This window comes from Vicia villosa, linkage group LG2 (assembly GCF_029867415.1).
Source record: "Vicia villosa cultivar HV-30 ecotype Madison, WI linkage group LG2, Vvil1.0, whole genome shotgun sequence".
Taxonomy (NCBI): domain Eukaryota; kingdom Viridiplantae; phylum Streptophyta; class Magnoliopsida; order Fabales; family Fabaceae; genus Vicia; species Vicia villosa.
The window spans coordinates 178,603,181-178,660,844 of NC_081181.1; the positions used below are offsets into that span (position 1 = coordinate 178,603,181).

General features: G+C 33.9%; 6 protein-coding genes across 6 annotated transcripts; 4 read left to right on the forward strand and 2 right to left on the reverse strand.

Annotated features, from left to right (window-relative positions):
• Positions 1–5,475: 5,475 nt before the first annotated feature.
• Positions 5,476–6,244, reverse strand: LOC131647542 (uncharacterized protein PAM68-like). The gene has a single exon (XM_058917429.1). It carries the CDS (start codon positions 6,173–6,175, stop codon positions 5,642–5,644), a length of 534 nt encoding a protein of 177 aa, XP_058773412.1. The 5' UTR covers positions 6,176–6,244; the 3' UTR covers positions 5,476–5,641.
• Positions 6,245–7,295: 1,051 nt separating this feature from the next.
• LOC131650752 (DUF21 domain-containing protein At5g52790-like) lies at positions 7,296–10,581 on the reverse strand. Its single transcript, XM_058920458.1, has 10 exons — positions 10,563–10,581; positions 9,091–9,380; positions 8,932–9,015; positions 8,734–8,847; positions 8,427–8,513; positions 8,133–8,272; positions 7,950–8,037; positions 7,757–7,830; positions 7,373–7,595; positions 7,296–7,319 (listed from the first exon to the last, which is right to left on the reverse strand). Exons 1-10 carry the CDS (start codon positions 10,579–10,581, stop codon positions 7,296–7,298), a joined length of 1,143 nt encoding a protein of 380 aa, XP_058776441.1.
• Positions 10,582–22,593: 12,012 nt separating this feature from the next.
• Positions 22,594–23,902, forward strand: LOC131647544 (uncharacterized). The gene has a single exon (XM_058917430.1). It carries the CDS (start codon positions 22,692–22,694, stop codon positions 23,418–23,420), a length of 729 nt encoding a protein of 242 aa, XP_058773413.1. The 5' UTR covers positions 22,594–22,691; the 3' UTR covers positions 23,421–23,902.
• A 4,324-nt stretch (positions 23,903–28,226) lies between these two features.
• On the forward strand, positions 28,227–32,830 carry LOC131650753 (DUF21 domain-containing protein At2g14520-like). The gene is made up of 12 exons (XM_058920459.1): positions 28,227–28,380; positions 29,741–29,998; positions 30,138–30,214; positions 30,326–30,409; positions 30,515–30,628; positions 30,712–30,798; positions 30,871–31,010; positions 31,110–31,197; positions 31,405–31,591; positions 31,871–32,124; positions 32,302–32,348; positions 32,441–32,830. The coding sequence occupies exons 1-12, from the start codon at positions 28,227–28,229 to the stop codon at positions 32,586–32,588; spliced, it is 1,638 nt and encodes a 545-aa protein (XP_058776442.1). The 3' UTR covers positions 32,589–32,830.
• Positions 32,831–33,866: 1,036 nt separating this feature from the next.
• Positions 33,867–36,788, forward strand: LOC131650754 (uncharacterized). Its single transcript, XM_058920460.1, has one exon. It carries the CDS (start codon positions 33,867–33,869, stop codon positions 36,786–36,788), a length of 2,922 nt encoding a protein of 973 aa, XP_058776443.1.
• Positions 36,789–37,418: 630 nt separating this feature from the next.
• Positions 37,419–46,903, forward strand: LOC131653111 (uncharacterized). The gene is made up of 14 exons (XM_058923160.1): positions 37,419–37,657; positions 37,724–37,890; positions 40,408–40,577; positions 40,685–40,831; positions 40,942–40,993; positions 41,129–41,303; positions 42,918–43,000; positions 43,706–43,912; positions 44,384–44,500; positions 44,740–44,896; positions 45,256–45,363; positions 45,629–45,694; positions 45,785–46,041; positions 46,336–46,903. The coding sequence occupies exons 1-14, from the start codon at positions 37,573–37,575 to the stop codon at positions 46,432–46,434; spliced, it is 1,890 nt and encodes a 629-aa protein (XP_058779143.1). The 5' UTR covers positions 37,419–37,572; the 3' UTR covers positions 46,435–46,903.
• Positions 46,904–57,664: the final 10,761 nt, after the last annotated feature.

Sequence of the window (57,664 nt, forward strand, 5' to 3'; positions counted from 1 at the left end):
CCGCATTGATCATAGATTTAACGTCGATAACCGGATCGTTATTAACGTTGACAACTTCCGGAACTACTGCGTCATCGTCTTGCACAATGTTGTCCGGATGCACCATACCTAACATATGCAAAAATTAGCAAAATTGGCCAAAACTGTTTTTTTTAACTGCCAGGGCTTATTTCGGAAGTACATTTCCGAAATTTGTTAGGTAACATATTTCGGAAATGAACTTCCGAACCATCTCAATTTTCAGCAGAGATTTGTTCAATCAATGTAGTGAAATAGGGGATGAAATGAGAGATGTTTACCTCAAATTGTAGCTTACTATGCTCCTTCTAACGTGATCAACGGTTTGAAACTTGATTTTGAGACGAAAAATGGATTGAGATTGATTGAGTTTTGGAGAGGGTTTGGAGGAGTTTGGGAAAAAAATGATGAAATAGTGAAGGAGGGAAAATTGTATATGCAGAAATGTTTTCGGAAATGAACTTCCGAAATATTTACGGTTTTGAATTTTTTTGACTTCAGAAATGCATCTCCGAAAACACCACTTTTTTGGTGTTTTCAGAGATACATTTCCGAAGTCAAAAAAAATCTTTTAAAAAAATAACTTCGGAGATGCATCTCCAAAGCAGGGGCAATTGGGGGATTTCGCTGGGGGTGACCCCCATAGGGAGGTGGGTAAAGAAAAAACCTAAGAATAATAGAAAAGATTCTATAAAGTGCTCTTTATATGAAATTACCAAATCTTAAGCGTTAATTAAATCAGATGGTAGATATTGATAGTTCTCGTTTCTCATAAAAGATAACAGTTCTCACCGGATACACCCTATATATATATATATAACAATTTTTTGCCATGAAAATCTGAAATGATTAGGGGTGCTCGCGGTGCGGTTTGGGCGGTTTTGACGAAAAAAATCATCCGAACCGCAAGAGAAAAAATCGTGTGGTTTGGTTTGGTTTGGTTGGCTTTTAAAAAAAATCCGAATCAAACCAAACCAAACTAATGCGGTTTGGTTCGGTTCGGTTGGTTCGGTTTTTTACAAATATTTTATTGAGCCATACATACACATATATATGACAACATGATTTTATATTTAGACATTCATACACTATCAAATAACAACAAAACTCGTCTTATTTTGACAACAATTTTCCATTTAATATGTAAAAAATTAAATTAGACAAAATTGAAATATTAAACATAAAATAATAGCATAAAACAATATAAAAATTATTATAATGAAAAAAAAATATAAGAGACAAGAGATTAGTGGAGGTGAAAAAGAAAAAAAGTGTTGAGAGATTAGAGAAGAAGTTGGGCAATAAAAACGAAACTGAAATACAGAACATTTACATAAAAATGAGAAGGTGAAAAAGAAAAAATATAAGAGGGTAGATATTATAGAAGAAGAAGGAAGATGTATGTGGCAACGAAGGTGTGATAATGTTATTAGAGATTTGAGAAGATCGGGACTGAAATTATATGTGTAAGAATGAGAAAGTTGTTGGTAATCATAAGGCTTAAGTATAATAGGTTTAAGTTTGGGTTGGATGTGAGATAAGTAAAATTTAGGTTGTAACATAATGCGGTTTGATTCGGTTTGGTTCGGTTTACAAAATACAAACCGCAAACCGAACCAAACTGTGCGGTTTTGTTAAAAGATGACCCAAACTAATCCGAACCAAATGCGGTTTTTTGCGGTTTCGGTTTGGTTTGGTTTGGTTTGCGGTTTTCTATTGGGTTGGTTTGGTTTTGAACACCCCTAGAAATGATATACCATTCAGGACATGCTATCTTATTTGTAGCCGTCCCACCGTCGAATGTAACATATTTTTAGGATGAATCGTAAAACTGAAAAAATGTTCTTCTACCTTGAACAAAATATTTTTTCAGCTGTTGCAACCCAAACCAAGGCATCTAAAAGATTGCGGCAATTAAGCAATTTTCAATTATGTGAAATATTAAAGTGATGGCAAATTATGTCATTTATTTCTCTGTCTTAAATTATAAATTATTTTTTAAAAAAATTGTCTTAAATTATGAATTACTTTACTATTTGATTCTAATATAAAATTAACGACATTTTTCTTAGTATAGTCACTACTATTTATTATTTCTTTCTATTTTTTAATTTTTTTCTTCTATAATTAATGAAAGACAATATTGCAAAATTATATATAATTTTTTTTATATAATATTAAAATTTATTTCTTAATCGGTGTAAAATATTCAAATATTTTATAATTTGAGACGGAGAAAGTAAGTAATAATGAAAATTTAAGATAATCAATTCCTTAATCATTCTTTCTAGAAGACCCCTTCAAGGAAAATGTAGAGTGGAAACAAGTAACTCTTAATTAAAAAAAGTTGATGGAGTGAATGTTGACTTTACATTACTTAAATGATAGCTACATTATTAGTATTAATTGGATTCAAATAAAAAACTTGAATAGGACAAAATAACAAGAAGAAAAGGTAATTAGTCGTTAGTTAATCTAGTGGATTGATGGGGGACTTAGTAAAAAAGACACGGTATAATTTCTATAAAACTGCGGTAGAAAGAAGGTTAAAACTACTTGATGTCAAAACTAATTTTTAAACTGAACTGTATTGGTGGTGGAAAAAAAAAAACAAGAAAAGGTAAACGGCATGGAGATGAGTGTTGGTCCATGTTGAGACTCAATCAATCTAGTGGGTATGTTATGTTAGTCTTCAAATAATATTTTGACTTCGTTTTTTCAATCTTTAAATTTAAATAAATGCTATGGTTTCTTCACAAAAAATATAAAATAAAAGATAAAAAATAATAGAAGAATAAGACATTAAACCAAGTGTGAAGCCATGGAACAGGGAAGGAAAGCAACACCGGCGGTTGACTCACATAGTCTCCTTTTTCTCAATAATTTGATTTTGATATTATTTATTTTTAAAAGACATCACAATTTTGAAATCTAATCTGAGCATTTTCTCTTTATTGAATATCTATTTTCGCCTTTGAATTCAACCAATGATATATAAGATGCTAGTTTAACAAAATATCAATGGGCAAAGTCAAAGTATTGAATTATATTAATTTGAATCATAATTATACTTAAGATAGTTCAACAAAGTAATTAATTATTGTGATAAACATCTGGTGAAAGGGTTTTTTTTTTATCAAGAGTCACAATACTTAGTAAAAAGTTGCAACACTGGAGAAATGGTGTGTTTTGTAAGGGACAATATCTAATAAAGAATTGCAACACTTGATGAAAGAGTGTGTTTTATCAAGAGCCGCAATCTTGTGAAACAACACCATTTAGTCTATAAATATACTATTTCAAATTTAAAAAAAAAAACAATTCAAACTCTCATCTTCCTTGTTTAAATTAATGATGTATTTCTTCTCTACTTTCGAGTTTTCATATGTTTTGCGCAAACTCGAAGTAGGCTGAATTATCTTAAGTATTTCTATGTGTAGACTCTAAGACAAAATAAAGAGTGCTTGAAATACTGTTAGGAAAGTGCTCATAAGCACAATTCAAGCCTTGATCCATTTAATTTTAGAAGCAATTTATAAATGTCTAATAGCATCTAAAATGATGGCAACTGAGGCTTCCCTTTCAAGCATCAAAACCAAGACCTTGTGAAGTTGGATCATTTCGATGGGACAAACTTCACCTGCTCGCAAAACAAAATGATCTTCTTCCTAATTACTTTGAAGATTTTATATGTATTGGATCCAGAATTAACATCATTTCCAAAACTGCAAGATGATGATTCCGAGAATGAATTGATGTGCAATGGCAACATTCTAAACACATTATCCCATCGTCTCTACATAGACAACCAATCAACAAGGGAAATTTAGAAGGAACTCGAGTTCGCATTTTGTTCTGAAGAGGAATGTATTAAAAAGTTTTTAATTTCAAAGCATTTCGATTTTAAAATGTTAGATTCAAAGCCTATACTTGCACAAGTGCACACAAATTTAAAAATGAAAACATACTATTTATATCATCCACCTCTAATCGATTATCTAGCCTAATAATCGAGTAGGGCATTAAATTGGATATTTCCTCATGATTTGATTATACCTTAGGAGTTAATCGATTATGTGGAGCGAAAATTAGAATTTTGAAATTCAAATGTGCTCTTATCAAGTATGCCTTAGGTACAATCGGTTATTTAGCCAGTTTTTCAACTTTTTGCACTCCTTTGAAGCCTTGGCATAAAATTCTAACTCTAAAACTCAGGAGAGATATGACAACTAAGCATCACCATAACTACTAAGCATCACCATCCATACCAACGAAAAGTTAAATCACACATGATTGTTAAAAATTACCCTCAATGTTAACAGTCACCTTAATCAATCATTATTTGAATAGAGACCATCAATGCCACCAGGCTTGATCTATAACTTGATCAAACACGACTGCTGAACACCATAACCATTGCTAACAAATATATGATTATTAATCACCACAATCAATGCCATCAACACTATGATCAGATACCATCAATAACTTCTTTTGTATACTCATAATATACACATGATTTGCATAAAGCCGCTGCAAAATATTTCCTACAAAATAGATTAAGTTTTCATCTTGTGTACCCATATCGTTTTTTGGTCTTGGTGTGTTAGTCCCTTTAAGAGGTATGAAGGTATTCACTTTCAAACCTCTTAATTTAGAAAAGTAAAACGGCTCAAGATGGCCAAGCTTATTAATTTAAAGACATGGTAATTAGATTTCTTCTTATATCATGCCAAATATTATTACGCAAACTATGTTTTGACTTCAGATCTTAATACTGAAAGAAATGTGATTGATTGAGGAAGATGTTGTCTTAAAATTAATCGTTATTAAAGATTGGATAAACATTTTGAGGTGATGAGAGGGAGTCAGGCAAGTCTTTCTCGCTACGCCTTACCTAAAATTTCCAAAGTTGTGCTAAAACAACTAGTTATTCCAACACCCTTTTTGTCATTCCACCGCAAAACGTAAATTAATTATTAAATTATCACAGCTAATTTTTGTTTATTATTTCTTTTTCAAACCAAAAAATGTTGTAAAAAATTCTAAAAGTTAAAATAGTAAGATATCAAGTCTTTTATTAAGAATACTTTAAATATTTGTTTTCCGAAGCAAGTTTAAATTAATCAATCATACTATACACATTATAAATAAATAGATGTTATTAATTAATTATCATTTACAATAATTTTTAAACTATTAAATTTTTTTGTTATAGAATCGAATAAACTTTATCGTATAGCCTATGTTTGTTTGTGCTATGGATGCTTTATAAACACACGTCCAACTGAAACTATTATTTGTAGCTTTTAAATTTCTCATTAAAATATTATTGAAACACATAGAAACATGCGGTTACTGTAAATTCCCTATGCTTAAAAACCAAGGAGGTGTGATTAGTTAGAAAGGGAGGTGTGATTAGTTAGAAAGGGAGGCTAAGGCCTCGTTTGGCCCAACTCATAAAACAATTATTTTTTAAATTCATTGATTAAATAATAATCTGAACAAATATACATATAGATGAAAATCAAATACATTTGGTTATTAAAAAAATTATAATAAGAACTATTCACCTAATATGACAATAATATTTATAATACTAATAATAATGGTATAAATTTGATTAATCATCACTTACTCCTTCTTGTTGCCACATTTCAACCCAATTTTTTTCAAGCTCTTGAAATCCAAGCAAAGAACCTTCTCTCTCTTCATCCAAACTAGTAGACAATACACCATATGCAATTCCAAGTGAAGAAGCTCCAAATGTTATAAGAGTTGTCATAAATGGTATCCATAATGGAGCATTAATTCCTCTATCCTTTAACTCACCATAAAGATGCAAAAATCCTAATCCTATTCCCATTGGAACTAAAACACTAAACAATATTCTACCTATTATTCTATACATAACTACCTTAGAAATCTCATCTTCATCATCATTATTGTTTTTGGGATTCTTCTTCATAGTAATGGCATCATCCTTAGTTTTATTTGTTGATGATGTTGGTCTTGTGTTGGAGAAGCCTTTGGCACTTGCTTGTGTCTTCAATGTGGTTAGTGGAATGTTGGAGAATCCTTTGGGGTGAAAAGTTGGAAATGTTTTTTGTTTTGAGAAATGGAGAGATGGGTTTGATGCAAAAATTAGAGTTTTCATTGTTTCTTTTGTGTGAAAATGTGTTGAATTGGTTACTATTGGTTTTGAGTGGAAATAGTTTTATATATCTTATCCTAAAAGTTAATGAATGAATGGTCATGAAAATTGAAGTTTCATGGTTGCATTATCTTCTTATTTTATATTTTTGAGGTTGGGCTTTATTTTATTTTATTTTATTTTCAAAAATACTATGTAACATGTATCTTAAGTAAAAGACATATTTGAATACCAACAAAAGTGATTGTTATTATTTTCTATTTTTTTATAAATAAATAAGATATTAAATAAAAAATATTCTCGTAGAGCTTCTAACTATGCAAGAATAATTAAATGAAATAGTAAGAGATATCGAAATTTTGAATCTCTTTTAATTTAACCGAAAATTTTGAGTTCAAATTTATTGTAAACATTTTTGTTAGACAATTGTTCAACGACGACTTGATCCAGAAGTTCTTCTTGATGATCTTGATTGTGATCTATGTGATTGCCTCAAATTAATTTTGATACTGAAAATAATAAAATTTGAAACAAATATTTTGTTATTATTTTATTTGGGTAAGAATAAAAATATTAGAAATAAACATAATACACAAATAATCAATAGGAAATTACTCACTTCTTTTGAAGATGAACATATTCATCAGTTTCATCCAATATATCTCCCTTGTAAACCAAAAAATAAATATAAAAAATATCAGAATGCATCATTATAGAAAATATTAAGAACATCATAAGTTAATAATTAGTAGTATGAAATTTAATATCTTTTAAACCGGCTCATATTATAATATCCGAGCAGGGGATATCCAAGGCGCAGGTTCACATATCGCGATATCAAACATATTTATCTTTAAAATGTGAAATTTTAGATACTAAACTATTAGAAAGAAAAAAAAAAAGAATATAAAAGGTTTAATTACTTGTAATAATTCTTCCATAACATCTTCCATTGTAATGATACCAACAGCTTCTACTTGTTCATGTGGCATGCATCCAATTTCACGCTCCCATTGCTTTGATTCATGTCCTACTTCATTGTCTAGTACCATCACATTTTCTAATGTTGGACTATGAAATTCAACATCACTAGATTCTTGATTTGAACTTCTCTCACTCATTTCTAGTACATATGAAGAATTTGATTCTGCAAATTCCACATTCACAAACATAAATGTCACACTTGTAAGTATAAGATACCATATATATTTGGCTAGCTATATTGTGGAAGATGTTACCTCCATTAATTTGAGCATGGTTTGATTCTTTATTAGTTATTATATTCAAAAATATAGGTGAATCCACAGCATGAGCCGCTTCATTGCTTTCTGTCTCCATGTTTCCCTTCAACACAACGGCCATATGGCTATGACCCTTCTTGAATTGATTCAATATCTCATATAATGGCCAACTTTCATATACCCTGATGTAAATCATCTAGTTAGTATAAGTCTACGATTAGACATCTGAAACGTGACCTGATAACAAGTAGTTTAACTGATCTTGATAGACTCTGATAGCATCGTCAAAATCACTAGCAATATAATATATATGATATTGAATCTAATATAACATTTGGCTTACCTAGGAATTTTCCTGATAATCAAATTCTTGATTGGACTCTCGTCTTCTGGGCGGCAAAAGATTAAATTCTTAACCTATAAAAAAAAAAGTAGCGAATAAATTAACCGATAAAAGATGCCCTTACACGTGAAAGAATGACCGTTATCAAACATTTCTACTTAGGTCATACGAACTTACGCGATAAATTGCTTACCAAGATGAGACCAATAATATTTCTTGGGTTGCCAGAATGTATAGGAACTCTACTGTGACCTTTACTCATTATCTGTGTCATTGTATGCCTAATCACAAAAGTAAATTTCATTTACTCATAAGAGATTGGATTGAAAATTGATGTAAATTACTTCAAATTTAAGAGTTATGACAATATTATTACATGTCTAGTTTGGAATTTATGTCAAGAGAAAAAATTTCAGATATGTGTGTCATTGCATCTATAGCTGTCTTCTGAGTCAAATCCATAGCACCTGCGATTATAGAAGTTTCATGATGAGATAATTCTCCACCTTTTCCGGCCTGCATAAGTCAAAAATAGTTTATGAAAAATCTCATAAGTTGTTTTGATAAGATCACCCAGACAGTGTCACATAATTTGTATCAGTAGATAAGTTCAAATAAACCGATCTAGATAGAGCTTTAGTCCAAATAAAATAATGTATTAAGGAAAAACCTGATCTGCATGTAAGTCGACAAATGTCTTCAACTCTGATCTTCTTAGAAGAACTGAATGTTCTTTCCCTAGAGCCCAATCAAGTACCTGCAAAAAGAAAATCACTTCGACGTATTATAATCGTGTTATAGGTACAAAGTATCCCCTTTCGTTTAGAGTGAATAATCTGCGTAAAGAAACATGTCAGACACAAAGTGATTTCTCTACTTCCAACACGACAAAACACTGATACACGTGATTACATTCAACCACTTTCATTTTCTAAGATATTACCGATATCTACGTGTCAATGTCACATATTATTTACCTTACTTGCTGGATAAGTTATTGGAAAGAAGATGAGCAGAAGAAAATGAGTAAAGGGAGCCAATTTAGCTCCAAAAGTAAGTCCATATCTAGCGCAAACAGCTTGAGGCAAAATCTGAAATCACATGTACCATATAAGTTATCAATTCAAAAACAAACTCGACTATTTTTCATTTATCAAAAAAAAATCAAACATTACCTCTGCAAACACAGTCACCAAAGGTGCTGACATGAGAATAGTGAACCATGATGGAATTATCATGTCCATAAAAATTGGCAGTGCCTTCAACAGAAAAACTTTGAATCAGTTTTTAAGTCAATGATGTAAAAATAATAAGCCTCTTCAAAAAATTTATACCTCCATAGCCAATGATTTTCCAAGAAGAAGAGTACACAAGACAAAATGTCCATTTTTAACAAAAGGTTGAATCCTTTCTGCATGTTTTTTGTCTTTTGGTCTGCCTGCTTTAATGAGAACCTCGAGATCGACCGGACTGTATGACAATATTCCTAATGCTAGGCCTGATGTAATGCCTGCCAATGACACAATCACTAGACATGTAATTAGAAATAACCAGAATTTAGATTCACAACAAGGGTATTCATATTCATGCATTGTGTTATGAAAAATTGAGTTCAAGAACTTGGCTTATTAAGAGAAGTGAGTGTGACTATTTCTTGTGAAGTTACATATTGACAATGAGAAAGAGGATGAAAGATAGGTACCAAAATATATACAGCTATTAATAATTAATATCTAAATAGTACTATTATCTTTCAACTATTAATAACAAATGTGAAACTATCTCCTCTCTCTGTAAAATCGGTTTGTAAGATGAAGACTGTCCTCATTTATAAGCATATATTCAGATCATATAATGTTCGATGTGAGACACTTAATATACTTTCTTATGCCCGAGACTAGACTGGACATCAGGAGCGTGAAAATAAATGGTGGATGGTCCGATAGCCAAAAACTGATAACTTGTGGCCCACCTGATCTAAAACGATGTTCTAAATACCATGTTAAGGTTTGACCTAACTCGGGTGAGAATTTTCCCGACTTATAAACACATATTTAAATCATATATTGTTTGATGTGAGACTCTTAATCTAAAAAAATCAATTCAATTGACATAAGACTTTATTTTAGTGAAGAAAAATTGTGAAGAAAAATTGAGGGAAAATTAAGTTTATGTGCTAATAAGGTAAATCTTGGTGGAGATTACTATGTGAAGACTTTCATGTAGGTGTTGACAGAGACAGCATAATTTTTAAACATGAATGGAATTTCATTTTTTGCTGGTCAATGTGACAAAGCCTGCATATATTTTGTAGCTACTTATAATTCGTGAAGACTACACTTTAAGTTCTAAGTTGTCAAGTTCTGTTTTGTTATGTGGAAATTTTACTTTCCTTGTGTTTATTGATCAAGAAAAATAGAACTTCCAACAACAATTAGACCAATTGCATACAACTAATTTACAGCTACGTGAAATTTGTGATAGAATTGATCTGATAGTTAAACGCATAAGACATTTTCAATACAAAGATTAAAATTATGATTATGTTTTAATACAATAGAAAAACACACAAACGAGCATACATATAATACGAGCATGCATATAATATAGTCTTAGTGTTAAGAGTGAGGTGTGTTTGAAGTAGTCTTGTTAGCTGCTAATAAAACTCCTATTTGTTAGGAGCAGAAGTTTTATTATTTGGTTTGGATTAGTCCCTTCCTGTAATTGTTGTTGAATTTGGTCACCTACATATTCCAATCCTCTTTTCTTGTATTAAACCTACAAAATAATAAACAGTTAAATAAACCTGAGGCGTGTATGTACATTGTCCTTAAGGATTTATCCGCCTCATAAGCGCAAATCCCCCAGGATTCAACAGGCTCTTCTCAGATTCTCAGTAAGACTCTGAGGTATCAGAACAACAAGAAATAATTTAATATGACGGGAAGATATAACCAGATCAAAAGAAGCAAAAAAGTTTATTCACTGTCTTGTAAAAGATGATGGGGGAATAGTTATATAAGAGAGAGATATGGAGTAAGGGCTTTGACTAAGTCAAGTCAAAATAATTAAATGTAATTATTCGTCAAATCATTATAAGTTATAAAATTATTAATAATAATTTAATAATAATAATAATTAAAAAACTATTTTCTCATATTTATCAAAATTATTTAAACTTTTGAAATATTAACACAATTTGCAACAATCCCCCACATATTTCAAAAGTTCAAAAGAAAAAAAAAATTCTGGATTAACATCATGAGTGTGATGCATCAAACTAGTGTAGCAAGCTATATGAACTAGTCCTAGAATGATAGTACTTAACATACAGTGAAGTTGGTGTAGCAAGCTATATGAACCAAAAACACTTTACGTATGTTAGAGGTCTACCACCCACGTCACACCCCCACAATTCTTGTTGTTGACGCTGTGGTGCGCTAATAGGCCATGCGCGTGCCTGGTTATTTTCATGAGTGCTCTAGAAATCTTGCCAAGATCTCATATAAGCGGCCCCACTCAACACTCGTATAGGTGATTTCATCAAGTGTATGCTGCAAATCATACACCACCAATAAAGGATATGAAATTCATTAAAAGCTACTTAAGCTTATCCTCTCAATAATGCAGTGTCTAGCACTTTCTCAATTACACCATAGGAAAAGGACGCAAACAAAAATTAATCAAATAATTTTTGGTGCTAGCAGAACTAACAAGTGACTTGTTCTTACCCATATGAACCTTTTTCATGGGATCTCCAATCATAAAGGTTGGGTTCCCGTCACTTATTAGTTTCAGTTGGCTAAGTCCAATTCCCCTCGATGCGTCACAAATTAGTTTCTTCCCATGGGCTTTGTCATAGTATTGACCAAGATCATCCTGGTCTCATATTTTAGTAGCTACTTTACACAATTTAGGAAGACACATATTTTCTCCCATTAATAAATATTGACTAAGACGTCTCTAAGTCAATCAATCACATATACTTACTCAAGTTTATAAAAGTATTCTGATTTTCACAATAGATTTATACAGGTCTGCTTATATGATCATTAAGCGACATCACTATCAATAATAATAATTATAAATCTATTATTTAAATATTTATTTTACAGGTCTGCTTTCGAGCGACAACTTTTCATCAGATTAAAAAATGAATAAATATACTTATATATTTATTTCTATTGGAATAATATTTAATTATCATCATTGCATTAATTTAATACAATGACTCATCAACTCAAAATTATATTATAATTCACAATTCTTTTAAAATATTTTATGTGATTGAATATCATCACCAAAATATTTTATAATACTAATTAAATAAATTAAACACCAACATTCCAATAAGTTGAAAATTTATATCCGAACTAGAAATAATGCCATATTAATTTTTTCTCTAGTCAAACCAAAAGAATACTTCTTCATTTCTATTATATTCAATAAAAGTAAAAAATAAATTACACATGCATATTTATTTTCATATGATCAATTTCATCAAACATCATCATATTATTTTGATACAATAACTAATTCACGAACACCACGTGTAATAAATTATGATATCTCAAATATTTTATGCTTTCATCAAATATTCAAAAGATATATAAATAAATTAGAAATTATTTGTAAATATAATAACATTTCAATTCCACTTATTTATCTCATTCTCATCGAATATGTGTATATCTCAAAAATTACTTATTGTCTTATAACTAAATAAATCATCTACATCCATGCATACATATATTTAAATATTATATGCATACATCAACTTAAATTCTTCCAATATAATTATTATTTGCATGCCCCCACAATAAAATATATAAGACGCAAATTAAAAATACATATCAATATATTTTATCTTCACAAAATTTATATTATAATAAAATATATCTCAATTCCACATTTTTAACTCGATTAATTATTAAGATTAAATAATATTAACTTATATTTATTCATTAGAAAATGTGTTAATTTAAACCGAAATATTTATGACACATATAATTAACACATCAACAATAAATATAATTATGAACATCACAAACACAACAACTATATAATGACTATATCCATTTCAATGTTAAATTAAATTTCAATTAAGCAATTGAAATGACAATTAATCTACAATCATGAGGGAAATTTATTTTAGAAACATAATCAATTTATATTATTGTATGAAATAATAACAATACAGTTTCAAACATACCATTAAATTATATGAAAGAAACGTTTATCTTTAATGACATAATAATATATATTATAATTAATACTCTATAATTAATATATATGATAAATATTTAAAGAATAATTTTATTAATGGTAGATGATTATAAAAACCGTCCAAATAAATAATCAAGGAACAACACATATCAGTAAATCAATATTAGTTTTTTCTTTTGAACAACTCATAAGAAGACAATTATATGTAGGAACAATATTTAATATAAAACAATATATATCAATATGTAACCTCAATATTATTATTTTTTATTGATTTCTTTTGATATAAACCAATAACCTTCTTTTGTAGCAACGCATATTCTTTTTCCTAAGAATAAAACGTAATTAAAGTGCATATTATATTCCTATAATTTGTCTTTGTTTAAGGTAAAACTTATTTGGAATATGATACATAAATTGCCTTCCATTTTTATTTTACTTTATTATACATACACAATAAAAATTAGGAAATATATTTCTAAAATTATTTTTGGTCAAACTTACTAAGACTTAATTAATAAATAGTAATTAGCATATAAAATTATATTTTAATTAAATTTTAAAAGCGTAAACACATAAACCAGTACACCTAATAATATGCAATATAGATAAATAATTAAAATATCATCTATAATCAAGGTAAAGTCTAATGTATAGAAAAAATAAAAAATAAAAAATAAAACCACAACATATGCACAAAAATGAGATTAAGTAACTCATTCAATCAAACTTTATAATAAAAAATTATTATAAACTTTTTCCTAACCTTATTTTTCGCTTGGCAATATGATCAACTCCATCAAAATTTCTTCTGTTCCTTTTTTCAAACAAGGTCAGTTAAATCCTTAAGATTGTTGTTGAATTTGGTCACCTACATATTCCAATCCTCTTTTCTTGTATTAAACCTACAAAATATTAAACAGTTAAATAAACCTGAGGCGTGTATGTACACTGTCCTTAAGGATTTATCCGCCTCATAAGCGCAAATCCCCCAGGATTCAACAGGCTCTTCTCAGATTCTCAGTAAGACTCTGAGGTATCAGAACAACAAGAAATAATTTAATATGACGGGAAGATATAACCAGATCAAAAGAAGCAAAAAAGTTTATTCACTGTCTTGTAAAAGATGATGGGGGAATAGTTATATAAGAGAGAGATATGGAGTAAGGGCTTTGACTAAGTCAAGTCAAAATAATTAAATGTAATTATTCGTCAAATCATTATAAGTTATAAAATTATTAATAATAATTTAATAATAATAATAATTAAAAAACTATTTTCTCATATTTATCAAAATTATTTAAACTTTTGAAATATTAACACAATTTGCAACAATCCAGTATCTCCTAGTTATAAGGAGAAGTTAGCTTTTCTTTTGCACGTTCAGTTATTTGTAAGGCTATTTAAAGCCGCTGTTATTCTGCTATCAATAACAAATATCACTTGCATATTGTGTTCAATAGTTAACAATTGGCATCAGAGCTTTATCAAATAGTTCTGGTTGAGAGAGAAACACGTGAGAAGAGTGTGAGAGAAACACGTGAGAAGAGTGAGAAGAGAGATGGCAGAAAGCAGCAACAATGGCAGCTTTGTGCAACCAGCCATCCCAAAATTTGATGGCTTCTATGAACACTGGGCAAAGCTAATGGAGAATTTCCTTCGTTCAAAGGAATACTGGAACCTTGTAGAAGATGGAATAACTGAGATTCCAGCAGGAAGAGAGCCATCAGAAGCAGAAAAGAAGGTTATCGCGGAACAATAATTGAAAGACAAGAAGGTGAAGAATTACCTCTATCAAGCCATAGATCGAGAAATTATGGAAACCATTCTGAACGATGATACTTCCAAGCAGATTTGAGATTCAATGAAGCAGAAATTTAAGGGGTCAACAAGAGTTAAGAGACCACAACTCCAAGCCCTAAAAACTGAATTCGAAATTCTGAAGATGAAAGAAGGGGAAACTGTCAATGCCTATTTTGGAAGAACACTTTCAATTGCAAAGAGGATGAAAGCGTGTGGTGAGAGTCTCAAAGAAGCTGATATCACAGGGAAAATTCTTCGATCCCTAGTCACAAAATTCAACTATGTGGTATGTTCAATTGAAGAATCAAATAATGTTGATATCTTAACTGTGGATGAACTCCAAAGTAGCCTTTTAATTCATGAACAAAGGATGAAATCATCTGTAGAAGAAGATCGAGCATTGAACGCTACACATGAAGAGCGAGGTGGACGAGGCAGAGGCACGTTTAGAGGTCGAGGAAAAGGAAGGGGCAGGGGCAGACAATTCTTTGACAAATCTACTGTTGAGTGCTATAAATGTCATAATTTGGGGCATTTTCAGTATGAATGTCGTAGTTCAGGGAAACAGACTCACTATGCCGAGATCGATGATGAAGATGAGATGTTGTTAATGGCACAGGTTGATCTCAAGGAAGGTAAAAGGGAAGGGATCTGGTTTCTTGATTCCGGATGTTCAAACCACATGTCAGGAAACAAAGAGTGGTTCACACAACTTGATGAAACATTTAAGCATTCTGTAAAGCTTGGCAATGATTCCAAGCTAATGGTGATGGGGAAAGGGAGAATCAAGCTAGAAGTTGGAGGCCAAACTCGTACTGTAAGTTACGTTTTCTATGTACCTGAATTGCGCAATAACCTGCTCAGTATAGGTCAATTACAAGATCGAGGCATCATCGTTATTATCAAACAAGGAGTTTGCAAGTTGTACCATCCCACCCATGGTGTTATAATGGAAAGTATAATGACAACAAATAAAATGTTTGTTATTATTGCTAACATTTTCATCAAATCATCTTCCTGCTTCAACATACAAATTGAAGAGTCAAGTGAAATTTGGCACAGAAGATATGGACACCTCAGCTATAAAAATCTAGTTTTGCTTCACACTAAAGGGATGGTTCGAGGGCTGCCAGACATCAAAATTCCAACAAAAAGGTGTACAAAATGCATGGTGGGAAAACAACAAAGAGAAGTTATGCCAAAGAAGAGCAATTGGAGAGCCACAAAGAAATTACAGCTCATACACTCCGACATATGCGGTCCTATTTCACCTGCCTCATACAGTAAAAAGAGGTACATATTAACATTTATAGATGACTATAGTCGAAAGTTGTGGGTTTTTTTTCTAAATGAGAAAAGTGAAGCTTTTGGGACTTTCAAAAATTTCAAAATAATGGTGGAGAAAGAGTGTGGTTTATCAATGTGCAGCTTGAGAACAGATAGAGGAGGAGAATTCAACTCTAAAGAATTCTCAGAATTTTGCAAAACACAAGGCATAAGAAGACAGCTCACTACTGCATATACGCCTCAGCAAAACGGAGTTGCAGAGCGCAAAAATCGTACTATCCTCAATATGGTGAGATGCTTGCTTGAAGAGAAAAATATGCCCAAAATGCTTTGGCCAGATGCTGTGAAGTGGACGTGTCATGTTCTTAATCGGAATCCAACTGCTTCCTTGAAGAACAAAACTCCAAAAGAATGTTGGAGTGATCTAAAACCGAATGTTGAATATTTCAAAGTGTTCGGGTGTGTTGGAAATGTGCACATACCGGATGCAAGGAGATTAAATTTAGATGCAAAAAGCCAAAAACAAGTTCTGATCGGCTATAGTGAAGAGTCCAAAGGTTACAAAATGATCAATCCTTTTACAAAAAAAATCACTATCAGTAAAGATGTGATTTTTGAAGAAAATGAAGGATGGGATTGGGAGAACACCAAAGAAGAGACAAGGGATATACTTGATTGGGGTGAAGCTTATGAGGAAACCTTCAACCAGGATGAAGAAAGTGAAGAAGAAGCATCAAATTTTGATGAAGGTGGTACAGTAGAGAAGAATATCACATCAAGTGATGCAACGGCCACTTCGAGTTCAGACGCTTCAGATGAAAATACCACTTCCGGTGATGATGACACAACAACCCCACTTGTACGAGAACGAAAGGCTCCAGCATATCTAGATTATTATACAAGTGGAGAAGGACTCTCCGAAGAGGAGGTATAAAATTTTGCTTTACATATATCTGCTGATCCTTTGTTTTATGAAGAAGCAGTGAAATTAAAAAGATGGAGGGATGCAATGGACCTTGAGATCAAGGCAATTGAGAAGAACTGTACCTGGAAGCTCGTAAAGGCTCCTGCAGGAACAAAAGTAATAGGAGTAAAATGGGTGTATCGAACCAAGTTGAACGAAAATGGAGAGATTGACAAGTGTAAAGCGCGATTGGTGGCCAAAGGGTATGCACAAGAAAAAGGGATTGATTATGATGAAGTATTTGCACCCGTAGCAAGGTGGGACACTATCCGAATGGTGGTCGCATTGGCAGCAAGAAATGGATGGAAGCTGTTTCAATTTGATGTTAAAAGTGCCTTCCTGCACGGGGAACTCATTGAAGATGTTTATGTTGCTCAACCACAAGGTTTTGAGGTGAAAGGAGAAGAGAACAAGGTGTACAAACTAAACAAAGCTCTTTATGGCTTGAAACAAGCCCCAAGAGCATGGTTTAGTAAGATTGAAGGTTATTTCATCAAAGAGGGGTTCGAAAGGAACTGCGATGATCACACTTTATTCGTAAAGAAACATGAACACGACAAAATTCTGATTGTAAGTCTCTATGTTGATGATCTTATTTTTACAAGTAATGATTTATTCATGATGCAAGATTTTAAAAGTTCAATGCAAACCGAGTTTGAGATGACTGATCTTGGAGAGATGAAATACTTTTTGGGGGTGGAAGTGCATCAAGGTGTTAATGGAATCTACATCAATCAAAAAGGATATGCGAGTGAAATACTTGAGAAGTTTGGGTTGAGCAACTGTAATGGAGTGAGAAATCCTATAGTTCCGGGAAATAAGTTGTCAAAAGAGGAGAACGGAGTAAAAGCAAATGAAACCTTGTTAAAGAAGATTGTGAGAAGCCTAATGTACATGACAGTAACAAGGCCAGATATAATGTACAGTGTTTTCCTCATAAGTAGATTCATGTCTAATCCAAAGGAGACACATATGCTAACAGCAAAGCGAATTCTGAGATACATTCAAGCTACTGTTGACTTCGGTATTTTTTATAAAAGGGGATGCACAGAAGAGCTAGTGGCATACACAGATAGTGACTATGCTGGTGATTTGGACGATAGAAAGAGCACCTCAGGCTACGTATTCAAGCTAAGTGGCGGAGCTGTGGCTTGGGCGTCAAAAAAGCAACCTATAGTAACTTTATCATCTACCGAAGCCGAGTATGTTGCTGCTGCCTCTTGTGCTTGCCAAAGCATCTGGATGCAACGAATTTTGAAGAAAATTGAAGGTACACAAACTGATTCTGTGAAGGTTCGTTGCGACAATTCTTCCACCATCAAACTTGCAAAGAATCAGGTGTTTCATGGGAGAAGTAAACACATTGATGTGAGATTTCATTTTTTAAGAAATCTTACTAGTAATGGAGCAATTGATATTGAATACTGTGGCACAAATGAGCAAGTAGCCGATATCATGACTAAACCACTGAAGCTTGATCAATTTGAGAAACTCAGAGAAGCTCTTGGTGTTAGAAGTAGATTGGGTATAAACTAATATGCAGTTGGCATGTTTAGTTTAGGGGAGCGATTTGTTAAGAGTGAGGTGTGTTTGAAGTAGTCTTGTTAGCTGCTAATAAAACTCCTATTTGTTAGGAGCAGAAGTTTTATTATTTGGTTTGAATTAGTCCCTTCCTGTAATCCAGTATCTCCTAGTTATAAGAAGAAGTTAGCTTTTTTTTGCGCGTTCAGTTATTTGTAAGGCTATTTAAAGCCACTGTTATTCTGCTATCAATAACAAATATCACTTGCATATTGTGTTCAATAGTTAACCCTTAGAACATAGGACATTGTTATATTGAAGAGAAATTGCGATCAAATACGCAGTGGAAAACACATATTTCCCTTAAATCGATCTTTATGAGTGGATATGATAACTGATTGGATGATTATCTCTTGTGGCGATTATGTTGTGATATAATCTAAGATGTGTAGCTCAAGTCCAAGTTAGTTAGAGTTTAGAGTTTATTACTTAGTCTACAAGTCATATATATATATATATATAATTATTCAAAGGAGCAATGGAGTAAAAGCTATGATCAAAGATGTACTTTATGTACCTGGAATAAAGTGCAATCTACAAAGTGTTGGACAACTGGTCGAAAAAAGTTCTCAAAGTTTATGAAAGATGGAGCCCTGGAATTGTTGGACACTCAAAATAATTTGATCTTGAAATCTCCTTTGTCAAAGAATAGGATGTTTAAGACCAGGATCAGTTCAACTGAGGTACAATGCTTGAAAAACAATTGTCGACCACAAGAATAATTGATTGTGAAATTTGAGGTTTGGCCATCTAAATTTTAGGCCACTCAATCAACTAATCACTCAAGATATGGTAACAGGCATACCAAGTCTTGTGATGCTCGACAAACTCTGTGAAGGTTGCTTAGTTGGAAAGTAATCCAGAAAGTTTTTCGTTTCGACTATGCCAATGAGATCCCCTTGCATACTAGAAGTAGTACATTCAAATGCATGTGGCCCCTTTGAGGATCATACCATTGGTGAAAACAGGTATTTCGTCTCATTTGTCAATGAGCATAGTTGAAAACTTTGGATCTGTGTAATCAAGCGAAATGACGAAGTATTTAAAAGCTTTAAGGTATTCAAGATGCTTGTAGAAAACCAGAGTGAAAAGAAGATCAAGGTTCTGCAAACAGATGGAGGTGGCAAATACACATCCAAGATATTTAAAGAATTAAGTGAAGAACATGGTATTGATCACGAGGTAACCATTCCTTATACTCCTCCACATAATGGAATAGCATAAAGAAGAAACAATACCATATTAGACATGGAAAAATGCATGTTAAAGCAAAAGAATATTCCAAAATCCTATGGGGTGAAGCAGTCACCACTGCCGTCTATATACTAAACAAGTGTCCTACAAAGAAACTGAAGAACAAGGTTCCTGAAGAATTTTGGACTGGAAAACGACCATCAGTGAGTCATCTGAAGGTGTTTGACTCTATTTGTTACAAGCATGTTCCTGATGCAAGAAGAAGGAAGCTTGATGACAAGGGTGAACCTATGATTCTGGTAGGATATCATAAAACTGGAGCATACAAGTTGTTCAGTTCAATTAACGAGAAGATCATGATTAGTCGAGATATTGTGATTGATGAAAATTTTGTCTAGGATTGGAATTCCGATGATGCAATTGATAAGCCATTTATGAGTTATGACTTTGACAGAGAAATTGTCGATATTCCAGTCGAAGTCAGAGCAGTTACTAACATTCCCGACATGGTCGAAGTCGAAGAGGGTGTGGCTAGAACAAGCCAAAGACCTCAAAGAACTAGAATTCTTCCACCAAGACTTCAAGACTATGAAGTGGTTGGTAATGATGAAGTCACACCAGATGGAGAATTAGTTATATTCACTTTACTTGTAGATGTTGAACCAATCAACTATAGCGAGACTTTAAATAATAAACAATGGAAGTTAGCTATGGTCGAAGACGTACAAGCGGTCGAAAGAAATAACACATGGGAGTTAGTTGAATTGTCAGCACACACAAAAGCTATCAAAGGGAGTTGGGTGTTTAAGTGGAAGCAAAATGTTGATGGGTAAAAACCAATACATAGGGCACGATTAGTAGCCCGAGGGTTTCTTCAGAAAGTGGGACTCGACTACTCTGAAGTATATGCAACAATCGCAAGATTTGAGATTTTCATATTGGTGGTAGCCTTGGCATGTGAGCAAGCTTGGTCAACATTTCACTTAGATGTGAAATTAACATATTTTTTAGTGGACCTTTAGTTGAAGAGGTATATGTCACACAACCTCCTAAGTTTGTGATACAGGAGGAAGCAAGGAAAGTGTACAAGTTACACAAAGCGCTCTGTGGCCTCATGCAGACACCTAGGGATGGAACAAGAAAATGGACTCATACTTAGTCGAATAGGGATTCATAAAATACAAGTCTAAGTATGGTGTATATGTTCAGGATATGGCACCATAAGATATAACAATTATTTGCTTATATGTCTATGACTTGCTGGTAACTGAAAATAGATTGGAGAATGTGTCAAAGTTCAAAGAGCTTATGAAGAGGGAATTTCAAATGTCGGATATGGGAAACTTATCGTATTTGCTAGGCGTGGAGTTTCAAATAACCAAGCAAGGTCTAGTGTTGCATCAAAGGAAGTATGTCAAAGAGATACTCAAGATATTCATGATGGATGATTCGAATCCTGCATCCTCGCCTGTCTAACCAAATTTGAATCTGGAGAAGCATGGAGAGGAGGACAAAGTTAATGTAACTTTGTTCAAACAAATTGTCGGATCTCTGAGATATGTGTGCAACAATCGATCTGATATAGGTTTCTCAGTTGAATTGGTGAGCAGATACATGAGTGAACCAAGGGTGTCACACATGAAGGTTGTAAGAAGAATCCTGAGATATTTAAAATGATCGATAAATTGTGGAATTTTGTTTCCACGAAGTTCTGAAGGCAAAGAAGTTGTGATTAATTGATATTTAAATGCTGATTGTTGTGGAGATAAGGAAGATCGAAGAAGCACATCTGGTTATTTCTTTCAAGTATTTGGTGCCTCAATCTCACAATGCTCAAGAAAGAAACATGTGGTGGCATTTCCATCGTGTGAATTTGTTTATATAGCAGGATCATAAAGTTCTCATTTGATATATATATATATATATATATATATATATATATATATATATATATATATATATATATATATATATATATATATATATATATATATTTCGTATTTAAATCAATAATAGCAATCCTTATTCTCCATTCTCTCTCTTTCTCTCCTCATTAAAAATGTCTCCCGCACTAATTGATTAACCCCTAATGAAGAATTCAAAGAGCGAGTAATGTCAGCAGTTTTAATGAAGAAAAATAAAATATTTTGTTTCCGATTAGAGAAAGACCGGACTATGTTTTATTTAAGATTCATTAAGCATTTGTGATATTTCATAGTATCGCAACACTTATGTTCATAACTAATCTACATGCTGTCTTTGTCAACGTGAGTAAATATACTTCCTTTATATCTAAGCACCTGCTAAATCTAATATATTGAATTAACACATGTTCATTCACTTTATAGTACTAAATCTAATTTATAAATATTTAGCGTCCGCCAATCTAATATGTCGACATATTAGCAACTTGAATTTCATTTAAGTATTTTCACAACTTAACAAACTACTTTCTACTTCTAAGGATAAATAAAGAGGCTGTGTACAAATTCATCACAACAAAGAATCAAATGATAAATAGTTTATGGTCGTTCTTGTTTAAATTTATTTTTTGTTTGAGACACTTATGTCTTTTTCAAAGCACAAAGAAAAAGTGTAAAAAAGTAAAAGAAAAAGCCCAAGGAATGCCATGTTTATCTTCTTCTTCTAGTCCTTTTGCTTTCTTCTCTGATATAGTGGACCTATCATACTGTCACCAAAATGGAATAAAATTATTCTTACATATAACTTGACAATCATTTCTTTCCAAGAACAAGAATCATTCTTACAACATCTTTTTCTTTTCATCCTTTCAATTTTCCCGCTCTTGAATTCCCTCCTAGTATCAAACTATACCATAAAAACACTTCACACACACCACACATAGGTACAATATCCAACATGGGAAACTGTTTGTTGGGTGCAATGTCTGATCCAGAAACATTGATCAAAATCATAACATCTGATGGTAACATCATGGAATTCTATCCCCCAATTACACCAAGTTTCATCACACATGAGTTTCAAGGCCATGCCTTATTCCCAACCAATGACCACTTTTCTAAACCACTTTGTCAGTTCGATGAGTTGGTGGCAGGACAGTCATACTATTTACTACCGAAGACTGTCCTGCCACCTAAAACTTTGAGACCTAACATGTCCGTGGGTGACAGTGTTATTGTCCGGCAAGGACATGTTAGGTCTATAAGTGTTCCTACAACACCTCATCCTACTCCATATAGAATGTCATTGGATTACCAATACTATCAAGGTGTAGGGTTGCTTCAAAAGGCTTCAACAGAATCCTTCTCTTGTAGGACTAATAGAAGCAGTGTTAATAACAAAAGCACTATTAGTAAAAGAAGAAAGAGTGTTGGAGTTTGGAAAGTGAAGTTGGTGATAACTCCTGAAAAGCTATTGGAGATTTTGTCACAGGAGTCTCAAACAAAAGATTTGATTGAGAGTGTGAGGATTGTAGCAAAATGCGGTGTTGCGGCTGCTGCTGCATCTGGTGGTAGTTGTGGAATTTCATCTACAACAAGAAGCTTTGTTTCCGATCAATGGAGTCTTTCTAGTAGTGGTAGGAGTACTGCTCCTTCTAAGATTGATGCTTTAGTTCTAAACACTTGAAAAGCATATATATGTGTGTGAGATTCTTTAGAAGATTTTATAGAAACAACTTATTTCTGTAAGTTCTATAAGATAGCTTATGAGTTATGAAAATAGTTTATAAATTATAGGAAACAATTTGACTTTATCTTTGCTGATTTTGCTTCTTTGCAAAAGTTTAGATTCACTTGTGATGTCATATTGTATAATTTTGTGTGTTTGTTGTTTAATTTATACAAGTGGCAGAAAGTTCAATGTTCATGTTGATTGCTGAGCATATCTTTAGTATCTTCACCTTGCATGGATCAGTGTCCTTTATCATCTTAAAAGACTTCCTTCTGATGTTTTGACAGAAAAAGTTCCAAGGCATGGTATCTTATCTTGATGAGGTATGGTAAAAAGAAGAGGTTTTAGGGGCCAATATTGTAATAGTAATTGTTATTTTCGGTCATAGAGGTTGTTTTATTTCAGTCCAATGTTGATGACAACCAACCTCTAGATCTACTATTGATATCTATTAAAGTTTTGCTTAATTGATTTTTACAAAATCGACATGTAAGATGATGAGTGACATTCTATATAAATTGTTTTAAGTCTCTATCTCTAATACTCCCCTCATATCCAATCGTTCTATTTAGGTGTGGATAGATATAATCACGCTCATCACTCTTTAAGGCTTGATAGAGTTGTCAAATGGGTCGGTTCGGCCTAACACGCTTTACCCCAGAGGGCCATAACATGTAAAAGGGCTGAAGTGGGTCGGCTCGATTACTTTATGGGCTGCCAAAAGTGAGTTTGGTCCAGTTTTTAGTAGGTTTTGTGGCCCGATGGGCCAGTCAATCTCTTATTTCAATATTATAGGTTCAAATTTATAGAAAAAATAGATAAAAGCTACATAACATAAGTAGACAGTAATCATAAATTTAGTTAATTGATTATTTAAAATATTCAAAAAATCAACATCCATATTTATGAATACTACAAAGATATCTATGTAAAAGTAGAGAGGAACTAAATATTATCTCCAATACTTATCAAACTTTCTCTTCATTTCACAATCATTTCCTTAATCACATCGTTTTGAAAACATATCTTCATCCTCTTTAACTTTTCTTCTACACTTGAAACACACTTATGCAATCATATCTTACCTCAATCATTTCTCCAAAACTAATTAAAATTATTTTATAAACTTATTTTTAATGGAGCAGCCCGAAGCCCGATGGGTTGGACCAAAAAGATAGGTTGTGTTTTTTTAAGGCTTTTTACAGCCCTACCCATAATAAAATATAGGGCTCGTGGGTTAGTCCGATGAGACGGGCCCATTTTGACATCTCTAGGCTTGGTGCATGGATATAATCGGTAGATGGTCCACGAAACGATCGATAGGCTTTAATACCATATTAGAGTTTGCCCTTACTCATCCTTACAAAATCGGTTTCTAAGGTGAGGGTGTCATTATACATAAACTCCTTTGAGGTTCTATCTCTAAGTAATGTAGGACTTGAGATTTTCTCAATAGTATTCATACTTCTAAAAGAAGTAGGTCTGCTAACTATTGAAACCATTAGGGAGATCAGTTATTATCTTCATCATCATTTATGAGTCGTCCCTTAGATGCGCAATTGTGAACTTGTCGTCTGGTTCACGCCTCTTTATCTTCTTCCTAACCTCCAATGGAAAACCTTCCTCATCTTTTTCAACGTCTTTGATTATCTAAGGATCTAATCACACACTGAAGTCGGTAAGGTTTGCCTCACAGAAGTTGTGTGACTTGAGAGCTATCTTGGTCTCTCTTGAGTTAGAACTTGTGATTCTTTAAAGATGCGAGGAAGGAATATCAACATGAATCCAAATAGACCTTCATTATAGAGACTTCATCATTAGTCATGTGGTATAATATTTTATGGGAGATGACGGAGGATACGATGCAAATTACATTCATAATAAAGAGTTGGATGGTACCTTTGAAAATCGCTAGACAATTTATAATTATAGTGTTATATTTGTGAAAGTCCTAAACAAAGGTGGCTCTGGCGTCCCCACCTAAGAGTGATGTCGCCTAGGCGACATTCACGTAAAACAGGCGGGCTATCCCTTGGTACTAATGACGTGTAAAATATGCTGGACTTGAGATTTAACACACAAGAGGGAGTGAGTTGTATGGTTTCAAAATTGTGTTTTTGAAAAACTTTGCGAAATAAAATCAGAGTTTAAAAACATTTTGAAAACTTTGCAACGAAAAATAAAATAAAAAATAAATTGCGGTAAATTAAAAGAGTTAAGGGAAGAAGGATAACACCGAGAATGATACAGGTTCAATCGATAACAACTTAGTCATGTCGCTAAGAATTGATTTTGAGAGTTTCTAATAAACGTTGAGAGCTTTTAGTATGAAAGACCCACGAACTTCTTTATACAAGGATATGATGGTTGATCTTCAACCAAATAATACAAGATAGATATAAGCTTTTGCGTCTTTTAATTTCTTCAAAATAATCTTGAGTAAAGTGGAAAATCTTCCTTCCCAGCGGTGGATTGAAGCGGTTAGTCTTCTTTCCACAAACACAGACATTGGAGCGGTTAGTCTTCAAGTTACAAAACCTTTTAGCTCAAAACTTTGGTTTTACATTGGATAACCAAAAACCTGTGAGATTTTAACACCGAACTTATCTTTAACCTATGAAGCTTTTGATACCAAACTGAGCTTTAATGTATCTTGGTTTTAATACTTGATTAACCACCAAGAACCTATGAGATTTTAACACTAGCTGAACTCCAACCTAAACTACGACTAATCACACAATCCCAAATACAAGCATTTGACGGGATTAGCTTCTAACCCAACTAAATTCCTAAATAGATAATATTCAGCCAAGGTGTATACAAAAGATTTACTTGGTGAGTTTACAATTATACCCTTTTTAGAATTACAAAAGTATTTCACTCATAAAAGGACTTTTCTCACAAAAGAACTTAGGCTAAAACATTAGTGAGAGAAAGTTAAAAAAAAAAATTAGAATGAGAGATGAAAGTGTCAAAATACGATTATGGATGGTTTGAAATAAGAAATGGAACCTCTCTTTATAAATCTGAGGTTGGCACAAAAAGAAATTTGAAATTAATGCATTTTACCGTTATCTAATCGAAGAAGTAATAAAAATCATAACACACAATATATGAAAAATCTTCGATTTGGCTAAAAAGGAATTTCAAGTTTGTCTTCATATATTTTTCAATCCATAATTTCCAACAGTGGATGAATCCACCTTAGTAGACAATTCATAATGTCTATCATGAAAAAAAATTAATAAATAAACAATACACAACAACCATATATTAAAAAATAAAATGAAAATACATAACTTATCTTGAGGTCGTTTTGACTTTGAACCGTTTGGTTTCATTGAAAACTTATTTTGAGGTCTTAAGAAAGGCCAATACAAATACAATGCCAAAATTCAAGTCAAAAACAAATTAAGTATATAGGAGAATATTGTTCCGTCAACTCATTCCAACATGTAGACATGTATACTCATTTAGAAATTCAAATTAAATATGGTAGTCCAACAAACCTTATAATTTAAAAAGCCACAAATTTCAGTATTCTATTTAATATTGAGATTGATTAATATATACTTTTACATAAATGTTTAATAATATTTTATAATTTTGTTGCTTGGAATTTTCTTTTAACTATTGTAGTAATATAATATTAATATTGTGAGATATTTAAAATGACATTTGAAGAAAGAGAACATTTTTTATTATTATTATTATTATTATTATTATTATTATTATTATTATTATTATTATTGATCCATTTTTTTGTTACATTGAATAAAGTCAATCTATTATCATTTTTTTAAACCAAGGCACAAGGTCAAGAAAATATATAAGAATCGAAAAAGATACACAAAAACAGGGACTAAACCAAAACTCTATGCAGCTTTGTATCTACAACAAAGAATTTTATTTAAATTTCTCAAATAGTCTATTTTAATTATGTAATGAATAAAATCAAACCAAAAAAAAGTCCCTAAGAGAGAAATTTATGGTAGCGAGATTGTCGGCACAAGCATTTTCTTTCCAGAAAATATGAGATACAATGAAGTGCATTGATTGAGTAATCGGGATACAATCCAACCACCGAGATTTCAGTATCATCAGAACAAGAGAACTATTAGAAAAAGCTTGAACCCAAACAAGCAATCGAATTCAACCCAAAAATGGGACCAGTTATATTGAGCCACTAACTCCACCGTCAACATAGCACCAACAAATTCAGATCCAGAAGATTTTAGCTTTGCCAAAAAAATTGGCAAAACTTCCCAACTGTTCACCTTTTGAGTTTCTGGAAATACGTCCACAAGAGGAGATCTCAAAGTCATTCCATCACAATAAATATGTCCACAAGAGGAGATCTCAAAGTCATTCAATCACAATTTTCTTTAATCCTACCAAGAGGAGGGTTGCCACAAAATGTCCAAAATGATAGAGGGGCTGCATGAGAGAGATGTAGGGATAATTTCTTAAGAGAATTCCATCATGTTTGTGTTTGAGTTTGGAGGGAAAATTGCTAAGGAGAGATTCTTGATGACAACATCTTTACAAGCAATCCAAGTAGTGGTTTTATCTTGAAATCTGGCTTGATTACGAGTAGCCTAGATACAATTGAGAATTTGAGTGATGGTAGAAGCAATAATTGCTTGGCAACCCTTAGACCAGTCCAGATTCAAAATAGACATGCAACTGGAAGGGAAAACTCTGAAGACGTAGGTTCTGGAGGACAAGCTTCTAGAGGTGATCATGTTTCTGGTGGTAATCATGACGTTGAAGGTGGAACTTATGAAGACACGGCTTCTGAAGGTAGTCCAGCCTATAACGGTGGTCATGATTCTGAAGGTGGAACTTCTGAAGGAAAAGCTATTGAAGAAGATCCAATTTTTGAAGGTGGTACTTCTGAAGGTAGTGGTTAAAGGTGAGGTCCAGAAGTTAACAAAGGTGTAGCTTCTTGTGGTAATCGAACTTCTGAAGAAACTCCAAAAGGAGATATAGTTCCAGAATCAGAATAAGATTCTAAACAAGACGGTATTGAAGAGCTCTCGAGAAGAAAGTTTGGTTGAATGCCATGAAAGAAGAACTTGAGGCTATAGAAATAAACAAGACTTGGGAGTTAACTGAGCTTCCAAAGGAGAAGAAAGTCATCAGCGTCATATGGGTTTTAAAGAAGAAATATGCTTTTTTGAATTGAGTTGCACATTGTAGCAACCAGAAGTAACTTGTAGATGTTCTGACGAAGGATGTCAAAACTGAACACTTTATCCATTTGAGAGGTGAAATTGGTGTTATAGTTTTGGTTAGCTGAATATGAATTAATGGATGGTGTTGGAAGTAATTCATATTCAGAAGTTGTTGTTAGAGTCGGAAGCTTCTGATGTGATTCCTTAGAAGCACTGTTGCTTAGAAACAGAAGCTTATGAGGTGACTGTTCCAAAAGTGTGTTTAGCTTCTGGAGTTTAGTTTGTTTTGTTAGTTTAACTATTAAGTTTATTATGCCTATGTGACAATTTAAGGATAATTTAGTATTTTTAATATGTTACCTATGTAGCCTTAGTTTTTTGTGTATAAATAAATTAGTAGTAATTGTCATTTAAACCTAATCATTTCACAGCTTTTTGTAGCCGTCATTTACAGAAAATATAATATTTCTTTACTTTCTTTCATCACCTAGTGCACTAACACGTCGCACTCAAACAATAAATTTAAAAAAAAACATGGAAAACTATTTATTTAGATTTAAAATGTTTGAAAGTGATATTGAATGGTGATTAAGGACAAAAAAAATACAAAATCACCATCTTACTATGAATAAATTAAAAACAAGGAAGTGAGCTTGTCTTTCCAAAAAAAAACTTCAACTAAATGTGGGCTTTTAATTAGATTGCTTATGAACATTCTTCAACTTTTCCTTTCTTCTTTTTCTTTTTCTTTCTATTTCTATTTCTACATCTTTCTCATCACCTTTACTTCTTTGTTTTTTGTGTAACAACTGCATGAGTATATAGTTAAAATATCAACATTCTTTAAAACATTCCTTGAAAAATTTCTGTCTAAATGTTTGGCACATATGGATTAAGACACATACATTAAAAACGACACATGTTGATTGATGAAAATGATTACAAATATGGACAGGCACTACTCTCTCTTTGTCAAATATATAATAAATGTCCTAACTTTGCCTCTTAGAAATCTCCAAAGAGTTAGGAATTATAATGGTTTGAAACCTTTTATCAAAATGCTAGGGGGTATCCTAATTTTAATATTAAAATTTGCAGGCTTCCTACAAAGTGTAATTATATATAAACTACCCATTGCATGTATAATCAATCTCAAGCATTGTAAAGAAATTAATATGAATGATGAAAATGAACATTGTTGTGGAACTCATTTTTGGTTCCTAGTATTAATGTGTTGGGTTTTTATGGCATTTGCTGCCATTTCATCAGCACTTGCTCTAGGACTATTGTCCTTCAGCCAAGTTGATCTTGAAGTTCTTGTTAAAGCTGGACAACCTCAAATCCAGAAAAATGCAGGTATTTCACAATCAATTAATTAATTAAGTTCTTGTTGAAGTTTTTTTTGGACCTAAATAAAATTACAAAAAAAATATTTAATTTTATTAAAAATAGTAACAACTTAAACTAATGAAACATAAAATATGTTTGTGTGCAGCGAAGATTATGTCTATTGTTAAGAATGAGCATTTAATTTTATGCACACTCCTCATGGCCAAATCATTGGCACTTGAGGTATTTTAGTTACATATATCATTTTAAAATATAATATTTTATAAATTCAAAATCTCCAATCATATTAAGTAAAAAAAAAAAATATTGAATGAAAGTGTTGTGTTATTGAAGGGTGTTTCTGTTCTTATGGAGGAAATGTTCCCAGAATGGGTTTCTGTCTTGCTTGCAGCTGCCCTTGTCAGCATCATTGCAGAGGTAACTCTATTTTATTTTTATTTTTTTTCTAATAATTTAATGACTAGAATTTATTTTTTTAAATAAATAAATAAAATGTCGCGAATTCGAACTTATGTTTATCAGGTTATCCCTCAAGCTTTGAATTCTCGTTATGGTTTAAGATTCGGGGCCACAATGTCTCCCTTTGTTCGAGTTCTTTTGCTACTTTTCTTCCCAGTTGCATATCCAATTAGCAAGGTAATTAGTCCTTAATTTTGATTACTTAATGCTTAAGCTATGAATTGTATCTTGATTCTTGACTATTTTCCTTGCTATGATAGTTGTTGGATTATCTTCTTGGCAAAGGACACACTGCACTTTTGGGAAGAGAAGAGCTCAAGATTTTAGTGAATTTACATGCTAATGAGGTTAATTACTCTTAATCAAATAATTTAATTAACATCTTACTTTAATTATATTGCTAAATTTTATATAATTAGGCAGGGAAAGGGGGAGAATTGTCACTGCATGAAACTACAATAATTGCTGGTGCTTTGGATTTAACCATGAAAACTGCTAAAGATGCTATGACACCTTTGAATCAAACATTTTCACTTGACATAAACTCTAAACTTGATATGTATGTCTCTTATCTCTATTAGTATTAATTAATCATTCTTAAGCATTGATTAATTTATTTTTTTATTTCTAAATTTCCTTTTTATACTTTGGTTTATAGGCATACAATGGGCATGATAATGAGCAAAGGTCATAGCCGGATACCAATTTTCTCTGGAAAACAAACAAATATTATTGGACTTATCTTGGTAATCAACCATATATATATTCTTGTTTTTTATACCAAATTCTCATATCTTGTTTTTTATAGTCTAAAAAATATGTTTGTAACCAATAGGCATAGGTAGTCTTCACATTATACAGACCGATTTGTAGATTTGAGTTAGTTTATATATAAATTTTAAGATGGTGTCTGACTCAAATGAAAATACTTGTTTCAACCGTGTGTTTTTTAGGTTAAGAATTTAATGTTCTGCCGTCCGGAAGATGAAACACCAATTAAGTTTATGACTATAAGAAGAGTTCCTAGAGTTGGTGAAAATTGGCCATTATACGACATTCTTAATCAATTCAAGGAGGGTCAAAGTCACATGGCTGTTGTCCTCAAAGAGAAGATAAGAACGGCTGCAATTGATACACAAGGTACAATTCATAATCTATAAAGTACGGACGAACCGTGGATACCAGATACGACATTAACACTGACACGTCGACATCAATAATAATTTGAAAAAATGAATTAATTAAATATAATCACAAGTGTCGGTGTCGTATCGATATCACAGATACAAACTCATATTTTTTCAGAGGTCTTAGTGCTACATAATTAATAATCTACATTTTATATGCTTCGTCCTAAATAACTTTTAGAACAATTGGAACTAAAAAAGAGATATGGTGATATAACTATGGACTCTGCAGGAGTTGCATCATTTTTACCACATGATTATATTAGCATCTCAACTGAGGCATCAAATTTGCAATCAGAAGAATCAGAATATTATAGTGCAACATTGAAGAATACCATGCTTCAAGAGAGTAGTGACTCAGAGCCACTTCATAAATCAACACAACATGACACAAGTACTTCTTTAGAGAATATGGAGTCCTTTCTAATTGATGAGGAAGTGGTTGGGATTATAACTTTAGAAGATGTCATGGAAGAGCTCCTTCAGGTTAGTGTTACTAACTATCATAGATACTTGTAGACTCCTAAAATAGGGTAAAGATCTTTTAGAGCCGAACTTTTCTATTCACAAGACTCGACTTAAAGTTTTATCAGTGTCAATGTCATGTTTAGTGTCTGTGTCTGAAATTCTGCTACTGATACATAATTGTTTTCATTATTGAAGGAAGATATATTGGATGAAACTGATCAATACATTGATGTACATCAAAAGTGAGTACAGTTTCAATATTGTAATACTGCATTATTATTTAGATTGAAGATTATAAAGTCTTATATTTTATATTCTATCTATCATGTTTCAGTATCACCATAAAATTGCAACATCCAAGAAGAGGGTCATCAGGGTCTTCCAGAAGAGCTTCAAGTTCTCATCAACATCAAAGAAGTTCAGATGCATCTCGAGTTCGATTTCCAACCCCAACATTCATTTCACCAATCTCTCCTAACTAACTCACAGCTGAAGCTAACAATTTTTTTTCAATTGTTTTTCTCTGTCCATTGTTAGTTCAATGAGTGTTTTAAGATAAACAAATCACTTCCCTCTTTATTCTTTCTTTGTTAAATATGTAAATTATATATTGAAATTTATGAAGGAAATATAGTAAGAAACACGTATTTGTATTACTTGGGAATTGTTATGTATTGGAGAAATTGGAGAAATAACATACACGTATATATGCAAAGGATAAAAAAAATTTATAGCATCTCCAATGGTAATTTTTCTGAGATCCATCAAGTCACATCATTTTAAATAACTCATTTAATTTTTCATTTCAATGATGCAACTCTAAACAATTTATATTGAATCCCACAATTTTATTTTATATATTAATATTTTATCATAATATTTCACTCATATTCAATTTTATCTTATATTGGGTCCCACAATATATATATTTTAAGAAGAAAAAGTTCAATGCAACGTTGCATTGTGAAGAAATGGTTTTTCACCTCGCATATTCTTTTCCACTTTCCAATGTTACATGCTGGCGAACTAGAACAAAGAAACTACCGCTGGAGATGGTCTTAGACCACCTCCAGCGAAGCTTTTTCATCATGGTTCGCCAGCATGGCAGCTAACTTTTTGACCAAAGCATTGCTACAGCTGTTCAACGGATTAAAAATATGCAACGGCACTTCATCAATTTTTATATTAAAATATTAAAACTCTATTTGCTTCTTTTTTTTCACTTATATTTTTACTATAAATATAGTTTTTAGGAAAAAATTTACCAACACAATTTTCTCACTTTTATTTTTTTCTTCAATTTCAAATTTCTCTATCACAATTTCATCATTTTATTCATAAACTTTTAATTTTTTTCCAACAATTTATTCTCATTATTATTTTAAGTGATATAAAATTTAATGTGAATAAAATATTAATATATAAAGTAAAGTTGTGGGATCCAATATAAGTTTTTCAAAGTTGCACTATTGAAATGAAAAACTAGTTGAGTTGCTTTACGCTGACTGATAGAAGGGTAATAATAGGATTTATATTATTAGTATGGTTGTTGGGCTTTTAGTAGTGTTTGGGCTTTTAAGTTATTATTATTATCCATTAAGAATGTTATATAATGTAGTCTCATGGAGACATTTAGAATCAATCAATGAAAAATCAAAGTTATTTTTAATTCTATTTTCTTAGTTTGTTTACTTGTTTCTCTTAGTTTTGTAAACCTTGATAGGTTTAGCTTTTGCTTCCTATCAATTGGTGCTTTCATCATGTACTCAAATCCTCCTATGAATTACCCTTATCTTACACCTTCATCTCATCAATGGAGCATCCCTCCTACCTATCCCACAAACCCCTCTTTCACAACTCCTATCACACCTTCATTTCCATCCTTTCCATGGGAACTTTTCTCATCCTATTACACAAATCCATATGTTCCAACATCATCACCAAGTTTGTATCCAAATCATGGATATTCACCACATCCACCTAACCCTAATCCATATTCATCTTACTCATCATCTCCTTATTCATATTCATATGACTACAATATTTATCACCAACAACTCCAACCAACCAACACCTCCTCCATAATTTCTCATCAATATCAAACCTATTCTAGAAATAGAAGAGATTTTGATAAATATCTCCAACTGACTCATTCCTCTTTTAAGAAATTATCTCAAAAAAATTCTCAAAAGCTTTCTGTTTCGCGAAAAAAACAAAAAGCTAAGTTTCCCAAAGTTCTCTTTGAAACAAATCTAAAACAACAATCAGAACAAACTCATAATCCGAACATGGTCGGATTTTCTGCTTTCAACTTTGAATTGTCTTCTTTCACCGCGACTTCTTCTATGTTCGGATCTTCATCGGCGAATTCAACACAGTTTGGAGCATCTTTTTCGAACCCATTTGGAGCACCGTCGGATTCTCCACCGTTTGGAGCATCTACCTCGGCTTCTTCGACTTCTTCAACGCTGTTTGGGGCACCATCGTCGTCCTCGACCTCTTCGACTCCGTTGGGATTTGCGTCTTACATAACACCGTTTGGAGGAACTTCATCTGCTTCGACAACATCAACTCTGTTTGGTGGAACATCATCTACGACTGCAACAACAACATCCGTTTTTAACTCATATGAGACCGGCGCGAAGATATTGTTGTTTAATGATGTTTTAGAACATAATGCATATAAGGTGTTTGATAAAATACCTCTCTATGTTTCTGATGAGCTTACGTCGGAAGATACTGGTTCTATTGTTTCTATTGAAGCTGAGAATGACGAGGAAAGGATTGTGGATGGACAAGGTTTTCGAATTAGAGCAGATTGTGATGGATACTCTACTGCTAGTTCAATTGATTATGATGGTTTTAGTGACAGCGTGATGCAACACCGTTCCCAACAACCACGGTTCCCAGGGGAGTTAGATTTGGAGTTGCAGCAAGGTTTCCCTTTGAATACCATAGCGAAACCTCCACGACCTCCGGAACCTCCAGTTGTGTTGAATGCCTCAGCAGGCTCATATATTAGCGCCGAGACAGAATCTATACGTTGTGATTTTTCTGCAACATTATCACCAAAAGTCCCTTTGACTTCTCAAGAAATCACACCTTCACCAGCAGTAGAATCAAGTTTTGAACCCCCGGGTCAGATCAATTCACAAAAAGCAATAGAAGAAGGCGAGGAATATCTTGAGGTTCAAAATTGTGGCGTGGAAACAAATGATCATCCACACTCAATCTCATTGGAGTTACACGACCCTACCGGTTCCACGACTAACAACAACACCGAAATTGTGAATTTTGATTCTGCGGCAATAGAAATAGTTATCGAATCACTGACATTAGCATGGCCAGATGCACCGGGAACAAGCTTTGAACCCTTGACTGAACTTGGTCTACATACTGAAACAGAACCTCAAGTATCGGAAGCTGTAGCATATATTGAGAGCCACCATCCTACTGAGGAAACCGATATTGAGATTGATGCCGCTTCCGAGGTTAGTGCTGAAACCGAAACTGAAAATGAAGGTTCTCAAGTGAAAGTGGAGATGGATGTTCTCACTGGTGAGATGGTAATAATTCAATTGCCTCAAGTGTCGGTTTATCTTACGTATGGTGATAAAGATTTTGAAAAGTCAATAGTATATTACAGCAAATTTGGAGATTATTCAAATTCTTCTCAAATGGCATTCTTTCTCAATTATTCTCGCACTCTTCGTTTCATTCGTTCTCCCATTCCCGCAATGCTTCTTTCTTCTTCTGCATTTCAACAAGGTGATTATTTGGTGCTAAACAAGTGCAAGCCGATGGATTTCGGTAATGCTTGTTGGACGTATAAACAATTTACGAATGATATTCAGACAAGGCAATATAGATGTCCCGAGGTTCTTCTTGGTTCCAACTACTCAACTCCAGCTGATATGTGGTTCTTTGCTTGCTTTTGCTTTGAGCTTGCCACTAGTGATGTTCCTTTTTATCCTCACAGTGGTGATAACGATGATAGGGATGGGGACCATCTGGCGTTGATGAGGGAGCTTCTTGGAATGATGCCTCGCAAGATTGCTCTTAATGGTCGTTATTCCCGACACTTTTTCAATAGATGTAGTGATTGGCGACACATTTGTCGGTTGCGGTTCTGGCCTATCACTAAGGTGCTGCATGTGGGTTGCAAGAGTGGAAATTGCATATGGTCTGCTTCATATCCCAGAAACAAGGCATCTGCTAGATCTGTCAAGGGGATTAAGAAAATTGGTGTCATTGGTTCTCCTTTCACATTTGCCACTACATTAGAGCATGAATACAAGAGTGATATCTTTGGAGAGAGAGGAATTTTATTGGGTGCCGTTCATGGAATTGTTGAGTCCTTGTTTAGAAGGTACACTGAAAATGGAATGAGTGAAGATCTTGCTTATAAGAACACTGTTGAGTCCATAACAGGAGTAATATCTAAAACCATCTCAACTCAGGGCATGTTGGCTGTATACAATGCTTTATCTGAAGATGGAAAGAAGGAATTTGAGAAAAGTTATGGTAAAGCGGTGCAATTCTTTACCATGTTCCGAAAATCAAAATTACCTTGCATGATAAAATTGATTTTTCAAGTTCTGAATTTTGTGTTGCAAATAATCAGTGACAATTTTTCATTCAAGCAATGGGATCCAGGAACAATATCTCTATTCTCATATTGATTTTTAGAACCTTGAGGACAAGGTTCATGTGAACCCCGCGGCAATGATAGAAGGGTAATAATAGGATTTATATTATTAGTATGGTTATTGGGCTTTTAGTAGTGTTTGGGCTTTTAAGTTATTATTATTATCCATTAAGAATGTTACATAATGTAGTCTCATGGAGACATTTAGAATCAATCAATGAAAAATCAAAGTTATTTTTAATTCTATTTTCTTAGTTTGTTTACTTGTTTCTCTTAGTTTTGTAAACCTTGATAGATTTAGCTTTTGCTTCCTATCACTGACGTGACTTAATAGATCGCACAAACAATCCAAAAATAGATTCACAGTTGGAGATGCTCTTAGTGTATTCTAATAACAGTATAAGTTGACACTTAAAATAGTCGTGCGCATATTCTTTTTTCTCTTTGTTTATTTTATTTTTAATTTAATTACAAACAAATTAAAACTAAGCTTTAAAATAAAATCAAAATTCCAATATGTTTGAGACGGTAGTTCTATTCTTTGTACGAGAATAACAACATTGATCACGGATGATAATAAAAAACACATTTTTAAATTTTTATATCCGTTATAAGATCTTGAGCATTGAAATGTTTCAGAATTCACATCTACGGTCAACATTGATTATCCATGGTGGTCACATCTTTCTATACGACCATCCAACCCGTCACCGAAATTCAAATTCCCGCCCCTATCGCCAACGTGAAAATCCCAGACTCGGAAATTCCAAATCCTCATTTTCACATAAAATCAGAACAAAAAGAAGATCAAAACCCTAATGTCATCATCAACCACAAACAACAAGAATATGAACGACGTTGATCGTTTATTCGCATGCTTCAAGTGCGGTGTATCACCGCCTCGTAAGTCTTTCAATTTTCTTGTTAATTTCTTTTTTGAGTACGAAATTAAGAACGTTGTTGTTTCAGCTTCTGCTTTGATTGAAAGAAAAAGAAGGAAAAGGAAATTGGAGAAGGAAAAGTCGAAGAATGAGATAGTATCGGAATCTCCAAATCCAGGATCAATTGAAGGAAGAGAAGAGAAAACTCCCTTATCACGCATCAAAACCACAAACGTCGAATCTTCCATAGAGAAAGTAATGTACTTGCTCCTGTTAGTAATTTGTTTATGTTCTTTTTATTGTATATTGATTGATTAATTAATTAATTCTTCTTTCTTATTTGAATAAGCTTGGAAGTAATTTAGGTTAAGTTTTCATTAAGTTGATAAGCATTATTTAGGTTATGTTTGGATTGATGGATTAGAACGGAGGTAGTGTAATAGAACATGATGGAATGGACTAGAAATTTCATTTCATTTCATTGTTTGTTTATTTTTTATAATTTGACATAATGAGACATAATAAATTAGTTTATTCCATTGCGTACTCTCAAAATTGGGGAAATGAAAATTGAAGGATTGGATGGAATAGGATGTAATGAATTCCATCATGTTCTATCTGCTTCATATATTATTTGCAAATTCATACAATAGAATTTGATTATATACAACTCTATTTCATTCCAATCTATCACTTTCCAACCATGGTTGTTAGGATCTAGCTTTAACTCCCAAAAGCGTACGATCTTAGGAGTTGGGAACCATCCACCGCTCTTATTGGCAGAAAGATCGTGAATATGGAAGGAGCGATGAGAGCGCAGAGAAAGAGCGTGAAATCGTGGGATCGTAAGATCCCAACGATTCAGGTTTTTTATTTTATTTTGACCTATTTTGGATTTTTTGACCCGGTCCAAAAACTGACCCATTAGTAACCCTAATAGCAGCGCTTATATTTTTAGGGTTTTGGGACTTGGAATATAATAAATCTACTCTTGAAAAGTGCAAACCATTTATCGTGAAAGCTGCTCAGCCACCAAAATCATTAGAACTCTACTTCCTCACCATGATGATTTGATTTCTTCTCTTCATCTATTTCCTCTATAAATTCAAATCAAGTCATTATATTATTCTCATCTTTTCCATCGTTACTCCAATACAAAACTGCAGATGAAGTAGTTTGTAATATGTTTTGAGTTGTTATGAATTTTATGTTTTGAAAAAGTTATGTTTTTTTAATTGAATATTTGCTATTATGATTAAGTTAATAAGAATTTTATGTTAAGGTTATTTTTCTCAATTATTTTTTATAATTTTGTCTATTTATTGGGATCTTACGATCCGAGTTACGATCCTACGATTTACGCTTTTTCGATATCCTAACGCTCTTTATTGAGATCCCGATTTTGACAACCATGTTTCCAACAATTCCAAAGGTACCCTTAATATAATATAGTTTAAATGAAGCTTAAAATTGAAAGCAAAATGGACCATACTAAAATTTAGTATCCCTCCTTGAAACCTTTAAAAGGAAAAAAAGAAACTTAAGTAATCGCTTATTGCATCAACGTTTATCATATCTAGGTTGTCGATAGCGTGCTTATTTCTCATAACCATTCTTCACCTATTCTACTAGACATTATTCTTGACTTGCTACATTAGTGTCTAATGGGGATGAGGAGTTGGAGGTGGAAGAAGAAGAGTCTGAATCAAGTGATAAGCAAGATGATATTAATGTTGTGGAACTTATAAGTGAAGATGAGATAGAAGTAGTTATGATTTAGTCATTTTGTTTACGTTTGTTTAGGTTTATAATTTGGTTTAGTCATTTTGAGAACATTTATAATTTTATTTTGATGAGAACTTATATTGAAGGTCCTGTTGGAATTTATGTATCTTGTTGCAACTTCTGTTTTTAAGGTATTATATATGTTGTTCAAACTTTTTTTAAGTATTTATATATTCATGTTAAGTATTTATCTTGGTTTTTAAAGCTTACAATATTGGTCATCCCGCTATCTTCCATACAACTATAGCATTTTGGGGGTTTGGTGCTACGTGCCGCTATCCGAGATTAACAACCTAGGTGCTTATGCATAATTATTTCTGTAAGAAAAGATAAAATAAAGTCAAAATATTTTTATGTAAGCTATCCTAAAGAGGTTGTGGAAATTAGTTGAAAAAAATTTACAGACATGTCATAAGCAGTTTCCATCAACTCTTCCAAACAGTCTGACAAGTTATTATGTCATTTAAATAAGCCTATCTATAGGCCCATAGTCAATCTAACAAATTACCATTTTTATGGTCAAATTGCTGCTTTATTCCTAACTATTATATGTACTGTTTCTTCTTTTTTTCTGGTTTAAGTGCATATTTGTTTCTGTACATATATTTTTATGGAAATAAACTGAAGAAAGGTTATGAACATGTCATAAGTCATAAGTTGTTTTCATAAACTCTCCCAAATAGTTTGACAAGTGTTTATGTCAGCAGTCGATAAACTCAAATAAGTCGATCCGTAGTCCCATAGTCAATCAGAACAAATTACCATTTTTTTTTTGTCAAATTGTTGCTTTATTCCTAACTACTACTTCTCTTGAGATGCTGTGAGAACTGTATGTATTGTATCTTGTGTCATATTCTTATTTAATTGCATATTTCTTTTTGTTTTTATACTTATAATTTTATATAATACATTACATCCTCTTGTACTATTATCATTGCTACTAGGCTCATATTTTATGTGTCAAAACTAAATTTCCTTGCATTTCAGCTTAAATCAGCAATAGCTAAAACCAAAAGCTGTAGTAGAAGGAAGCAAATCTCTCCGGTTGTATTCTATGGTTCTCCTCATGGCGTGCCTCCGAAAAAACCAACCAGTTTATGGCGATTGTTACATGAGATACGTGTTGATCTCTCCCAGCGAAATAAACAGAACTTAAGGTGTTTTTTTGAAGCTGGTTTCTACCCTTTACTTTTTTCAACTGTTTATTTTTATTTTACTCAATGTATCAGATTATGGCTTGAATCAAAGGTTGATTTTTGTCTAGGAAGGAAGTTTGGTTTACATTCCCTAGGCAGGATGAAGCAGTAAAATTTGCCAAAGAACAAGAAGATGTTCATCTCTTTAGTTACCAAGATCACTTTAATGGCCAGAGAAGGTTCCTTGTGTCTACTTATACAGAATTCTGGCGAAGGTCTCCTTAGCATAATTTTTGTTCTCATGTGGATCATTATTTTCAACTAATTAATTGTCACTAAAATCATTCTTTTTATATATTCATATTGCCTAGTGCTGTACTCTCAGGTACAAAAACATGCCTTCCAAATTCCGTCATCATTATGAAGTGATTCAAGAGGTAATAATTTTGTGTTTAATGTTCACTGATTTCATGGGAAGACTTATATTGTAGTTACTAGTTATATTCTGTGATGTGATCGATGTGGGTGCCTTATGCGTGTTTATTCAAGTCTTAAAGTTTCTTTGCTCCCAGGGTTTACCATGCCACCTTTACTTTGATTTGGAGTTTAATACAAGAGTCAACATAGGAAAGAATGGAGACGAAATGGTTGATCTTTTGATATCAGTAGTTTTAGAAGCCTTACATGAAAAGTATGAAATCCATGGAGAGCGTGATTGGATAGTAGAACTTGATTCTTCAACTAAAGGTATGACATTTTTTTCCTATCCAATATAGTCAATATCGAGTGTTAGATCATAAGATCGTAAGATCTTACGTGCTAAGGATGCCTTAGAGTGCTACTATCAAAGAAATATCGTTTTCATCACCGGTGTGGTCAAGATCGAGCTTTTTGAAGCAAGACCATACCATAACAATAGTTCATTCGAACAGTACTGAACCGTTTTAATTTGCTTAGAACCAAAGTATTGATTCGTTACACCGGTTTTGAACTATGAACCGAACCATACTGTTACTAAACAATTTTATTTTTAAAAAGAACCATTTAACAAAGTGAATTAAACCGTTATATTTTTTTGGAATTTTTTTAATAAAAAATCATTTTAAATTTTTTATTTTAGTATTTTTCTATAAACATGTTTTTTATATAATTAAACGGTAGAATTATATAACAAAGTGATAATTAAATATCAATTAAATCAATTATTTTATTTTAAAAATAAATATTTTTTAGACTAAAATATATATATAAACTGTCAAAAAAAAATTTTTTGGAAAAATCTGAAACAAACCGTACTTAAACTAAAATAAATAATTTATACTATATTTTTCATATACAATACAATTAACGTCTCCTATGGAAAACTTAGAATTTAAATTTATTTATTAACCGTTAAATAAAGTTCAATTCTTTTATGAAGGTAACTTTTATTATTTAAAACAAACTCGAAGTTTAAATAATATTTAAAACAGTGAAACAGTAAACCAAAGTACCAAACAAATATATATACAGTAGCAGTAATACCAATGCAGTGACACTATTAATGGTTCGGTTCTCTTTGATTTTGTTTCAGTTAATTATGGTTTAGTTCGGTTATTGAACTGTTTCGCAAGCCGACCGATCCTACTTAAGATGCCGTGCTTGACTACATTGTTCATGTCTATTCCATTTGTTGTAAACTGCAGCTTTGAAAACTATAGGGAATATGATTTTTCTGGTTGCTTAAATGCTTTTTCTTTAAATAGCCGATGTCATGAAATCTTGGTTCCATCTTCATTTCATTTTTTCTTCGATTTATTGTTTCTTAGGGAAGAATTTATAGTTAATCTGCATAAACTAGCATTGACAGTTTGGTTTTGAGAAGTATTGATTACCACATGGAAATCAGTGTTCATCGGTTCAATATTTGATGGCAGTTATCTTTTTCATTAGTCCTATAAAAATTGCATGGCTTATCTTGTTGACCGTGAAATGCTTCAACCGCCTTTACCTGTTGTCTCCCTCCCTTCAGTACTGTATAATTCCTTTTGTATTCTGCTGATTTGTGTGGATTGCACATATCACAAGCAATACCCGTCGTTCTCTAGAGCCTGTCCGTTTTAAGTGAAAGAAGAATTCAATCCTTGTCCTTGTGCAAAGTGCTAAGGGTTTTACCATTGTGAACCAATTATACCATCAGCATTTTCTGAGATCTTCTGCATAGTTTTCTTCACTGTTTTTCAAAACATTTTATATTTGACTTGGCACTCTACATGTTCTTAACTTTTATAATAAATTATTTGTTAAGTGCTGCTAAGACATTGATTCTAATATTTTCACATATATAATTATCCTTATCATTTCTTATTATTGGACTTGTAGACAAGTTTTCTCGTCATCTAACAATACGCATACCAAAGGCTGCTTTTAAGGATAACTCTCATGCAGGTGCCTTTGTTTCAGAAGTAAGTCCAAGTATACTCATCTTAGTTCATAAAAACTAGAGATAAATTTTGGATTGGGGTGATTTCCTATCAATTCTTGAGAATCCAGTACTATTAGAGTCTAGAGATGTATTATTCATCCTTCTCTTTATGATGGGAATCTTCATCAGAAATTTACTATAGGTCGACTAGTTGACCTAATTAACTCACAAGCTGAGGTTGAAAGATTTCATAAGAAGAAGAAAAGGAGATGCGCTAAAGAGGAATAGGGGGGGCTTAATTATAGAAAGATAAGAGAGTAAAGGAAAGGTATCGAATCGGAAGGGGTAAATTATTGTGAGTGTGTGAGGGAGGAAAAGGAGATTCTGAATATGGTGTGCCATTATGAGTTATGACATGTGCTCTTAGTTTCAGGGAAGTGCTATCTAAGAGCTGTTTTCTTGCTTGTATTTATTATCATATCATATCAATGAAATAATCAATATTTCAGTAGAGATTCCTCTATTGTCACGAATAAAAGAAGTATTTCATTTATCTGTATTATTTTTCTATCACTTTCTTTTCACAGTTAACACACTATGTGAGTCATTTTATAAATGTTTTTCAGTAATTATGAATGCTTAAAAGGGAAGTTACTTAAGAAAATGTTAATTATACTAGCTGATAACACAACCTTCTCTATAGTATTTCTTTTGTAGAAGTATCGGTTACTGACTATATTAACAGGTTTGCTCAAGAATTCTAAATGCAAAGGGGGAAGATAAAAGTTATGAAAAGTTATTTGTAGCAAAAGATGACAATGAATCTGCTTGCCAACTTTTTGTGGATACTGCTGTATATACTCGGAATCGTTGTTTCCGTCTTCATCTATCTTCAAAGGCAGGAAAAAGTTCAATTCTTTTGCCGACAGAGAGATTTAAGAGCAAGCACTTGGTATGCATTTTTCTTACCTAATATAAATATTTCAAATTATACCATCAAAATAGTTTCATCGTGAAAAAATTTTCCCCAAGAAAAAAGTAAAATAATTTTACAAACTATTTTCAGTATTGTAGACTACTCTGCATATAATAAATAGGATTGAACCTGATCGAGAACGGGGAATAATAAATGTTATATTTGTTGACATCCTATGGAAGAGTCAGTCACCATTTGATGCGTTTTCTTTGTCCTGTAAAGAGGATTATTGCATGTATTCTTGTCGGTTCTTGACCTGAGAATCTAAGATTTCCTGTTGAAGACAGATAGAATCATTCTATTATATATAAGAAAACTAACAATAAGTGCATTACCATGAGCAAACTGCTTTATTTATTTTTTTATGATTGCATTCTGCCTTTAAATAGCTTGGTTCAAGTTTTATTGCCACTTAGTTATTTTTCTGTTTTGGTGTTCAAGTGACAGAGTGAAGAAGACATGTTCATGGCTTCCTTGATCTGCAACATGGACGTTGATTGCGGAAAGCTTCTGGTCTGCAAACCAGACTTAGATTGCGTGAAGACTCTGCATTTTGATACAGAGGTTGTTTTGGGCTTAAAAATTATAATTCTCAATTTAATTTGAAGGTTTTCATATTTTTCAATATTACAAAATATATTTCCTTAAAATAATACGAGGTGTTATGATGTCAAGTTTGTACTGAGATTTCTTCTATACATAGGGGTTTAGCATATATCAGACTTAGTTTGGTACTACCATTGTTGCCTCCTAGAAATTTAAATTGTCATGATTAATAATTGCTGCTTATTTGACTTTGACAGTTGAATTGTAATCTTGGAAACTCTGTCCAAATTCATCCAGAACTTACATTTAATACTTGCACAAGTGAAGTTTCAAGAACATACTTCATGGGAAAGTCACCATTCCCATTTGTGGACGAATTTATATTATCTGTTGCCTCTGTTGGGAATATACCAGGTTTGTTGTAGCATGTTTTTAAAGCAATAAATGGAACAATTAAATGAGGGATATTCTGTTTTAGTATTATGAATTTAAGTAACATTACTTGCACCGATGCACATACTTTCTTCTCACAAACCTTCAGACTCCCATGGTATCCATTGGTAGCAGCTTCGTCCCGCTCTCCCCGGGGTTCAAATCTGAGATGTTTGAGAGAATGAAGTTCTTGCAAATTAGTCTCCAAATTTTTCTTTCTTTTTCAGTACAAGTCACTTTTTTCTGAACTTATACATACTTGTTTAAGCTGTCACCAGATTCTCAAGCTTGTTTGAGACTTCAGTTTAGTTCTACTGACTGTTAATTTATTGAATGTATAGGAAAAATTCATAGTTGGTATTTATTCTCTGAATTTGGACTGCTGATCTACAGCATGACAAAAAATAGATACTGTGAGCGAATTGGCAGACAACATAAAAGCAATAATGGTAATCTCCCATATGTTCTTTTTTTTGTATGTACTTATTTCTCCTGGAACTACTTTTTAGCCATGTATGAATGTAGAAGATTCTCCACTCTTGAAAATGTTTTTGACTTTATGGATAGATATTCCTTGTATTATGATTATGATTGTAGATTTAATAAGGTGAGAAACTGCAGTAAGAAATGTGGTCCCACCTTGTCTTTCATTTTAATATTTTCGCTTTTATCTAATTGCAACATTCTAATACATTTGATGATTTTCTGGTCCAGTGATGTACGTTGTTGACCTAAAAAGGGTAATGTACTATCAGAAATGTTATGATCCTGACTGCCGAGGTTAATATGTTTACAGTGAATTCTTTGAAGATCCGTTCAACTTGCCATTCTTAACCCTCTTGTAACATGTTAGTTAATTAATGGGAACAGGTTTTCGATCTTCTTCGCGACCAATTCCAATTCACTTGTTCTCCAATCCTTCAGTTGTTGGTTCATCTGGGATGTCGAATGATAAACAGCCAGTAGATGATAAGTGGGGACGTCAGCCTGATGATAACAACAAACCCAATTTTCTACAATATGAAGACACTGTTGAGGACAACTCCAGTGATTCTTGGTGGCTAGAAGCCATAAAAGTAGTAGAGGATGTGGAGAGTAAGCAAAATGCAACTGAGTTAAGCACCCAGGTTAGTTCGTCTTCATTTAGCTTTCCAATGCTACAATTTACATAAAATCATCATCAGGCTCTCTCATTATTTTTAAAAATACGACTGAAGCCCTGTCTCCTTTCTTTAGACAGTAGGAGAAAGTGTCTTTTTAGATTTCAAAACCTACATGCTTTTTTAGTGACCAAATTGTTTATTAGCTCTGTATAAGTAAATTATCTTGGAGCATGACTGTGCTTAAGGTGTTTTATTTATCTTAATTGGTCACATGAATATAACACTAAATATCAGTTCCATAAAATGTGTTCAAAGCAGGAGGTAATTGATGATGGCGATGATGAGTGGTGGCTGGCTGCAGAAAGGACTGCATCCCAGATTGAACTGACATATACTTCAACTAATTCAGAATGTTAGCACCATAATTCAGCTCGCGAATAACGTGCGTTGTATGCATGTCCATTTTTATGATACTCTAATCATAGTGTCTCTGGGATGAAATGGATGTCTGCGGCTCTCTAGTTGGATCAACAATTAGATGATTGAAGCCAGGAGAGGGGGTTGCTATACTTATCCGCAGCAACCTAACATAGAGAGGAGATCCTGAAAAGAAGCAAAGTTTATGAGATAATCCTGGAAGAAAAATGAATTTAAGTGTTGGAGATATGAAGCTCAATCTCTCCTGCAGAAAACAGAACAGTCAGGAGAGAATTGTAAAAAAGAGAGAAGAGAGATATAGAGAGAGGGAAGTCTGGTTGTACATATATTTTTTGTTTTCATTTTATATAATGTTTATTTCAAATTGTTAATAAGATGTACACAGGGTTCTCAAACAATTTTGAAGAGTGTTCTAGTCTTAAAATTCGGTCTATAATAATTTTTTTTCCTATTTTTTCCTTTGATTTTTGTTTCCCATATTTTTTTCTTAATTTAGATTAAATACAATTAATATATTTTTCCTTTAATACGGCTCTCTAAGTCTAAACATGAAGTCATACTTATATATGGGTAACAATTAAAATTGTCACGGATGGGTATGACATGAGAAGTGGAATGTTGTTGGAAGAACATCGATTGAGATGAGGGTGGTGCTTTGATCCAATATGGCTCCAGTATGAGTGTTGATCGGGCTGATTTTATTGAGCCGTTTGCTAGCCCGGAATAAATAGTATTATTTTTAATTTTTGTTTGTGAAATAAAAATTAGTGATATATTTTTTGAGTTTGTATGTGCATAAGTAATCAAATTAAAAGAAAAGATTCTTTTTCTCGAGTTATAAATTTCTGTGTTTGGAGTGGTGTGTTTTTAAGGTTGTTTGCTTTGTGGTTAAAGTCTATTTTAAGAGTTCTTTGGTTGATAAAATGGTCATGTGAGTTATTTTTGTATTCTTAAAGAAAATCGGGAGAAGATATATGGTGTATTTTGAGTGTTTTTAATCATGATTACTTTTCTGGTGAAAGGTAGGAGTTTCACTTGGTTCTAGCCCAATAAGGGTAGCTAGTTGGATTGATAGGATCCTTGTGTCTAATGGGTGGTGGAATAATTGGGGGAAGGGTGGAAAATGGGTATGAGCCGTTGGGCAAGTTTGTTATGCGTGCATTTTATTTGCGGGTTGAACTAAGGTGTGAATGCAAACATTAACATGAACTTTTGCAACTTAGGCTTTAGGGGTGCATGCCACGTCCGACCCTCATTTTTCACGGAGTGAGACTGGGTTTTAGCCCCGCACCATCTATTATGCTTGTCTCGTTTTTTGCGGCGTTTTGTGGAAAATTGCCTAAACAACTTTGTTTTTCACCCATCATCACTGAAGGGCAATGACCTAGTAAACCCTTTTTAGAGACATCTGTGATCACTACCTTGTCTTCCTCAAGTATTCTAATTAAGAGTGGTGTCCTAAGATTTTTAGACTTAATAACCATTGATTATGTCATACTAGTTTATATTAGCTATTTCATTCTTTCTGGTTTGATTCTTTGATCCATGATTCAATTTTTTTTTATTTTGGAGAATCTCGAATCGGTACTAAAATTATGGAATAAACGGGTTTTTGTAAATCTTGATTTTCATATTGAGTCCTTAAAATAGGTGGTGGAGTGTTTGGACTCTCTGACTGATCAGAGGAGTTTATCATTTGTTGAGATTGAGACTAGTTTTGTAGCCATCATAGATCTTTGGTACTTGCTAAAGGTCAAGCTGCTCAGTTGCTCGACAACATATCTCGGGTCGGGTTGAATTTTATTTTTCACGAAGCAAAACCGGCCAAGAATGTAGGTTCCGATAGCACAAAATATGGTTGTACACCAAGAAAAATTTATGGGCTCCCATGTGCTTGTCTAATTTAGAAAAAGGTGAGACTCGATAGCCTGAAACGAATGGATGAGGTTTGCACTCACTAGAAAAGGCTAACGTTTAATAATGATGGTGCGATGAAGGACGATAAATCATATATATCTATCTTGGCCGAATGGAAAGTGATACAAGAGGTATTTTTGAAAGTCAATGACAATCTGAAACTCCACATCAAAGAGAGATTGAGGTAAATTGCTTATCCAGAAACCACTAATTTGAAATTAGTGTCTCAACTGGTATAAACAAAAGGTGCTCTTATAAAGCTCAAACCAGCACAGAGTGACCATTCAACGATGCGGTCGCCGTCCTATTTTGAACATGTTGACAAACCATTGTTCAGATTCACCTACTCCAAAATCCCAAAAAAGTGTTTTCAAAGAAGTTCGCATTAGTAAACCACCTCTTTCACCGCCTCTACCAAAAATCAAGTTTATAGACGAGATGCCACTTTTTATGAACAAATATATTGAACGGATCGTCAATGTTGGGAGTGATGGTAAATGTGGTTTAAGTCGTTTCTGCTTTGCTCAGTAACTCGGTAAAGGAGAAGAGGATCCTAGACATGTCTGTCAACAACTGATCCAAGAGTTGAAGTGGCATAAAGAAAAAGCATACGACTATATGGGTCAAAACAAAATTATGATGCAATTTATGAATCTTTGTTCCTTGCATTAGTGGACCGACACCGGAGGATAAATGGATGTGCTTTCCTGAAATGGATCATCTTATAGCAGGTGTGTATGAAAGAGTGTATTAATCTTACAAGATATGGTTTCTCGGAAACATTTTTTTCAATGCACCCTATCATCTCCAAATCTAAATGATCATATTATGTGTATCGAGTGGCTTTCAGAGTCACGACACTTTGTTCAAGTTTATTTCAAACCGGGATGCCCTATACCATTGACATCGTCGGAATGGATAACTCATTCATCCACAAAAGCGGAGACATGGCCAGATCATTTTTTTAGAAATGTTACATGAGTTCACCAAATTAAACGAGATTGAAAGGGGCTAAAACAAACAAAAGTCAAAGACGATACCATCCATATATATATTTGTCAACACTTGTTTCGGTTCATTTTACTATTTGTATGTAATATTGTATTAATATTGACGACGTCAAATATATACATTTTCAAAGAAATTAACACATGTTTCAATTTTCTAAAAATTCCAATAATTTTCTTTTCAAAACAGGTTCAGCTTTTCATTGTTCTACGTTTCCAAAACAGGTTCAGCTTTTCATTGTTCTATGTTCTTGCAGTGTTAGGTGTTTCCGAAGATCCATCTCCAGAAGCACCCAAACTATTTCAAAAAACATACAAGCACTAATTTCGGAGATACATCTCTAAAAAATTCTCTGGTACAGGATAGAAATTAAGGTTTGTAACACCCTTCTAATACCCCGCATAATAATAGACAATAATCAGAGTTAACATGAAAAAGGGCATTACAACTTCCAAATAATTCAAACAATAATACTCATGTCATGCCGTAAAGGAGAACGTCAACCACGTTTATTCAGATTCATCATGTTAACACAGCGGAATTATCTTTAACATCTGAATAACAAACAGCCAAGTCATAGACTTAAAGCATCAACATACAAATCCATCCAAATTAAAAAGTTCAACAAATAATTCTAAACGACGCCCCCAGTGTTACACGACCAGAGCATGACACGGACCCAACTGACTCTAACGAACTACTTGACGAGCTAATCCTCACCAAGTACGAGAGCTACTCCTCAATCTGAAAAATAACAACAGTAAGGGTGAGTCTCATTCACATTTAACTAATGTTATAAGATATAAATAATAAAATATCATTTCACATGCCATACACCCAATCACAGTTATGATCAGATTCAAACCATACAATCAGTAAACCAACAATCAACAGCACATATTATAACATTGGACAACCTTCCATTCATGTTATAATATCACAAACAACCTAATGCAATGCAACTACATGCATGTGGTACCAAAATCTGGGATATAACCCAACTCACCGATCCACCATCGTCAAGGATACGGTAACACCCACTCACTAATTCCTCACAATGGGAATTAGCTACTACTGATCCACCATCGTCAAGGACCAGCCACATAATGATTATGAATGCATGCATCAACCATAACATGCTCATCGCCCACATACATAGATTAATGTCATAATCATCAATAAGACACATATTTCATACCAACAATACATGTACAATAAACACCAGTTACAACCACAACATCATACAGGTAAACATTCATTAGTGTACCTATAAACATATCCTACCACAAACAATTAAGCTCGGTTTTTTTTAAAATAGTTCGAGCCACAACTCAAAACACCATTTGATTATATAAATTATCTGATTAGCTTCACTGTACTCGAAACGGCACCAAAATCCGGTTTACGGTTTAAAAGTTACACCTCTTTAAAACTTTTCAAAATGGACAGTCGCAACAACTAACAGCACGCGGCGCCACACACGGTTCGCGGCGCGGAACGAATAGGAACTACGCCTTCGCGGCGCAAACAAAGGTTCGCGGCGCGGAACGAATAAAAACTACGCCCTCGCGGCGCGGTCATATGCTCGCGGCGCGTACTGAGCGCAACAAAGCTTCCTGGCCTTCTGCCAAGCTGTTCGCGGCGCCAACTCCGGGACGCGGCGCGAACTGGCGAATCCCAGCGCTCCGAATAGCAGAAAACAGCCTGCGATTTTACCCTTCCTTCACCAAATCATTACCAATTCAACCCATTCCAATCAGATTTCGCATACAGTACAACAAACACGTATTATAGCACATTATAATACATTCAAACCATCCAAATAACATCATTACACGAATCAACATATTCATTACGTGTAAATCCTCCCAAAACCTAACATTTCTACAGCCTAAGCACAACCCAATTGGTACGGATAACACGATCAATTCTATCATATTATCTATAATCCCATAATAGAAGATAAACGGAAGAGTCCCCCCTTACCTGAAGGTTGATTCTTCGTTCTTCCTCGGTCGCACTTCTCCGTTCCTCTTCTCTTTTCACGTTCAAACTTCTTTTCCCAATACTGTAACCTTCTCTATTCTACCACTCCTTCTATTTTATTAAGAATAAAATAAAATTATTTTAATTAGTAATAGGGCCTACCAATGCACCCCCTCCCTTACTAACCACAACTCAAGCCCAATTGCTTAATTCCTCATAATTCAATTAATTTAATTAAATTAAATTATGAAAATAAATGGAGTGTTACAACTCTCCCCCACTAAATAGTTTTCGTCCTCGAAAACATACCTTAGGCAAATAACTCTGGATAGGAATCCTTCATCTGACTCTCCAATTCCCAAGTCACATTCCCACCTGCTGGTCCTCCCCAAGCTACTTTGACCAGTGCTATCTCCTTGCCACGCAATTGTTTCAGCCTTCGGTCTTCAAGCCTCATAGGCAAAGTTTCAACTGTCAGATTGTCCTTTACCTGTACATCATCGACTTGGATCACATGAGATGGATCAGCAATGTATTTCCTCAACTGTGATACGTGGAATACATCATGCAGATTCGCAAGCGTCGGTGGCAACGCAATACGATACGCCACTTCTCCCACCCTCTCCGTAATCTGGAACGGACCAATGAATCGCGGAGTCAACTTCCTTGATTTCAGCGCTCTACTAACACCAGTTGTAGGGGTCACCCTCAAGAACACATGATCTCCTGCTTGAAATTCAAGTGTCCTCCTCCTTTTATCATGATAACTCTTCTGACGACTCTGAGAAGTCTTCATCTTCTCCTGAATCATCTTGATCCTTTCTGTCGTCTCCTGAACAATTTCCGGTCCAATCACGGCACTTTCGCCAGATTCATACCAACATAAAGGCGTTCTACACCTCCGACCATACAAAGCTTCAAACGGAGCCATACCAATGCTCGAGTGAAAACTATTATTGTAAGTAAATTCGATCAAGGGTAGATAACTATCCCAAACACCGCCTCTTTCCAACACACAAGCACGCAACAAATCTTCTAGTGATTGAATAGTTCTTTCCGTCTGTCCATCCGTCTGCGGATGATAAGCAGAACTCAATCTCAGCTTAGTACCCAAAGCCCTCTGCAAACCTTCCCAGAATCTGGATGTAAACCTTGGATCTCTATCCGACACGATACTCGAAGGAATACCATGTAAACTCACTATCCTGTCAATATACAATTGAGCCAGCTTCTCCATTGGGTAATCCATTCTCATTGGTATAAAGTGAGCAGACTTTGTCAACCTGTCTACAATAACCCAAATAGCTTCACAATTCTTCACCGTCCTCGGCAAACCTGAAACAAAATCCATAGATATACTATCCCACTTCCATTCTGGAATAAATAACGGTTGCATAGCTCCATACGGTTTCTGATGCTCAATCTTTGACTTCTGGCAAGTCAGACAAGCATAGACAAATTCAGCTATTTCCTTTTTCATTCCAGGCCACCAAAACAGCTTCTTTAAGTCATGATACATCTTGGTAGCACCAGGATGAATACTCAATCCGCTACGATGTCCTTCTTCAAGAATACTCTTCCTCAATTCGGCAACATCAGGAACACAAACACGATTACCAAACCTCATTATACCATTCTCGTCGATTCTGAATTCACCTCCTTTATCTTGATTAATCAGAGTCAACTTATCAACCAACTCTACATCAGTCTTCTGACCTTCTCGGATTTCCTCAAGAATACTACTAGTCAGCTTCAGCATACCCAATTTAACACTGGTAGGAGTGTCTTCACATACTAAACTCAAATCTCGGAATTGCTCAACTAAATCCAATTCTCTCACCATAAGCATAGACATATGCAAGGACTTCCTACTCAATGCATCGGCAACAACATTTGCTTTACCCGGATGATAATTCAGTTCAAAATCATAATCCTTGAGAAATTCTAACCATCTTCTCAAGTAAATCTTCCAATTGATTCTTCAACTCATTCAATTCCGATGCCGACATACGATAAGGTGCCATCGACACAGGATTAGTTCCAGGAATTAGTTCAATAGCAAATTCTACCTCCCTCTCTGGCGGCAATTCTCTTACATCTTCTGGAAAGACTTCTGGAAATTCACATACTACCGGTAAGTCACTACTCACCGCTTTCTTTTTCACTTCCATGGATGCAATCAACATGAACACGACAGCCCCGTCCTTCATTGCTTTATCCACTTGTCTAGCCGTCATCGCTAAATCCTCAACACTGACATCTTCAGGAAAATAACCGTCTTCGTGAAACAATTGATATGAACCCGATTAAATTGCAACCAATTCATACCCAAGATAACATCAAGTTGTTCCAATGGAAGGCACACTAAGTCCATTCCGAATTCTCTACCAAAAATATCAATTGGACAGTTCAAACAAGCGAACGAAGTAGTCACTGAACCCGACGCAGGAGTGTCAATGACCATACTTCCATTAATCTCAGATATTTCCAAATTCAGTCGTTTAGCACAATCCAATGAAATAAACGAGTGAGTTGCCCCAGTATCTATTATTGCAATTAAAGGAGTGCCATGGATAAAACACGTACCTTTAATCAACCGATCCTCTGGAGTAGTCTCTGAACCAGATAAGGCGAACACCTTACCACCAGCTTGATTCTTCCTCGGCTTAGGACACTTAGGACTGATATGACCTTCTTCCCCGCAGTTGAAACAAGTTACAGTGTTCCCTTTGCACTCAATAGCAATGTGACCTGCCTTTCCACATCTATAGCACTTCTTTTCCTCACTTTTGCATTCGTGAATGCGATGTCCAGGTTCTCCACACTTGAAGCACTTAATAGGGGCACTAGAGTCTCCCCCACTAGGCTTCTTCCAGCCTCCAGCTTTCTGGTTACCCTTACCATAAGGCTTACCACGATCCATATGCTTTTTCCCTTTCCTGTCGACTAACTCGCGAGAGTGCGACGACTTCAGTTTAATATTGTCCTCTTCAAAGATTCGGCTGCAGTCAACCAAATCGACAAACCTGCGAATCCTCTGGTATCTGATACCCTGTTTAATCTCATCGCGGAGACCATTCTCAAACTTAACACACTTCGAGAATTCACTAGCCTCATCATTATTGTAGTGGACATAATACTTTGCTAGCTCCACAAACTTGGACGCATACTCTGGCACAGTCATGTTACCTTGTGTCAGCTCCAAAAATTCAATCTCTTTCCTGCCTCTAACATCCTCAGGAAAGTACCTCCGCAAGAATTCTCTCTTGAACACAGCCCAAGTGATTGCAACACCTGCAGCTTGCAGATCGTCCCTACTAGCCATCCACCAATCATCAGCTTCTTCAGACAGCATGTGAGTCCCATATCTCACCTTCAGATTTTCGTCACAATCAATCACCCGGAAGATCCTTTCAATCTCTTTCAGCCACTTCTGGGCGCCTTCGGGATCGTGAGTGCCTTTGAACAACGGAGGGTTGTTCCTCTGAAAACTATTCAGCTGCCTGTCAGCACCAATTCCAGCTCCATTGGCATTCCCTCCCAGCACACCAGCAATCATGCCCAGAGCCTCAGCGATAGCATCATCGTTTCTTCCTCCTCTTCCAGCCATTGTTCTGCTAAATATCAAACAATATCTATTAGAACAAGAAGTATCGACAGTGTCAACCTTACACTAATCGCATACGAGGGATTAACCGACACTAAGACTCTGACTCAAACGACCGACAATGCTCTGATACCACTATTGTAACACCCTTCTAATACCCCGCATAATAATAGACAATAATCAGAGTTAACATGAAAAAGGGCATTACAACTTCCAAATAATTCAAACAATAATACTCATGTCATGCCGTAAAGGAGAACGTCAACCACGTTTATTCAGATTCATCATGTTAACACAGCGGAATTATCTTTAACATCTGAATAACAAACAGCCAAGTCATAGACTTAAAGCATCAACATACAAATCCATCCAAATTAAAAAGTTCAACAAATAATTCTAAACGACGCCCCCAGTGTTACACGACCAGAGCATGACACGGACCCAACTGACTCTAACGAACTACTTGACGAGCTAATCCTCACCAAGTACGAGAGCTACTCCTCAATCTGAAAAATAACAACAGTAAGGGTGAGTCTCATTCACATTTAACTAATGTTATAAGATATAAATAATAAAATATCATTTCACATGCCATACACCCAATCACAGTTATGATCAGATTCAAACCATACAATCAGTAAACCAACAATCAACAGCACATATTATAACATTGGACAACCTTCCATTCATGTTATAATATCACAAACAACCTAATGCAATGCAACTACATGCATGTGGTACCAAAATCTGGGATATAACCCAACTCACCGATCCACCATCGTCAAGGATACGGTAACACCCACTCACTAATTCCTCACAATGGGAATTAGCTACTACTGATCCACCATCGTCAAGGACCAGCCACATAATGATTATGAATGCATGCATCAACCATAACATGCTCATCGCCCACATACATAGATTAATGTCATAATCATCAATAAGACACATATTTCATACCAACAATACATGTACAATAAACACCAGTTACAACCACAACATCATACAGGTAAACATTCATTAGTGTACCTATAAACATATCCTACCACAAACAATTAAGCTCGGTGTTTTTAAAAATAGTTCGAGCCACAACTCAAAACACCATTTGATTATATAAATTATCTGATTAGCTTCACTGTACTCGAAACGGCACCAAAATCCGGTTTACGGTTTAAAAGTTACACCTCTTTAAAACTTTTCAAAATGGACAGTCGCAACAACTAACAGCACGCGGCGCCACACACGGTTCGCGGCGCGGAACGAATAGGAACTACGCCTTCGCGGCGCAAACAAAGGTTCGCGGCGCGGAACGAATAAAAACTACGCCCTCGCGGCGCGGTCATATGCTCGCGGCGCGTACTGAGCGCAACAAAGCTTCCTGGCCTTCTGCCAAGCTGTTCGCGGCGCCAACTCCGGGACGCGGCGCGAACTGGCGAATCCCAGCGCTCCGAATAGCAGAAAACAGCCTGCGATTTTACCCTTCCTTCACAAAATCATTACCAATTCAACCCATTCCAATCAGATTTCGCATACAGTACAACAAACACATATTATAGCACATTATAATACATTCAAACCATCCAAATAACATCATTACACGAATCAGCATATTCATTACGTGTAAATCCTCCCAAAACCTAACATTTCTACAGCCTAAGCACAACCCAATTGGTACGGATAACACGATCAATTCTATCATATTATCTATAATCCCATAATAGAAGATAAACGGAAGAGTCCCCCCTTACCTGAAGGTTGATTCTTCGTTCTTCCTCGGTCGCACTTCTCCGTTCCTCTTCTCTTTTCACGTTCAAACTTCTTTTCCCAATACTGTAACCTTCTCTATTCTACCACTCCTTCTATTTTATTAAGAATAAAATAAAATTATTTTAATTAGTAATAGGGCCTACCAATGCACCCCCTCCCTTACTAACCACAACTCAAGCCCAATTGCTTAATTCCTCATAATTCAATTAATTTAATTAAATTAAATTATGAAAATAAATGGAGTGTTACAAGGTTCATATTGACCTAGAAGTTATATAAATATGAACTCACATTTCATTTTTTTTTACACCATTACATTACATTACATCATAATGAACGTCAATTGGAATATCGGATATGCCTACTTCAACGCGACGGAGCCATTAATTACATTCGAGTTCACAGAGTATACACCTCTTGATGATCTGAAATTCATACTGGAAAAACTACCATACGGCGACAATTAAAAAATTGTGAAGCTCGAGTACCGTTCACCCGCAATTGACAACAAATGAAACATTGGGTTCAAAAACTTTAAGCTAAGACTCTTGCATATGTAAGGACTATGTGGAATGTATTTTTCCGTTACGAAAACAAATTTTCGATTGAACTAGATGTGAAAATTGCGAGATCTGTCAAAGATATTGTTATGATGTTGAAACGTCCAGGCTGATATGTTTCATCTATGTAATGTCTAATCATTTATGCAATGTTTCATCTTTAAGTTAACAATTTTAATTTTAACTTCAATATGCATCAATATGCATCTGTGTTCTTGAATATGTGTATAAATACATTTCAAAATAAAGGCAACCTATTATTCAGGGTGTTGTCAAAAAGGAATGTGATTTATGTTTTTGGATATGTGAGGAAATGCATCTATGAAATCTAGAAATATTTGGAGTTTTTCATTAGAGTGTGGTA

Excerpts from the sequence above, each read along its gene's own strand:
- LOC131647542 (XM_058917429.1), bottom strand. The coding sequence starts at position 6,175 with ATGAAAACTCTAATTTTTGCATCAAACCCATCTCTCCATTTCTCAAAA.
- LOC131650752 (XM_058920458.1), bottom strand. Across the intron at positions 8,514-8,733 it reads TAACTTATCCAGCAAGTAAG|GTACTTGATTGGGCTCTAGG; the intron begins GTAAATAATATG and ends TTCTTTTTGCAG. Across the intron at positions 7,596-7,756 it reads ATTATCAGGAAAATTCCTAG|GGTATATGAAAGTTGGCCAT; the intron begins GTAAGCCAAATG and ends GATTTACATCAG.
- LOC131647544 (XM_058917430.1), top strand. The coding sequence starts at position 22,692 with ATGGGAAACTGTTTGTTGGGTGCAATGTCTGATCCAGAAACATTGATC.
- LOC131650753 (XM_058920459.1), top strand. The coding sequence starts at position 28,227 with ATGACGTTGAAGGTGGAACTTATGAAGACACGGCTTCTGAAGGTAGTC. Across the intron at positions 29,999-30,137 it reads TCAAATCCAGAAAAATGCAG|CGAAGATTATGTCTATTGTT; the intron begins GTATTTCACAAT and ends GTTTGTGTGCAG. Across the intron at positions 30,215-30,325 it reads CCAAATCATTGGCACTTGAG|GGTGTTTCTGTTCTTATGGA; the intron begins GTATTTTAGTTA and ends GTGTTATTGAAG.
- LOC131650754 (XM_058920460.1), top strand. The coding sequence starts at position 33,867 with ATGTACTCAAATCCTCCTATGAATTACCCTTATCTTACACCTTCATCT.
- LOC131653111 (XM_058923160.1), top strand. The coding sequence starts at position 37,573 with ATGTCATCATCAACCACAAACAACAAGAATATGAACGACGTTGATCGT. Across the intron at positions 37,891-40,407 it reads TCGAATCTTCCATAGAGAAA|CTTAAATCAGCAATAGCTAA; the intron begins GTAATGTACTTG and ends CTTGCATTTCAG. Across the intron at positions 41,304-42,917 it reads ACTTGATTCTTCAACTAAAG|ACAAGTTTTCTCGTCATCTA; the intron begins GTATGACATTTT and ends TTGGACTTGTAG.